Here is a 72,089-nt window from a genome sequence, read left to right as displayed (position 1 = left end):
TGGTGTCCCTTATATAAAATGGAAAATCGAGGTTTGCTATTTGGAATGTGTGTGTGTGTGTGTGTGTGTGTGTGTGTATTCAATTCGTGGATGCTTGAATCTGTGGATAAGGAGGGCCAACTGTAAATTAAATAATAATTGACACTTCCTTTCTCACATTGTGTTTGGGGCTTCTGTGTTCACAAATTTCTATTACAAATTTGTGAAGCAGGGCAAAAATCACAGTAAGTTAGGCAGGGAAAATTATAAGGAATATAAGAAACTACCTTATACCAAGTTAGAGTATTGATCTTTTTAGTGCAGTATTGTCAACTCTGGTTGGCAGTATTTCTCCAGGGTTTCAGACAGGATTCTTTCCTAGCACTACCTGAAGATCTCCCAGTTATTTCTTGGTGTGTTTCCACTGAATCATAAATCAAGTCTAAAACTGCTTAGCTTCCAAAATCAGACAAGAACAGGTGCGTTCAGGGTGGTGTAGTGGTAAAACAAAGAAATGTAACCAGATGTTATCAATCCTTTCCTTCCTATTGCCAAAGCAATCAAACCAAACCAAACTGACAAACTGGAACAATGTGTTCAGAGGGTGGTGATGAATACCCTCCAGCTATCTCAGTTTGACAGGGACAGTGCTGGTTAATCCTTTGCCATCCCACTTTTTCAGCTGCTTTTAGAATGCCCCAGTTCCTCTTTCTTCCTCTCACTTTCCCCTTTAGTCCTTGGCTTATTTCAGTTGCTGCAAACTGAGTTTATACTGCAAAAGTAGTCTGCAGTCAATAAACTCAACATGGGAAGTGGAGAGAAGTGGGTAGATAATTGGCTTTCCTAAACTCAGTACATAGATTCCAGGGTTTATCTGCTTAAAATAGAAGGTTTGTGTGTTCTTCATCATTAATAACTCTTACCATCTTGTTGCCTAGCCACACTCTTTTGACCATTTTTTGATGTAGCTCAGCCACATGTGTCCTGACTTTCATTTGTGACATGATGAAGAAGTTGGGGGGCTTGGAGTCCAAGTCCTATGAGGAAAAGTTGAAAATGTTGAGCATATTTAGCTTCGGGAAGCAATAGAGATAATCATATAATGATCATCTCCATATATTTGAAGGACTCTCACCTACATGAAATAGCATGCTTGCTTACTGTTACTCTGGATGATAGAACACAAAACAATGGGTTCAAATTATGGTACTAGAAAAAAGTCGCAAAGGGATCATGTAGCATCTTTGAGACTGAGTGAAAGAAAGGCGGGTTACAGACGGGCAAAAAGGGGTGTGCTCATGACGTCATGAAGGTATAGCCTTTAGACGGCCCTTACCTGACTGCCGCCATGAACACGCCGCCTGCACGCCCCAAGTGGGAAGAAGCGGCATTAAAAAGGTGCCGCTTTTTTCCGCTTCTTTTCTATATACTGCGCAGCTGCGCATCTCCGTCTGTAAGCTGCTGCACCGGTACGCCAGAATTGTTATGCTGCTAATTTAAGTTGACCATTTAAAGGCTCCAAGTCAGCTGCGTCGCATAATGAGTTGGGATCCTGGAACATGCGCAGTTTGCACCGAGGCTCTAATTAGAGCGTCAGATGCCATGCAGATGTGGAAGCTGCAGCACAGCTGCACTCTATTTTGATGCTCGTAACCCTAACCCTAGAGCAACATGTACGCATTTGCTGCTAGAATTGTGGAAAGTTTGGAATTTAAAGTGAACCCCTACACACATTCCTGCACCATTTTCACCTAACAATAAAAAAACGCTAAAACTTTAAATATTTACATATGTACAAGGGAGGTGATGGGGGATGGCAGGGGGACAGCGGTGGCAGCGGTGGCAGCAGTGACAGCTGTGGCTGTGCATTGCAGATTCAGCAAGAGCACGGGGACCAAAGGAGAGGAGGCATCCATGATGCTGGTGACACTGGCAACGTGCAAGCGGACAAGGATGCCAACACCAGCTGATCACCAGCTGGCAGCAGGCCACCTTTGTTCTTGGGTAGGGCAGGGGAAAAAGTTTAAAGGGGTCTGGGCGCTTTAAATGTGCACATACACTTTCTGCTGCCGGTGCTGACCGCTGCAGCTGCACAGCTGCGCATCCGCCAGCCGGCAAAAGAAAAAAAAGCCGCGTTTTTGGCCGCCCATGCGGAAGCTTCCTCTCTCTTTGCAGCATCCTGCGAGGCGGCGGTATGGAAGCTGCGGGTAAGAAAAGGCCCCAGGTGAGGCGTCTTCACTACCCCCAGTGTGGAAGCCCCATACACCTTAGCCACGCCCCTGGGGCGGGCGGTCTGGAGGCTCCGTATTCAGGGGAAGACACCTTCAAGACGTCTTCCCCTGCCCGTCTGTAACCCGCCAAAGAGACTAGTAGAATAAGCAAAAGAGGTTAGTGGCAAAAGCTTTCATAGACTTAAGTCTACTTCCATCTTAATTCTATGAAAGCTTATGTTACCAGCTTCTTTTTTCTCTCAGGCTAAATGTCTCACAAAATTAGTTTCCAGTGTGCTGCAGGTGAAAAGATGGGGGACTGAGCTTGCTGTTGTTGTGTGACTTCAAGTTGTTTCCGACTTACGGTAACCCTATGATGAACCTTGTTCATAATGGGGTTGTTTTTGCCTTCCTCTGAAACTGAGAGAGTGTGACTTGCCCAAGATCACCCAGTGGGTTTCCATGGCTGAGTGGGGATTGGAAACCTGGTATCCAGAGTCATAGTCCAATGCTCAGTCCACTACACAATGCTAGCTCTCGTCGGACTGAGCATTGGATAGATGTTAGCTCAATGTTAAGCATTTCTTTTTATGGTTTACTCTGGAATCAGCATATTTTGTTTTAAACTTTTTAAAGTGGGTGGTGTGTCTTGAAATTCATGCACTTACATCATGTTGTTATTATATATTTCACTAAATTGTTTTTCTTTTTTTAAAAAAAACATGAAGATGCATTTAGAGTTGTGTCTTCTAATCAGCAAGGAAAAATTGTAACAAAAGAAATCTTGGTCCTTTCATACTCAGGGTGTCAGTTTATTGTACATCTGCTACCTATTATGTATAAGTATACCAGGTATGTCGTTCGCTGTTCTTTCCTAAGCTATAACTGATATCTTATGGGGCCCAGAGAATGTGAGTCCTCAGAGTTTGTAAGATCAAAGAGTGCACTGTGTCTCATCCCTAATCCACCCTTGTACCTGTCTCAGATTTTCCACACTTGAACTAATTTTAAAATCCTCCCTCTGGCTCTTTTCCAGCCATTGGCACAGCCTTCCTAAAGCAGACATGCTGAGAGAACTTTGAGGCATGAAAGAGAGATTTGCTTTAACTCTCGAAACTTGGGTACCAGGTTTCTAAGCCAACTCTATCAGGCCTTGCCTGAAAGAAGAAAGCCCTCAATCCATCCACAATCAAGAGGGAGAGAAGGACAGGCCAGCTCCATCGGGCCTAATCAGAGTAAGAAGAAGGGCCCTCCCTCCAGTCCATCTGCCATGGTCCAGGCCTCAGAGGGAGAGAGGATCTTCTGGACTTTCCCCCTTCCCCACTGCCATTCCCTTCTCCTTTTGTGTCTTGTCTCTTTAGAGTGTAAGCCTGAGGGCAAGGAAATGTCTAATTAACAATTTGTAAGCCGCTCTTATAGCCTTTTGGTTGAAGAGTGGGGGTAATAATAATAATAATAATAATAATAATTATTATTATTATTTATGTTATTTGATATGAAAACACCATTATCTCAGGAGTTTCTGGGATATCACACTATTTCTTCATAGTACAGTAGGCTGTATGTCTGGGTAACCACACACACACACACACACACACACACACACTCTACACTGTAGACTAACCACAATCCTAGACAATGTGGATGAAAAACACACTATCAGTAAATCTAACTGGTATACCACAATAGATACAACTTAGCCCTGTTTGGTTGATACAACTGACACAAAGGGCCCTTATGTGGACTGAGACTGGTGTTACCAGGCCAGCAGCATCCCAACCCTAAGATTTCAGGGCCCAAAACTGGGACCAGAGAGTGAGTCTTGTGATAGACCAGCTGGTTGTGGAAATAGGCATGAGGGCAATCTAAGTAAGTGGCTTTAGAATTTGAATAAAAATAAGCACAACAAGGGGTATGCCCTCAGAAATGAAAACTGGGATGCATGCAACCAAGCAACACCTGAAGGTCTGGTCAGGGCAACTTATGCAACTCTCTTCCCTGTGAGATCTGGTTGGCCTGTTCCCTGCTGTCTTTTCTTCCACTGCAAAATATCTTTTTATTTAAGGAAACTTTTGAATTTAAGGTGTTGTGGCAGATAACATTTTTAATGAGGTGTGTGTAGTGTTTTTATTAAGTTTTAAAGTGCTTTCTATCAGTTCCTGGGAATACTCAACCTGCTTTGTTCCTAACGTACCCCATTTAGCAGGCTGCCTTGACTTTTTTTCTATAGCATTTTCAAGTGTTGGAGAAGGCAGGGAAGTCCACTTCCAATACCACAATTGATAGATACCAAAATCCATGGATGCTCAAGTCCAATGATATATAATGGCTTAGTAAAAGAGTGTTCCTTATATAAAATGGCAAAATCAAGATTTACTTTTTGAAACAGGGGGAGGTATTTTCAAACTGTGGATGGTCTTTGAAGTAGCAGAAGACAAGCTTGCTCCATTTTCAGTGTGACAGCCCTTCAGATATTTAAACATGGCCATCATGTACCCTCTACCTTCTCTTCCCCAGGCTAAACTTACCCAGCTCCCAAAGATTCTTGACATAAATGGCACTTGAGAAAATATTTTTAAAAAACATTATGGCTTCCTCACCATAACACCCACTCAAAGCTGTTCTGCTGTTACTTTGAGAATCCCCCTGCCAGTATGGCCACTTTCCAAGACATGCTGGTCATGTTGGTTGGAGGCTTTTCAAGACAATACTCTTGCCCTGAGATTGCTTCCCCTTGTCTATTGACTGGAGAAGAAGGGGTCTGTCCCAGAGATCTGGCAATCCTAATAAATTCAAACCTATGAACATGCACCCCATATCTCCCGGACACAGAAGGAAGAAAGGAGAAGGTGGCAGTGGTGAAGATGTTGGGCCCTTTCACACACTACATAAATATAACACCATGATTCCACTTTAACTGTCAGAGTTACATCCTATGGAATTCTGGGAAATGTAGTTTAGTGAGGAAAACAAGCTCTCTGGCTCTATCCCTGCAAATCCTAGAATCACATAAGATGCTGCCACGGTGGTTATATTCTATAATCATAATTCCCTCAAGAGAAGGAACCCTCCCTCCATGGCAACTGCCATCGTCCAGCCTGGAGGGAGTGAAGGGGCAAATTCTGAATTTTTATTGTATTCTGTATGTATTTTTATTGCTGTAACCTGCCCGGATTCCTTGTGATTGGGTGGGCTATAAATAAATAAATTATTGTTATTGTTATTATTGTTATTATTATTCCTGTTGCTGTTAGTGGTTGGTTTTATTTATTTTTACTTGTCCTGCTCTTTTATTGGTTTTTCTCCCCACACCCCACCCTTTTGCCTTTCGTATTGAATTGTTGCATTTGTTATTTATTGTATCTGGAAACTATCTTTTGAGTTTTAAAAACTAAAATCTGGGGATAGAATTGTTTACAATAAATAATGGATGTTTTACCCTAAGTGTTCAAAAAAGCCTGTTTTCATTGGGATGGAGGACTTTCTAATATATATTTTAGAGTCTTATTCCCCCTGTTTTTATTATATAAAGCAGAAGGAATATATGATTTGAAGATATTTGAGCTGTGCGTGAGAAGGTGACGGAACTGATGCAACCAGACAATCCTTAACTGGGGAAATGAGTGAAATTAAGAGAGAATGGGACGTCGGAGGAAGCTAAACGACGAGGGAGAACAACGTCAGTATTCAAGAAATGGGTAGGTGGAGGAAATGTGAACAAGAACTGTATGGGGAAAGTTGTATATGGAAAAACTGACTCAGGCATTAGCCCTCTTACTGTTCCTTCTCATCATTCACACTTGAAAAAAACGGGGGGGGGGGGGGGAGAGGAAGAAACTGATTTTGCTGTCGATTTACTCCAGCTCTGAACTACATTTTTCACATCTGGACTAAATATTTTGATATACTCTGCAGTCCCCCACACAGAATCCATGCACAGGAGGACAGAAACATTATGCAGAGTTTCTCAGAGACAGAGCTTTGTATCCACTCTTCTGTGCATATTAAAATCTGTTGTCAGACCCATCCAGGCAACTGTATTTCTGATTTTTCTATATGATTTCAAATATCTGGATATTGAAGAAAGCTGAAAGAAGATAATCAACTCATTTGAAATGTTGTGTTGAAGGAGGGCTTTATGGATAGCAAGGACTGCAAAAAGGACAAATGAATGGCTGTTAAATCAAATCAGGCCTGAATTCTCACTAGCAGTGAAGATAACTATAGTTTGAATGTATCATGAAGCAACATGGCTCATTGGGAAATACAGTACAGCTGGCCCTCCTTATCCACGGATATTTTATCCACAGATTCAAGCATCCACAGATCAAAAATATGCAATATATATATATATATATATATATATATATATATATATATATATATATTCCAAATAGTAAAGCTTGATTTTCCATTTTATATAAGGGATGCCAATTTGCTATGCCATTATATTTAATGGGACTTGAACATCCACACATTTTGTTATCCGGGGGGGGGGGGGGGTTTCCTGGAACCAAACCCTAGTGGATAACAAGGACCCACTGTACTTGTTAAAGTGGAAGACAGTGGGGAAAGAAGAAGACTTCAACACAGGTGGATTGATTCAGTCAAGGAAGCCTGAGTTCTTCCTCCTTTCTAAAGATGTCACAGACAGAACCCAGTTAATGATCTGTCACTAAACTACACCCCCTCTCCTAAAATAAAGCTGTCAAAATAACAAGAAGTATAGAAAGTGCATAAAGAGAATTCTTTAGCAGGGAATCCCCCCCCCCCCCCCCCCCCGAATCAAAATGAAAGCTACATGTTATTGTGGAATGTGTAGGTTGGAGGCCAATCCTTTCCATGATACAAATTGGCAAAAATATAAATGGTATTAGGAGTGTATAAAGTAATGTGTGTAGGTGTACATGGTACAGAATCAGCATGCATCTGATGGTGATGGGACTAAGAAAAATGTGATTGATGTTTATTATTGCTACAATAATTACATGTTTTATCCTAATGAAGGAGTGTACCCTCTTTCTATTCATTGAAATCACAAATTTGAGACAGTGAATCAATCAATGAAATAGCCTCTTTCTAGAGGTATCATTTTCACCCACTTTCTAAATCTATAAAAAGCAGTTTGTCACAGGGGTGGATGTGGAAGGAAAATATTTCTTGAATTTATATTTTATTGCTATAATTGCCATTTTGAGCCACACCTTACTGTTAAAAGATTAGGACTTCCCAGTCTTTTAATGAAGTTAATGTTTGATCAAAAGTCGCTGAGGTTGCTGAGAAATTGCAAAGGGAGACAGGGCTTGTGACTACCACCAACAGAGCCAGGTGTAAGAAATATATTTCAGAACACTTTGGGCTTTTTATGTTAGAGGTAAGAGATGATTTTTCCAGCATCATTTCTTTAGAGGAGTTAAACACCACCCGAGAACTGTTTTAACTGTTCTTTCAGTCAGGCTTGTCAAATAGACTTGCTTGCCACATTGTGCATTACTACAAACTATTTTCTGTTTAGGCTTCTCTTAAAATTACTTTCTATAAAATCTAAAACAAAATTCCTTGTCTGAATCAGGGCCCTTGACACCACACACTTACACTGTTATAATGCCATTTTAACTTGCATGGCTCCCATCTATGGAATCCAGTTTACAGTATAGCAAAGGGCATTTAGAATTCTCAGCCAGAAAGGTCTAGTGTCACACCGTTGTTGTTGTGTTCCTGCAAGTCATTTTTGACTTATGGCAACCCAGAGGCTAACCTATCAGCGGGTTTTCTTGGCAAGTTTCTTCAGAGGGGGTTTACCATTGCTATCCTCTGATGCTGAGAAGGTGTAACTTGACCAGGGCCACCCAGTGGGTTTTTATACTCAAGTGGGGAATCAAACCCTGATTTCCAAAGTCATGGGCCAACGATCAAACCACTACACCATGTTGGCTCTCTCTAGTGCCACAACTAAACTACAAACCCCAGGATTCCATAGAATCTAGCCACGTAAGTTAAAGTGGAAACAAATTGCTATAAATGTGTAGTGTGAAAGGGCCCTCAGTTGCTGGCTAAACTACTATTCCGTATTGCTTTTGTTAAAGCCACATTCGCCTGTATGGATAGCTTCTTACTGAACAATTGAAGACAGAGAATGGGGATGTTTGCACTATGAATGCTCCACCCAAAATAGAAGGGATCTGTATTAGAGCAGGAGTGAGCAACTATAGTTGGCCCTTGGTATCCACTGTGGTTTAGTTCCAGGACACCCCCATGGGTAACAAAGTCTCATTAAATACAATGGCATAATAAAATGGTGCCCCTAATATAAAATGACCAAATAAATGTTTGCTTTTTAAAATTTATATTTTTAAAAGTATTTTAACATTTTGGATGCTTGAATCCATGGATAAACAATCTGTGGATATGGAGGGCTGAATGTATTAGAGCACTTGCAATAGTGTCTAGTGAGCCAAAGTCCCACCTTGCCCTACCATTTTCTTTTCACTGTTTCAGCAACATTTTCCCTAACCTTTCCATCCCCAGTCTAACTTTATCAACCCTCTTCTCGATTCTGCGGGGGTTTTTCTTAGCAGCAAGTCTAGTTTCTGTCCCTTACAATATATAGGAATGAAGACTAATGTATTTTGCCGGATGTTCCCAAGTTCCCTTTCATTTAAGGCAAGGAAAGTCCTGATGCGGAGGAAGTCTTTCCACATCAGAGGAGGTGGAATCTTCAGATCCAACCCATTTGTTTGCTCTGGGTTGGGTAAAATGGTACAAAGGCGGGCCTCCAGAGGACTGTATCTGGTGCATGTCTTTTCCTCTTAAGTAGTGAACCTTGGAGTTTTTTTAAGTGCCCCCTTTCTTTGTGTTGCCTATATTTTTTATTTTTTATTTCCTATAGAACAAAGGAGAACTGTGAGGAAAGGTGGTACAACCAACTAGAAGACTGAATTACCTGTTTACCTGAACATTTGATTCGGCTCTTAAGACAGATCTTGACTTTATCACCATTCAAACTTTTTATGTTAATCTTTATAGGAAGGAGAAAAAGGCTTCAAGATGTTTAAACTATATGGAGTTTACATACTGTGCCTCCTCCTCGTGCTTCACCAGGTATGTCATAAAAAGCTTTCTCTCATCTTTCATATACCATCTGGAGGGTCCCAGGTTGGGGGGGAGGCTACTTTATTCTGCCATATATGCAATGACAATTATAGAGATTTAGATGAGAAGAATATTCCATTGCATTTTCTGTTCAGTTTATTTTGCCCGTTTCTAATCTGTACTAATCCTTCAGGATCATGTCAGGAAAATCAATCCATTTTCCCACAGTTGTAGATCCTGAGGTCAGTTTGAGATATTGCTTTTCTAAAGCTGAGTTTGTAAGCAAAGGCATTTCTTTATGATCATTTTTGTTTGTGTTAATATTACTTTTAAAATTGTTTACTGTGCTGTCCATAGCCTTGATGCCTTGCTTCAAAGCATTTCCTCTTTTGTACAAGATATGCTATCCTAGTACTCAAAATACATCATTTTGTGTCCAGAAAAATGTGATATTTGCCTCAGATGAAATATTGTTTTAATAGTTCCATGCTATGGATTGCATGAAGCTGACCAGTGCTGAAGTCAGCTGTGGTTTACTGGTGTTTATGCCAAACAGAATGTGTTAGACTTTATAAAGTTCCACAAGTTTCTATTGCATTTTGCTGCAACGGACTAACATTGTTACTCTTCTCCCACATGGAAACTATTTCATATCATTTGTGAGATAATGAGTGATAACAAAATTCCTTTCAGTACTTTGGCCATATTGTGGATTTTGAAAAAAATAATAAAATAAAACCATTTTATGTTTTTGGAAATGTTTATGAATATCTAGATGCTTGTGCATATTAGTGCAAGAGTGCCTAGATTTCTGAGTAGTAAACAATATGAAGATAACACCATTGATCAGTATGTTGCCATTTTGTAAATCATTTGTTCAGAGTTTTTAAACATTTCTAGAAGTTATACACCTCCCTGCTTCCTTTGTTAACATGCATATCTAGCCATACCTTGAAGAAAAAGTATGTGTGTGCGGATAGGTGGGAAACCATAGCAAAATCTTTTCATTCTACTGGACACACATGTGCATGGGAAAGGAGGCCTGCAGAAAGACTGTAACAACAACAGAACTTAGAAAAGTTACTTTTTAGACTGCAATATCTAGATTTCCCCAGTTATCATAGGCCATACTGGCTGCAGGATTCTGGGATGTGTTCTCCACAAAGTAACTTTTCTATGCTGTGGCTTAGAATAACACGCAATTGAGGCTCATGCTGACTACTTGGAGAAGCTTCCAATTTTATTCCCTTAAACATTTCATAGAGGAAAATTAGGGAATATTCTGTTTTCATCAGAATCTTTCTTAAAAGATATTGCTGAAAAATGCTGAGTGAAAAATAAAGAGCTTGCTGTCCCTTTGTGGCACTACTGGAGTGAGGATGGCCCTAGGTTTGAAGAGACATGGAGCAGAATGTCTTCTGGTCTATTTTATCAATGTGCTCTAGTGGGCTTACCTATTCTGGTGGCAGGACACTGAACAGCACCAGGCAGCCCATCTAGCTAGTATTTTAATTTTCCAGAATGCCCCACAGTCAAACTGCACATTAAGGGAAATGTGTATTATTGCAGTGTTTTCCCTTCAGGCATGGAAATTCCATATGAACCTGCCAGAAATGTGGGATCTTCAGAGGAGGCCCTGTTGCTGATTCCAAAGTCTCATGAAGTTAGGTTGGTGGGCACATGTAACAGGGCTTTCTGTGTGGCAGCGCCTTGAGCATGGAACTCTCTGACCAAAGAAATTAGGCTGGCCCCAGATTTTAAACATCCTGTAGGCAGCCAAAACAGTACTGTTCCACATGGCATTAAGTGTTTGAGATTGCCATTTTAATTGTTTTAAAACTGAATTCTAGGATTATTTTTAGACTGCTTTCAGGTGTTTTAAAAGAGTATTTTAACGTGTTTTTAAAATATTTTTACCTTTGTATTCTTTTAATTGGTTTATATTTGTTCACTGCCTAAGGAGTCTTTGTGGGCTTGGAGGCAATATAGAAATACTGTACTATAAATAAATAAATCCTTCACAGCTAATTCACAACATGTGGACAACATGCTAGGAGAAACTGATGTCTTTTGCTTCTTAAAGTTGCTATGCTTCTGATTATGTACTTACTGTGTCATCTAGTTTGGGCAGCAAAACAATACTAGCTTGGGGCAAAGCTTGGAAAAATTACTTTTTTGGACAATAGCCCATTGTTGGTTGGCTGGTTCTTTGTTGTTGCTCACTGTCATCAAGCTGACTTTGACTTATGGGAACCCTATGAATGAAAGACCTCCAAGTTACTCTATCATTAACAGTACTCCTCAGGTCTTGCAGATTCTGGGCTGTGGCTTCCTTGATTGAGTTTATCCTTTTGTAATGGGGTCTTCCCCTTTTCCTTCTACCTTGTTGTTGTTGTTGTGGGCCTTCACGCTAAGGTAACCCTATCATGGGGTTTTCATGGCAAGATTTGTTCATAGGAGGTTTGTCATTGCCTTACCCTGAGACTGATTAGTTTATCACACAAGGGACATTCTGCAGGAAAATGAGAGTTAAACTAGATTTAAACCAAAGAAAACCCAGAAATGCCCAAAGTTTATCACATGATGTCACAGTTAACAGGAAATAACACGAAGTTAATCCAAGTGCAAAGCAGAGAAAATTGGCAGCTTTTTACTTTCGGAACAAAGTAATTTCACTTGGGCAGTCCCTAGTGTGATAACCTAACTGAATTTACAAGTTTGGTTTAAATTCAAACGTACTTTAAATTGCGTATAAATCCCGTTTTCCTGCGGGATCTCCCCTAGTATGATAAAGCTCTGAGAACATGTGATTTGCCTGAGGTCACCCAGTGGGTTTAGTGTCTGAGATGGGAATTGAACTCTGGTCTCCAGAGTCATAGTCCAACCCTCAAACCACTATGCCACAAGCATTATTGTCATTTCTAGTGAGTCATGTATTCTCATGATAGTCTCTGGAGACAGGGTTCAAATCCCCACTGGCCATGGAAACCCACTGGGTGACCTTGGGCAAGTCACACTCTCTCAGCCTCAGAGGAGAATGTATCCTGTCAAGAAAACTAAAGAAAGGTTCATCTTAGGGTCTCCATAGGTCAGAAATGACTTGAAGGGACACACCAACCATCCGTGCCCTCCTATATAGGAACTGTGTTCTATAGAAAGTCTTCAATGTAGGCAGGACAAACAAATAAACCAAGCAAACAAACCCAAACCCTTTTACACAGAAAAACATGATTTATCCTCTACATAGTTAATGAATGTGTTGATTTAGAATTCCCATTCTCATATATTTAGTTTAATATCAAATATTATTTTGATTTTGATTAATTTCTGATTGTTTATCAAGTCCTCATCTGTTAAAAAAATGTTATGAAAATGTGGGTCCAGATCACAATTTGCCCTATGACTGTGGAACTAAACAGGAACTGATTAAGGAACCCTTTATTTGAAGTATTCTTTGTCTATCTTTAAAGATAAAGAATACGTCTACACTTCAGTGTTACAGCAGCTAAATAACAATTTAACTGATATAGGCCCATTTCATAGAATCCTGGGATTTGAAGTTTGGTGAAACTACTCTGCTAAGGAGCTCTAGAGTTTAATTCAAGACAGTGGGCTAAAGCTTTCTAATGGACAATTCTGAGGATTATACCAAAGTACAAATTCCAGCATTCCATAGGATGAAATCACTAAAGTGATATCAAACAGCTATAGATCTTCTCAGACCCCCAAGAAAGAAGAGGAGAGCAACTCACTGGCACTTTGCACTTAGATAGCAGGCACACAGGTCACTTTGTCACAGTCTTCACAATGGTGGCAAGATGAAGTGCTTTTCTATTTCAATTACAGTTATTATTTCCAAAGATCACCCTCAGCATTAGGCAGAATTAGGAGGTGAGCACAAGTGGCAGATGCACAAAGGTAGCTAGAAGATGTTGGAGGAAAACTTGTGTGCTAAGTGCCCCCTGTTGCCTTCATGTGTGGTGGAGGATACTGCCACTTCAACAGTGTTGAATAAAAATTCAAGGCAAGCCCCTGAACCAGGTGCCAGTCCAATTGGCTTTTTGCACAAGGAAGGAAGAAGTGTCATTTTTCTCATTGTTTCAGGCAAGTTGGCCCTTCTCCTCCACCTTTTTTTTGGACATGCTCTTCTTTGACAATGTATTATTGCCCCACAACTCATCAGAGTTTGGATTTAGCACTATGATTATTGATTTTAACTGTGGCACTTCAATAAATCCTGTGAGTCACAGCCATGTAGGCTAGTTTGTAGCAACTGTATGATGACTCTTGCTGGACTGCATCAAAAGCCCATTTGGATTAGATCATCACAGGGCCATCCTATTCCTTGCAGTGGCTACCCACTACTTCTCGAAAGTCTACCAGCAAGAGGTGGGGAAAATATTCCTATCCAGCACTGTGCAATCAGTGACATGATGCTTCTGCATATATCAATTTTATTTGGATTGTTAGGACTAGTATCTATTATCAGTGACACCTGGTTGGTCCTTGTGTGCCTTTGGGGTGGGGATATTTGATAGCTTTGCATGCTGATATTTGGCAAACCTAGTGCTTGGAAAAAATAACTTGACATTGGTGCATATCGTTGAGATCAAATAGGATATTAGCACAAAGCAATACGGTGGGTCCTGGGTATCCACTGGGGCTTGGTTCCAGGACCTCCCCCCATGGATACCAGAATCCATGGATGCTCAAGTCCCATTATATACAGTGGCATAGTAAAATGCTGCCCCTTATATAATATGGAAAAATCAAGGTTTGCTTTTTTGGAATTATTACAAAATCAGTACAAAACACCAACCATGTTAAAGATAACCAAGTTAATTATAAAATTATTCTTCTAGGTTCTGGGAACAATTGCTTAACTGCAATGCAATAGAAGGAACTATCATTCCTATCTGCTTTATGACATAATCATCCACAAGGGTCTTTAGCCTTCTCCAAGAAATCAAGCTGTAGGCTAAAAGATAATAAGGGACAAAAGGACTCAAACAGTTTTGAAGTTACCTAGATTATTTCAAATATTAATACAACTTGTAGTGCATTAGTGGAAGGGTGTACTTAGAAGATGACATGAAAAAATTCACCTATAATAATAAAGTAGAAAGGAATGAATCCAAGATCTGAAATTCACCAGTGAGCTGAATACACAGTTTATGATGAATTTGTAGAGGAGTTTATAGCATTATTACATATGGGATACTTTAATTTTTTCCCCTTTTGGTCTTTCAATATACAATATTTTCCTGTTTAGTCTGACTTAATTATTTTTTGTTTGTAATATTGATAAATTATTTCTGTTGTTGTTTTTTAAATTTTAATTTAAAAGAATATCTTGAGCCAAGTGGAAGGTAATTCACAAGGAATCCAAAGACATATTGGGAGTCATAAGTGCATGTAGTAGATCCAGGACCACCATCCTGCTGTTGAATACATGAATACATGATGACATATGGCCAAAGATTTTACTAACAGACTGCTGAAACTATCATTTGAGCAGCTGCAAAACTGCCAATGCAATGAGGAAACAGAAGGAACCACCCTTCCTTGCTATTACATTAAATAATGATTCACAAGGCAGTCAGACATTTTACAGTGCACATAAAACAGTGGCAGTTGACTGGATCTATACCATAGTACAAGAATTAAACTTTGAACCCGGGAGTTTCATAGAAGGATCAGACTTTGGTCTTTCCAAACAGGATAAATTTCTCCATAAGATATGGCAAAAATAGAAAGTCTCTAAACATAACCTCTGGTTAAAAAAAGAAGAAAATGTCTAACTATGCAAATCTCTGTCGGTCCTGTTCACTCATTTTGAATAATGCAAGTGCCCTGAACTTCAGTAGGGACGTAAGACACAATGTTAACAGAGGAAGGTTGCTCAGATAAATTAGAGACAGAACAAAACATTTTGTGACAAAACAAAAATTAGCAAAAGAGGTCCAGAACACACTGCAGAAATAATCCAGTTTGAGTCCGCTTAGTTCGCCCTGGCTCAATAAGCAATTCTGGGAACTGTAGTTTTGTGAGACATTGAGCCTTCTCTGTCACAGAGCTCTGGTGCCACAATAAATTACAGTTCCCCAGATTGTCTAGCACTGAGGTCCAACACAATGCAGAAATAATCCAATTTGTTGTTTATTGTGACACCAGAGCTCTCTGACAGAGACGGCTAAATGGTTCACAAAACTATAGTTCCCAGAATTTCTTAGGAGTGAGCCAGGGCAGTTAAAGTGGTCTCAAACTGGATTATTTCTGCACTGTGTTTTGGACCAGAGAGAGTGTTGTCTTGCTTCACTGGTAATCCTCTATTGTCGTGTTTTTTCAGCTGCTTTTACAGTGTCCCAGTTCTCTCTCCTTCTCTTCCTTCTTTCACCGTTTGCGCTCAGCTAATGCTGCAAACTGAGTTCAAAGTGCAATGACACAGAGCAATAAAGTACAAACAGAAAGTGCAGGAGTATAATAGAAAAATAACCACAGGAAGTTCCAGAAAATACAAAATTCAGGAAGGGGCTACAGCTCAGACTGGATGAGGGCAAACTGATGCTTTGCACTTCGATACCACTTTAATTGCCTAATAATCCTACAGATCCTGGGGTTTGTGTTTTGGTGAGGAGTTTTCCATTAGAGAGCTCTAATATCATAGTTTATCAGAGTTCACAACTGCTCACCAAACTAAAAATCCCTGAATTCCATAGGATGGAGCCATGGTAGTTAAAGTAGAATTTAACTTTTATAGTTGTGCAATATAGACACACAGAGTTCTTTAGCTTTAAACTGACCTGGGACCACAGAGCTTGAAACAGAGGGAATGTAACGGAATGTCCTCTGGAATGTAACGTACATGACCACCTTAAACTGACCTTGGGACCTTTTTTATGTTAGCATGTCCTTTAACTCTTGAGTTGTGACCTTCTCCTTAATTTTGTATTTTAACATTCCTATTTTAAAGTTCCTATTTTATACTTCCTATTTGAACACTCACACTTGCAATCACGCCAAGCATGTCTGTTGTTAGGCTGGGCATTAGAAATGACACTGTCTGTAAATATGCTGGAAGCTGCACCAGAAAAAACCCTCACGTGCCCCAGAAGAAGTAATGGGGCACACACACCACACCGTGCCATGGGCATGAGCCCCATTACTTCTAATAGGACTCGAGCATATGTGATTTTTCCCTTACGTGGGGGGTGGGTTTGGAACGGATCCCCCACTTAAAGGGGTTATTAAGGTTATTAGTAGATCTCAAAAGTCACCTTCTATGTGCTTTTAGTTCAGCAGGGCAGTAGAACACATGACTTCTTTTTAAAAACTTTGCTTTACAATTTCTGTTATCTCTAGGGGAGCGGCTATAACGTACTAAGTTGGGGAAATAACCTTTGAACAGTATATGAAAGCACAGCTTTTTGATGAACTATAGAACTTGAATCACCCACCCATAAATGATGACATTAGAGAAGCTTTTAAAGGAGAATGCATTGTAATAATGTCACAGGTGACTTGTACAGTGATCTCATATAGATGGGACCAATGTGAATTCCAGTCAGGACACAAATGTAGATTTTTTTTTTAATATTCTCTACAATTGCAATTAGAAGTTTTGGATTTAATCCTAAATGGTGTCAGAGCCTAGTGAAGCAGGTGAAATATGCTGAACCACCTAGAAACAGTGGTTACAAGGGTATCAACTTTACTTGGTATGTAAGGGGCAATCTGCTAGTAAGTTCGACATCAAGGCCAGCCTACCATAAAAAAGAGTAGAGTGGTTGCTTCAAGTAGCAAATCCTGAAGGACACAGAGGCTAGTATCCTGTTACAAACATACTGATATGTAAGTTTCCCTTATGTGTGTACAGTGTGTATTTTTGGAGTGTACTGCAGGGTTGGTATTCCCTTCTTCCCTCTGCAGTGCCCAAAGCACTCTCCTGTACTTACTGGACACCTTCTGAGGTCTTCTGCACAACATTTCCATGCAGTGGTGTCACTAGGGGGGTGCGGCGTTGCGGCCCGCACCAGATGATACCCCAAAAGAGGGGTGACACCCAGTTGGTGTCTCCCCCTCCCCGCACCTGGCGCACCCTTCCCCATGCCCCATCCAGCCCTTTTCTTCATCAGAAAAAGGATGGGGTGGCATAGAGGGAAGGAGCACATGTTGCTTCCAGAATCCCTGCCTCCTGCACTGGGTGACACCAGGTTTGGGGACACCACTGCTTCCATGCCTTGTAGGAAGCAGGCAGTATCACAGAGGTGTCTGGTTATGTCCCTGTAGTCAGACATGAAATGAGGGTATCAGCACTGAGATCTGATGGGATCTGTAATCATTTTGCATTTGGCTGGCTAACATAGCCAGATGCTTCTGTGATCCTGTGCACTTTCCACAAAGCAGAAAATGTCTTTGTGGGGGGCTTCAGAGGCTGTTCCATAGGTTGGGGGGTAGTATATGGCTCAGCCTAGCATAGTTCCACATGTGGGCCTGCTATGCTATGCTGAGCTATACCGGATTGTGGGCAGAATGGATGGGGTGGGGCGGGACTTAGATTTGGGCTGTTGCCTCCCCCATGACAACATAATTTGATGGTTTTTCAACCGTTGTACAGCCCCCGACCCCCGCCTTCTAAAGGTGTGAAAGTGTCTTCTAAGGCTCATAAAAAGGAGGATGTACTTTAAGGTGAACTGGGGTTTATTTATTTTTTTATCCCATTACATAGACCTTTGAAAATTTAAGGCAAGGGCCATGATTTGCATCTGTCTGGATCCTATTACATTCCATCCTGCTTCCACAACTGCATAAATATGCTTTGTACATGAGCATTTATCATCACTCTGTATTGCATCCGAAGAAGTTTATATCCATGAAAGCTCATGGGAAAATAAAAATTAGTTAATCTTAAAGGTGTTGCAACATTTCCTTCCCCCCCCTCCCCCTTTCTTCTTCATTTTTATGCTGCAGGAAACTAGCATGGCTCCTTCTTGGAAATCCTCTCAGTTACAGGCAGACAGAACTTTAAACTGAGTTGTGTGGCTATTGTTGCCTTTGGCTCCACTCCCCACTGGAATGTGGCCCCTCTGAAACGTCTCTGAATTTGAGTTTGGGCCTTGGCTGAACTAAGCTTCCCACCCTTTGAAGTAGGTTGGCATAGGCAACTTTGGCAGGCCTGGGTGCCACATTCTCACCCCAGATTTTCACCAATCCCTAGTTGATTAACACCTTTCCACAGGCTACTATTTTGAGTTGCATTACTATAGGAATGGTCCTTCTTTCCAGTACTGAAATCAGATTCATCTGCAAGTCCAGTGCCTTTTGTATGTGGAACAGAAGAGTTGTCATTTTGTCCTTTGCTTCAGGCAGCAGAATGTGTTGGCTGGTCCTGTCCAAAGCAGTCACATTTGACTTCAGAAGAGAAAAATTTCCTCAAATACTTTGCATTTCATGAATCTCAGATTTCATTCCTTCAAAAAGGAATAACCAGTCTTAATCAGAGAAGGAAGTATGCTGTTTATTTCCTAAACAAGCAGGAGAAAGAAAGCTACACAATGTTTATATTTTAATTTTTAATTCAGAGGCCTGTGTCCAATTTTGTTATTGTACTGGGGCAAGGTGCATTGTGTTAGAGGCTGTGCATTATTCAGAGTTACTGCAAGAGTGATTTCCAATGCAATTTTATTGTGAAAACATTTGTATCAAGAGTTGTACAAATGACTTTGCTCAATCTCTTGTGCAAAAATCTATTCCAATGCAGCCGAGCTAGTGAGGATTTTTACCTGCAACTCACCTTGGGTTCAGTACTGGAAGAAAATTGGATACTAAACACATATATAAATAATTAAATAGCATTAATAATTTGCTATTAATAGCATTTATAATTAAAAGAGACGTAGGCCACAACTTGACAGTAAGACCTATTTCCACACCTATAACATTACTACTGATGTAAGTAGGCATTAATACAGTTTTGTACCATGAAGAAAAAAATCCATTGAATAACAGAATGTAAGCTTTAGATAAAAATCAAAGAGTAGATTTCAAAAATGGTAGTCCAAAAGTGTATAAGTTATACCTTCCAACTGTCCCTGTTTGGCTGGGACAGCACCAATAAATCTTCTGTCATCCCACATTTTCAGCTATTTTTAAAAAATACCCCAGTTTCTCCTCCCACCTCTCTGTTTTGTTCTCAGCTTACTTCAATTGCTGCAAACTGAGTTCAAAGTGCAAAAATAGTTTGCACTCATTTAACCTAGGGAAGGGGAGGAAAGGAAGGGGTGGAATCTTGTCTTTCCTAGTACATTCAGACAAAAGCAAACTGCTGCAGGTACTGCAACCTTGTGCAGTTTTCCTCACTGATTACTTTTGCCATCTTAGCCATATACGTCATGGTTGGTTTTTATCTGTAAAATATTGGTGGGTATATGTTCTCAAGATATGAGAGTTTCATGGTTATGAAAATTATTTTCCTTTTACAGTCAGAGGTAAAAATACCTGCATGGGATTGTTAGATTTGACATGTTTCCTTATGTATACACTGGATAACTGAATGAACCACATTATTTTAAAGCAGTCCCTGAAAGAACTATAGTAGTGCAAATGACATTTAGCTTTGAAAATAGTGGCATTTTACTTCATAATAAACAATTTCTAAACTGCCATCAACAATAAAAAAATACAGCTGAAATTTGATACTGCAGTAAGACATCAGGAAGAAAGGTTCTGGGGAGACATGGGTAAAAAGATTAATGTGAGGGAACAAAATGGCAAATAGATAGAACATACAGTATTTCACACATGAGGCTTAATACATAAGAAATTTTCGCTGTCTGCTTACAACACTGGTCAAGAGATATTTATAGTGCAAATGGACATTATGGTTAATGCTGGGCTTTACATTTGGGTCACAAAACAATCCTGAACCATTGTTTCAGGCAGGGGTGTCACTAGGGGAATGCAGGGAATGTGGAGCACACCAGGTGACACCACTGAGTGGGATGTCGCATGGTGTGCTGGAGGGAAGAGGCTGCTTTCTGGGTCTCGTGGTTCTGCTGGCCAGGTGGGAAGGTTAATGTTCTCCCTGCCCTGCCTGGCCAGTAGCTCCGTCAGATCTGGGAAAGGCTGCAGGGTGGCCGGACCAGCCCACTGCCTCATATCGCTGTGGTAGGAATGGACTGCCTTCTGAATCTGGCCACTCTGCTGGCTGGGTGGTAAAGAGTTTCTCACCTTTCCCACCTAGCCATCAGCTCCACTAGACCCAGAAAAGGCTGTTGAAGGGAGAGGGATATTATAAAATGATCTGCACTGTGGGTGTCAAATATAGTAGGTAGGCCACTGGCTTCAGAGCCATTGCTTTAAGCCAGGGGTCAGCAACCTCTGGCCCGCGGAGGCGGCAGGACCGGCCCCAGCCCAGTCCTGCCGCCGCCGCCGCCGCCTCCTCCTCCTCCTCCTCCTCCTCCTCCTGGGCCGCGCGACCGTGCTGCCCTCCTCCTCCTCCACCGCACAGAGGAGGAAGAAGAGGGGCGCATGGCCTGGGGCAGAGGAGGCAAAGGGGGAAGCCCCGCGCCGCCCTCCCTGCCTCCCCGCGTGGCCCCACGCTGCCCACCTCCTTCTCCTCTGCCTCCTCCGCCCCGCCCCCAGGCCACGCGGCGCATGGAGAAGGGGGAGGAGAAGAAGGAAGAGGAGGAAGAGAAGGAAGAGGAGGAGGGGGGAGGAGAAGAAGGAGGAAGAGGAGAAGGAAGAGGAGGAGGGGGGAGGAGAAGAAGGAAGAGGAGGAAGAGGAGGAGGGGGAGGGGGAGGAAGAGGAGGAGGGGGAGCAGAAGAAGGAGGTGGTGAGTGGCCAGAGGCCTCAAGGTTTTTTAAATTTTTATTTTGTGTGCTTTAAGTGCTAACAAGTCTCCCTTGCTTTGACAATGATAGTGTGATGATGATGATGATGATGATGATGATGATGATGATGATGATGATATGAGTCAGCTTGAGAGGCATGCAGGCACTGTTTCAGAAGCCTAGAGAGTGTCACCTTCCAAAGTGTGTTTTGGGTGCTTTTAATGCTAACAAGTCTCCCTTGTTTTGACAGTGATAGTGTGTTGGTGGTGGTGATGATGATGATGATGATGATGATGATATGAGTCAGCTTGAGAAGCATGCAGGCACTGTTTCTTAAGCCGAGAGAGTGTGACTTTCCAAAATGGCTTTTCTGTGTGTTTTTGGTTCTTTAATGGTGATACTGATATCAGAAAGCCTCTGAGGCAAGGCCAATGTAAATTGCTGTGATTTTTACAAACTCATGTGCAGTGAAGAAAAACCAAAGTCCCTTGACCAAGTACACACTTCTGAGAAGTACACTTGGTGCAAGAACTGTGAAACCACCTTGACATGTTCAATATGCATGGCCATATGAACCCATGTTCAGTGTGAAACCCAAAGAGTTTAGTTATGCAATAAGCCTCTGAAATATGCAAGAGGCCACGTTAAGTAAAGCCATGTTCAGTGCCCAAATGTGCTGTTTGGAATGGGGGGGGGGGGGGTTGGCCAGAAAGAGAAGTACGTACATTTCTGCCATCTGTCTAGGAATAATGCCCAAATGTCCTCCATTTTGATCATGCCTAAGAAACATGCATTTATAGTAGCATTTTTAAAAAATCATCAAATTTTTTGGCATGTCCTCCATTTTAAAAAAATGTGTCCTACATTTGAAAATGTTGTCCTACATCATTTAATTATTTAATTATTTATTTTTTGCCCCCCCCCCCCCACCCGTTGTCTGGGGGACACCAACCTGGCCCCTGGCTCAAAAAGGTTGCCTACCCCTGCTTTAAGCATTTTGACTCAGAGTTTGAGCTACTTTTTTCAACAAAAAGTTACTGTTTTTGCCCTATAATCCTTCACTCAGTGTGGCTCTTCACATTGGGAGTAATGTTCCAAACCTTACTATTGTTTTTGCTATGGTGCAGTTAGATAGCAAACAAACTGTGGTGAACTAGGCCAAGATCCTGCTTTGTCAGTTATAACTACAACGATAGAGCTCCATCACCATAGCTATATTGGTCAATGCCACTCCCACCCATGCCAACATCTGCCTTTTCACTCAAGCAATCCTCCTAGTGAAGAGTTTCCAAGACAGCACAGATCGGGCACTAGGAAATTAGTTCAAAATGCAGCAGCTAGACTAGTCACCGGAGCATCGAGGTTTGACCATATAACACCATATTAAAATCTCTGCACTGGCTGCCAATCAGCTTCCAGGCGCAATACAAAGTGTTGTTATTACCTTTAAAGCCCTAAATGGCTTGGGCCTGAGTTACTTGAGGGAACGCCTCTCCCTACACAATCCACCCTGCACTCTCAGAATATTTTGGAATAAATCACTAGACTACATAACAACCAGGCTAGTGACCACTTTCCAGAGAGCATTTTCTGCTATGGCCCCCAAGTTGTGGAATGATTTGCCGGAAGAGATCCGTCTTATTACCACCCTAGATGCTTTCAAGAAAGCACTGAAGATGGATCTCTTCCGGCGAACCTGCTGTAAAATATCTCACTTCTGTTGTATGTTTTTTACGGAGAGTCAACCAACTGTTTTGTATTGATAGTAATGTATATTTTTTATGCTATGTATTTGATATGTTTTTATTGTTGAAATTTGCTGACTGCTGTAATCCCACCTCGATCCACAGGGAGAAGTGGGAAATAGACATAAATATTATTATTATTATTATTATTATTATTATTATTATTAGGAAATTGTGTCTTTAGTGCTCTGTTGAAGGACACATTGAGAAAAGGCAGTTGGAGAGATCCCTCAAAGTCCTGTTGGAATTGGTTCTCTCAATGCACACACACATACACCCTTGGAAGAACACTGCAGACAACATTTTCCAGCATCCCAATCTGCAACACCTTGGAAGGCTAAAGAGCCCTGGAGGCCCAGTGGTTAAATGCCTGTACTGCAGCCACTCACTCACAAACCACAAGGTTGTGAGTTCAATACCAGCCAGGGGCTCAGGGTCAACTCAGCCTTGCATGCTTTCAAGCTTGCTATAATGAGACCCCAGATTATTGGGGGCAATTAGCTTACTCATTGTAAATTGCCAAGGGAGTGCTTAAGTGCCCTGATTAAGCGGTACAGAAATGTACTTGCTATTGGGAATGAGGTTGGGGTGCTGCCTGGCTCAAAAAATAGATTTTGGGGTCACATTCATTCCTTAACGATAAACGTGAACCCCAAATTTATGGGATTGTAAATCTGTCTTTAAAAAACTGCTGACATGACATTTGTGCAATCAATATGCCAAATTAAAAAAAATGAAATTCAGAATTGGCATCTCTGGATGTTTTTGTTTTGTCATATTTCAGAATAAATTTTCATAACCTCTTGCATTAACCTCTTTCTCTCTCTCTCTCCCCTCTCTGTTTTCTCCTTAAGGTTGATTGCCAAGCTGTTGACAATGCACAGTTAGATGGACCTCTGGAGGACAAGAGTTTTTCTGTTCAAGAAGGTTCAATAGGAGGGATGTATTTATATCGGGTAATCTGACTCTTCAATTTCAAAAGAAACAAATATGAACAGTTATTGAAGGATATAAACATGGACTGCTTCTTGGCCTTTTGGTTTAGGTTGACAGTAGCTTTGAAAACAAACTGTTCCGTAGTACAAGTTATCAGATAAAATAAAGACTGCTAATGATGAGGGAGGGGATATGAAAGCCAAAAAAACCCACAAAGTTCTAATTTGTTTCTTTTTTCCCCCTGGATTAGTTTAAATTTGAACCTCCTGTTGTCAGCTTGAGACTGACTGGCGAGAAAGACGGCATCATAGAAATGAGACCGGATGGAGTTCTGTATCTTAATGGGCCTCTAGACTGGGAAACCAAAAAGGTCCACAGACTTCAGGTAAAAAAAAAGGACATAAGTATGCTAACGTATAAGGAAATAGGTATTTCGAGTTCCTCTTCAGTAAAGAGCAAATTTTATTAGTGTGAACTACAAATTCTGGAAGAGAGAAAGAAGGATCTTGCACAATTCACTACATGACTCAGTGAGCCCAGGAGGAGGAAGGAGAGATGTGTGGAAGTTAAGTCAAACCCCAGAGTATGGATGAAGCAGAAAAATAATAATTATAATTTTATTTATATTTTCTCGCCTCTCCCAGGTGAATCAAGGCGGAATTACAGTCCGTTAAAACCCATACATCAATAATAAAATACATATAAAATACATCAGTAAAAATAATACAATTAATCTTAAAACTAACTCATCATCAAGTGGAAATGCAGTAGATTCTCGTACAATAATAATAATAATAATAATTTTTATTTATATCCCGCCTTTCCAATTGCATGATCAAGGCGGCTTACAAGGCAAGAAACGATAAAATACAAGTAAAACATCACAATATAAAAAGTTTAAAAACATCATTACTAGGGGTAGGAATGGGAATCTATACAAATCACAATTCACTAGGGGCAAGAAAAAGACAATATATTGCACTAATCCGGGGTCGAAAAACAGAGGGCAAGGAGCAGAGAAAAAACACTATTACCTAAAGTGAAAAAGCCAACTGGAATAGATGCGTTTTTAATTGTTTCTTAAAAGAAACTAAAGATGCAGAGGAACGGAGCTCTACAGGGAGCTTATTCCACAATGAGGGGGCGGCGATAGTGAAAGCCCTCTGTGAGGTCCTCACCAGATGGGATTTAGGGACCTCTAACAAATTGGTCCCAGATGTTCTGAGTGTGCGGGGCGGATTGTATGGGGAGAGGCGGTCCTCCAAGTACCCTGGGCCCAAGCCATTTAGGGCTTTATAGGTCAAAACCAACACCTTGTATTGAGCTCGGAAGCGAATGGGTAGCCAGTGGAGATCTTTTAAAATAGGTGTTATGTGGTCTGTCCTGGAACTACCAGCGACCAGTCTGGCTGCCATATTCTGCACCAATTGAAGCTTCCGGGTTTGGTACAAGGGTTGCCCTATGTAGAGCGCATTGCAGAAATCCAATCGAGAGGTTACCAAAGCATGTACAACAGTTTCAAGGTCCCGACGGCCCAGGTAGGGGCGCAGCTGGCGTATCAGCCGAAGCTGATAACAAGCACTCCTGATCGTCGCGTCCACCTGAGATGTCAGATGAAGCGACGAATCAAGGAGTACTCCCAAGCTGCGCACCGAGTCCCTCAAGGGGAGCGTGACCCCATTCAGGACAGGCTGACAAATCTCACCACCCGGAACCGAGGGACCTATCACCAGTACTTCCGTTTTCCCTGGATTCACACTGAGTTTGTTCTCCCTCATCCAGCCCATTACCGACGCCAAGCAGGCATCTAGAGGAGAGATGCCATCCTTAGTTACTGCATCAGTCGGAGACACAGAGAAAATTATTTGGGTGTCATCAGCATACTGATAACACCGCGCCCCGTGTCTCCGGATGATCTCTCCCAGCGGTTTCATGTAGATGTTAAAAAGCATAGGGGATAAAATCGCTCCCTGAGGGACACCGGATGTAAGTGCCCTCTTATCGGAGCGACAATCCCCCAGCTCCACCATCTGGAATCTACCCGAGAGGTAGGACCGGAACCACTGCAAAGCAGTGCCCCTGATACCCAACTCCCCCAGGCGTTCCAGAAGGATACCATGGTCGATGGTATCGAAAGCCGCCGAGATGTCCAAGAGCACTAACAGGGACACGCTTCCCCTGTCCATGCTCAGACGGAGGTCATCAACTAAGGCGACCATGGCAGTCTCAACTCCATAGCCCGCCCGGAAGCCAGTTTGAAATGGGTCCAGAAAATCGGTGTCATCCAAGATCGATTGAAGCTGGAAGGCGACAATGGTCTGGAGGTGTTTCTTACACAAGGTCAGGTGGGTAAGCTCACCGGAAGAGATCCGTCTTAAGTGCCTTCTTAAACAGCTCCAAGGAGGTAATGAGATGGATCTCTTCTGGGAGACTGTTCCACAATTTTGTAGCAGCTGCTGTGAAGGCTCTCTGGGAAGTCGATGTGAGCCTGGATGATTGATGTTCTAACACATTCTTCTCAGTTATTCTAAGTGTGCAGGGCGGATTGTGTAGGAAGAGGCGTTTCCCGCAAGTAACTCAGGCCCAAGCCATGTAAGGCTTTAAAGGTAATAACCAACACCTTGTAGTGCGCCCAGAAGCTAATTGGCAGCCAGTGAAGAGATGTTAGGACAGGTGTTATATGGTCAAATCTGGATGAACTGGTGACCAGTCTGGCTGCCGCGTTTTGAACCAGTTGAAGCTTCTGAACTTGGTACAAGGGTAGCCCCATGTAGAGCATGTTACAGAAATCAAGACGAGAGATTACCAGTGCATGTACCACAGCTTCTAGGTCCTTTTACCCTCCCTAAGAGCCAGCAAGGAAAAGAAGGCACACAGGAATTGATTCTTATTACTTATCACTGTCTCTGTCACTTCCTGGAAGCACACAGATATTTGTGTAAAACATGACTGCACATTTCCATGTCTGATAATAAGGAAATTCTGCTGGATCAGAACAAGACCCACATTCTTCAGGATCTTTATTTATCTCCAAAATGGCTAACATGATGCTAATAGGAAGTTCAGAAATATAAGGAAAGGCAATACTCTTCTCCTACTCTGGTCATATGTTCCAGCAACTGGTGTTCAGTGGAATATTATCTTTGAACAACAAAAGCTTAATTTAGCTTTCACCACTAACACAGCTTGGGAAAATTATTGTTTGAGATGACAGATCCCAGAATCCCCAGCCAGCACTACTACTAATCAGCTCTATTAACAACCATTGATAGCCACTGGTAACATCAATTGCTGTTTTGTCTCTCACCTATGGCAACCCTAAGGCAACCCTCTCATGGGGTTTTCTTGGCAAGACTTGTTCAGAGGGGGTTGTTTTTCCCTATTTTTTTGAGGCCAAGAGAGTGTGACTTGCCCCAGATCATCCAGTGGGCTTCTACGGCTGAGTGGGGATATCTTTGAACCCTGATATTCAGAGTCACAGTCCAACACTCAAACCACTACACTAAGCTGACTCTAGTAAAATCAATACCAACTCTAAATAGCATTAGCCAAAGTGGCTACCCACTCTTTTCCACATCTTCAAAAGATCTATTCCTCCATATTCAGATTTTGGTAGGCCAGAACACCCAGTCTCTGCCCCTCCAACATCGTCATATGTCAACATTAGTTCACCACCCTTTCTTTGTTCATTGCCCCCACTAGCCAATAATGTGAAGCATAGCTTTTCAACATCACTTGTAAGGTGTTCTGCCAGCCAACCCAAATAACTAAAACCAACAAACATATGAAGCCAGTGTGAATGAGGCAATGGCTTTTGGATATGACTTACTTTTAATATCATTTTTTCCCCTATCATCATTAGGTGGAAGGTCTGAATGTAAATGGACAGAGAGTGAAGGGCCCATATTCTATCACTATATATGTTAAGGATATCAATGACAACCCACCTGAATTTGATAAGAAAAGATATCAGGGAGCAGTGAGACAAAAGTCTCGTGCAGGTATTTATTTCCATATTTATTTGAGCTTGAATACTTTCTAAATACTTAAGATTCCTAGAGCACTCTCTCAGTTGTTGTGGTTGCCAACCCAATAAGCCCTATTGCTTACTATATGCAACTGTTAAGGCTAATAAGATTTGGAAATACACTACATCTGGAAGACTACAGATTCCTTACCTATCCCTATCCTAGAGGCTTGATTAACAAACAGGGCATTAAAATTAATGTAGCAGCAGTTGTCTTGGTGTGTCCATGGTGTATTTTCAAGTGATCTGGCAGAATAAATATTAAAATGGCATTTTATTATTTATTATAAATAAATATTAAAAATGTTTGAAAATTTGACTGTTTCACTGATGTTTCTAGTGCAGTGGAATACTGAACCGCTTGCAAAATGGAAAAGGCCAGGATTTCTCAGTTTCAGATTAATGGTAGCTGGTGGCTTCCACATCAGTGGAGTAATGAATCCACGCTGGGTGTCAAACATTTTAATGATCTATCCAGTGGGCTGAAACCTATCCCTCTTGGGACAAACTTGGGGCTTTTGTACATGATTAAAATATTCTTCATTCTAATCAAATAGACTGAGATCTGGCCACAGGTAATTTGGAGGAATTTGGGCTTTTTTTGCAGGAGGTATGTGTGAAAGGATGCACATTACTGAATATATGGCTGGCCAACCAGCCATTCCACATGGATTTGCATGGCTGCACATTTTCAGCAGGAGGGCAAATAGATGTTAATTTGCATAGGAAATTGAAGACAATTAAGCGTCAGTGCAAAAATCTGCAACAATTCACATAATACTAATGTATAATCAGATAGATAGATAGATAGATAGATAGATAGATAGATAGAGCAGACAGATCTGTGATATCTATCTATCTATCTATCTATCTATCTATCTATCTATCTATCTATCTATCTATCCATCCATCTATCTAATATTATTCATAGAAGTCCTTTAAAGTTCAGATAAAAGTCTGGAGCAGATTTACTGCTGCTCTGATATGGAAACCACAACCACAGTGTATCTGAAGAGTAGCATGCATCTTAACTATGTCATATGTCCCAAACTAGATGTTATGTGGAAAATGTCTTCTCTTCTATTATCTCATTTTCTTTATAACAGTGAGAATTCTACAAAGATGCATGCCTCAATAATCAGATATGTAAATTAAACCAAGTTTATTGCCCTGTTATCAGTCACAAAGGTCTAAATGCAAGATATAGAGGTGAGGAAAATAAGAGTAATAGGAGTCTATCCCAGTTGTTTTCAGGTTGACACAGACTGACAACCATAAATAAATTTGGCTGAATTACCATGCTTCTTTTTCAATTCCAGTTTGGGCAGTATTGAAAAATAAAGTGGAAGGAATAGCCAAGAATGTGAGGTTGAAAGCTGAAAATGTAGATCCAACCAACATGAGATATGAGGGCAATGCAAAGCTGTTAAGGAATGGCCATGAGGCCTCAAAATCAATGGTTGCAGTGTCATTATTATTAGTCTGAATGTTTGAACGTTTGTAGCAAATCCTGCCATGATGGCCTCAATTAGCTGTTTCCAGTGAAAGTGCCAGGATCCCTTTTAATCGTCATCTAAAAGGTGGGTGTCATATTGTTCTGAAACAATAGGTTTAGACTTTTAAATCAGGAAATCTTAATTGTTGTCTTTTAATAGAGAGGAAGCACCTTCAGTTTCTGTTGTCTTAATATTTTTCAATTTTCTTTTTCAAATTCAAACAGGAAAACCCTTCATGTATGTCAAAGCTTCTGATCGTGATGATCCCAGTACCCCAAATGGGCAGCTGAGCTATAAGCTCCGTCAACATTTCCCCAACCCTTTGCCAGAGATGCTTTTTCAGATTGACAATGTCACAGGAGCAATTTCCACAACTGAAGCTGGTAGGCAGATCTACTCTTGATGGTTTCCAAGTTCAAAATAACGAAGCCACCTGTCTTGAAAATTGTGAACTGACCAAATCACCCGAGTCTGTGTTACTTCTAGTATCTTTTCACATTCAAAAAGCTCCAGTTTTGCACCATAAACAGCAGTGTTGCAAAACATGCTCTAAATCAGTGGTCCCCAAACTGTGCTCTTTAAGGGATTTCATTTCCCATAATCCCAGACTATTGACCAACATAGCTGAGGCTTCTGGGAGCTGAAGTCCAAAATCTCTTAAAGGGTACAGTTTGGGAACCACTGCTCTAAAATGTTGCCTAAATACTTAGTACATTTTAATTTAAAAGAAACATGAGGCCCATCCCCCTCACATGATCACTTCAGCATTTCAAAGGGAAGCAAATGAATGCCACAGCCCGTTTCTGTCCCAAAACAGATGTTTGAGGAGCAGTGGTGTCACTTGGTGCAGTCCGCACCCCTCACCCCCTAATGATGCCACTGGATGAAGCTGATTCTGTGGGAGCCTCCAGCAGCTTTTGAGCTTATTGATAATGGTATACTTCTGAAATACCTGTCTGAGATCTAATGCAAAGGACTGATGTCACAATGGTTCTAGCTTTTTTGGAAGATAGTGTTGGTAGATTCTTCACCTTGGCTCATGGCAGTTCATGGCATTATTCAGGTTTATATTCTGCAACTTCTATTGTTAATGTGTACATTAAACTACTGTGTTAGGCTATCTAGGCATCTGGAACGTGGCATCATCAACACCTAGATTACAACCCTAGGTGAATGTTCAGTTCCTGCGCATGGCTAGAACCATTTGAGAGAGAGAAAAAACATACTGTATATACTCATGTATAAGTCTAGAAATTTAGGTCAAAAAATTGACCCCAAAAACTTGAGTTGACTTATCCACAGGTCAGTGTAAATACTGTACTTTAACTCTTATTTAAAAGAAGGAACCATCTCCTGATGAAAAGCAAAAATATAATATGTGAAGCACTGACCTCCCTCTACTCTCTCATCCATCCAGTCTTAAGAACAAGCACATAGACTTATGTCAGCTGGAATTTTATAAATTCTTTGACATTATTTTGCTTTGCTTCATCCTTTAAATCCGTTGTTATATGCCCCTAAATTTTACCCTTGATTTATCCACAGGTCATAGCAAAATCCATAATTTTAGCTGCAAAACTTGCCCTTGACTTATACATGAGGTCGACTTATAGTCGAGTATATACGGTATTCACTGGGGTTTTTTTTGTTCATGTCTCCACATCCAGCCCTGGTGTTCTTCACATTTCAAAGGGTAAAAATCTGTTGCATTTGTTGAGCCATGATTTAGGACACAAGTAAGGCTTAGCTCTACTTTTCAGAACAATTCAGGGAGGCTCTAAAGATTCTGAATGTTACAGACAACAGTGGAATGTAAACAAACTGAGACTTAATTCTGACACATCACCATGGTTCCTGGTCAGCTAAAATCATGATCAAAAATAAGGGAGGAATAATCCCTAGTTGTACCAGATAGCCTGCAGGAATGTATTTATTATTTATTTAAGAAATTATATACTGTATTTTTTCATGGGATTTCATGTGTAAATAAAGCAATATAAACAATAAAACACATTCAGATTGAAAGAGTAAATAAACAAGCTAAAAAACAGATCCCTTTTCAGTACCTGCAAGAGTTTAAGACAATAGAAGCGAGCTCTAGAGGAGACAACTGAAAGTAGATAGGAATTTCTGGAAGGAGGTGAATGGGGAAGGTTTTTTCACTCCTTCTCTGTTAGCTATATTAACAAGGAAGCCACCATTGTGTTTATTTGGAAAAGTTACTTTTTTGGATTATGACTGATCTGGCTTGGCAATGGGATGTTGTCCAAAAATGTAGCATGGTTTATATAAACAAGTAGGAGGTTACTAGGAGATAGAAGAATCTGAATGGTAATGTTTAATTATTGTTAAGAGAAAGATACTAAGGAAAATATTTCTTGAACAATAAAACACACTTCTCGCTGCTAAACATAAAGCATCGGACGAAAGTGTGAGATGTGGAAAATTTAAACAGGAATAGGATGAGGAAGAACAAATAGTAGCTAAAGATTTAAATATAATAAACTTGTTTGAATAATATGTATAAAGGGGGAAGGGGAGAGGAGGGGGATGAAAAAGAATGTTATTATGTGATATTATGTGATATGATTGTTTGTTTATGTTTGTTGGTTTTAATAATAATTTTTTTAAAGTAGCATTTTCAGGCTCCTTATTTACACATGGCCTTTATCAAGAGAATGTTGCCTCTGTAAAAAGTTTGTTAATTCTGTTTGATTTTCAGGAGCCCTTAATTTAAATCCAGCAGTTGTAAGTAGCTTTCTCCTTGATGTGGAAGCACATGATATGGCAGGACAGTCAGTAAATGCCTTCAGTTGTACCACTTCTGTGGAAGTCACTGTGCTGGAAAACCTCTGGAAATCTCCACCACCAGTAAAGATCAGGGAGAACTCTACAGAGCCTCACCCCATCAGCATCACTCAGGTGAGATGGACAATTTTCTCTTCGTTCTGCAAGTTCACTTTACTGCAGCAACCCACTGATACCTTGAGAAATTTGGCTGGTTAGTTTGAGAAAACACTGAATGGATGAAGAACAGAAACCTAAACTGAATGTATGAACTAGATTGGCAGCATGAAATCAAGTAAATCTGGCAGGAAACTCAGAAGAAACAAGAGAAAGTGGTTTTGAAAGTAATTGACTTACAGAGTTTGCTGCCACACAATATGGTTATAGTCATCCATGTCAAAGGTGGGGAACCGTTGTTCCTCCAGATGTTGATGAACTGCTACTCCCATCATATTGCACCATTGTCCAGATGACTAAGGCTGATGAGAGTGGAAGTTCCTTCTCTTTTTCCTCCTCCTCATTTATTCCTTAATATACTGCCTTCTTCCTTAATATACTGCCACCTGGGACTCAAGGTGGTTTACAAACATCTCAAGCAGTGCTTGGAAAATTCGTTCCCAAAAGTAATTATTTGCAGTCACAGTTCTGAGGGCCCAAAAATAATTGGTGGAAAAATGTGATCTGTAGTCCATACCCACAAGGTTTTGAATTTCAAATTATGTTCTCACACACAGCTGGCTTATATAGGTTAGGTCTGTGTCTGGACTTGCCACTGCACCTCATGCATCTGAGGAAGTAAGCTCAAGTCTACAAAAGCTCATGCTACCAGCTTCTCTTTTTCAGTTAGCCTCAAATGAGCTACTAATTTTGCATACTGATTTTCTGGACCAACATGCCTATGTCTTTGAACTCTAGAGCCTGAAAAATATATTTTTTAGGATTAGATGTTTTGTTTCAGAAATCCCTCTAGCCAGCATGGTCACTGTCCAGGGTCTCAAACTTTCCTTCCCCCAAACAACACAAAGACTGTTTCTATGCTTGTATGCTCTTGCTTTTACATAAATTATTAGAGTGGGATATGTCTTTGGATTACTGTTGATACAGTGAACAAAAAGGTGTTGCAAAAATGTTATATATGGTAAAATGGCATTTTAAAAACACAAGTAAGCTGCTTTGTGAACCCAGTTGGGGTGAAAAGCAGATATCTTAAATAAAATATGTAATGGAAGTGCACTATAAATCTTCTTGTTTCATTAATTCATTTTTTCCTCAAGTCAAAAACTCAGAAGTAAGGGAGAAAGGCTGGTATTCTACCTCAATATCATCAAGGCAGAACTTTCAGTTTATAAACTTGTTAACTTACTCTTCTTTAAAATATCAGGTGCAATGGAATAATCCAGGTGCAAAATATGAAATCTCATCAAAGGAGAAGCCTCCTATGAAACTGCCATTTATGATTGACCAGAATGGAACCATCTATGTCACTGAACCTTTGGACAGAGAAGAAAAAGACAGTGTAAGTATGTGGACAAGAACTGGAAAAATATTTTAAAATCTGGCAAAACCCTTTCCAAAAATACTCTGCAACATTATTGTTGACACTATACTACACACAATACACAGCAGCTACTATAGAAATACTGTTGCTGTTGTTATGTGCCTTCACATTGTTTCTTATTTATGGTGACCCTATCATGGGGGTTTTGAGACAAGATTTGTTTAATAGGGGTTTGTCATTGCCTTCCTTTGAGACTGTGGCTTGCCCAAGGTCATCCAGTGGCATTCCAAGGCTGAGTGAGGATTTGAACCCAGGTCTCCCAGTGTCCTAGTCCAACACTTGATCAACTACACCATGCTGGCTGTCATTATAGTAATGTTACTAATTTTATACCTTCAATTCTAATTTTGAAATGGAAATTATGGAAGATTTTGCTCCATAATTAGTGGGCAGAAATCACTGAAGTCCCTTAGGAGACACACCTGGCTCCATCCCTGTTGATGTTGTGGTGTATTGTTTGCACTTTATTGCTTTGGGGGGGATTTTATAGTGAGTTGTTAGACTGTCTGCTTTTACTCTTGCTATTGCTTTTAACTTATATTGGCCCGTTACAGATGGGCACTTTAGTATGCACTCCGCGTGTGCTAGGGTTAGAAAGGGGTGGTGCTTCCGCACCCCCCCCCCAACCCTAGGACGCACGGAGCGCACACAAAATGGCGGTGGCCGTTCCACATGGCTGCTGCCATGAGGACGTCACGACCGCGCCGCCTTTATACGGGGCGGCGCGGAAGTGACGTCCTCGCTCCCCGCCAGGGCGCCTAGTGCGCCCTTAGCGCGGAGCAGGAAGGAGCTCCGTTTCAGAGCTCCCCTTTCTCCTCCTCCCCGCCGCCGCGGGGTGTCCTTGGGGCTTGAAGCCCCAAGGACACCCCTTTTCAGGCTGCGGGGAAGGGGCCTTTTGCCGCTTACCCGCAGCCTGAAAAGCGGCGGATTGGGGCCTCAGCGGCTGCCACTCGGGACGCTGAGGCCCCGATACCCCGGGGAAAGGGGCGGGTGCAGCCCGCCCCAAACGGGCGGTCTGTAACCTGCCTATGTTATTGCTTTTAGTTTATGGTCATTTTAGATATTGTTTGGTTCTTATTATATCTGGTTCTTGTTAGCCAAAATACAAACACTTAACATTTTTAAAAGTCCATTGGGCATCTTTGGAACAGAAATTTCTGGTAATACTGTCAATGTAATTAAACTAAAGCTGTACTCATACCTATATATGAATAAGCAACTTTGATGTCAAGTGATTTATTCTGGGTGGACAGTATAAGATTATCCTGTCCATTAACTTTCACAATTACTGCAATTTTTAATTATAACATTCCCATTACAGTATTCATTTTATGCATTTGCAAAAGATGAAGATGGAGACATACTACTGGCACCACCAGTGATTGTTATGGTTACTGTAGAAGACATTAATGATAATCCACCTGTGTGTGACAAAGCTTTGATTAAATTTGAAGTGCAAGAGAATGAAGCTGTAGGTAAGAAAGCATGACTTCAGATAAGTAATGCATACACATTCTTCAGAAATACTTTGAATTTGGAGACTTGTATCTCAAATCCATGTTTAACCCATGTTTTCTTATGTTGCATATGTCCTTCGCCTGATCTATCCAGAGCCTGTGCAAGTTACTTAAAAAAAAAAAAACTAAATATTTCAGAACCGCAGTGACTGTGCTGGTTGGTGAGTTCTAGGAGTCATACTTCAAAAAAGTTACTTGATCAATCTGGCTTTATATCACCAATTGTGACAAATTGAAATCTTTCAGTTTCAACTGATCTGTGGAAATACTTGAACCTATCAGTTTTGGTTTCACTCGGTTTCTTACACACACACACACACACACAGACATACACACACACACACACACACTGGTGCAATATGTGGGCAATATGCCTTAGCAATGCTTTGTGTGTTATTTGTTTACCCTTTGCCTAATGTACACATTTTGTACACCTTTTATTATTGGGAGCTACTCTGCAAAATTTGGGACACTGCAGTTATCAATGTATAATGCCATTTTTGTTCGTTATTGCTTCATTACTTAAAAATTAACTTAGTTCCCATTAGCTGAGAACAGGATGAATTTCTTGCTCATCCCTTCCAGTTGTTTTTTCCTACTATGTTATTTGTTGTTGTTATTTACCAACAAGTCAACTCCAGATTATGGTAATCTTATGAATGAGAAACCTCCAAGAGTCCTGATCATCAACTGCCCTTCTCAGGTCTTGCGAACTCAGGGCTGCAGCTTTCTTGCTTGAATCAATACTCCTTTAATGTCATCTTCCTCTTTACCTACTGGCTTCCACTTTACCAAGCATTATTGTCTTTTTTCAGTGAGTCACATCGTATTACGACATGTGCACAGTATAACAGCCTCAGTTTAGTTATCTTTGCTTCTAGTGAATTTTCAGGCTTGACTTGCACTGAGATCTATTTTTAGCAGTCCGTGGTATCTGTAGAAAATTTATCTAGCACCACATTTCAAAGGTGTCAATTTCCTTCATGTGAGATTTCTTCACTATCCAGCTTTCACAACCATACACAGAAGTAAAAAATACCACATTCTTGCCAGTATCTTTCTGGGCCCAATTCAGGCTGTTGTTTTTAACCTTAAAAACCCTAAACTGTTCGGAGCCTGACTCTTGTTATAATCCTTGTTATAATCCTATCTGGATGTTAAGATATTTAATAGAGGACCTCTTAAAAATATCTTTGCCTGAGGGACATGCTTGTCATTGTTGCATCCAAATTGTGTTTTACCCAGTATCTCCTATATTGTACCCAGATTGTGAAGTGAAGAGTTCACAGAGTTGTTGTGAGCAAATTCCTTAGGAACAGTATGAAGCTACATCTCCTCCAACAGACATCTTAAACTCTTTACTAAACACCAGTGATAATGGGTTCATTGTTTAAATGATTTTGCAGTGATGATTTGAATGGTTTTATTACCCAGTATGTTTTTAATGATATTAGATGCCTTGAGAGCTTTTTTTTAATGGGAAGGTGAAGATAAAAATGTAGTAAGTCATTTAGAGCAAATCCACACTGATTAAAAAAACTAGAAAGTCCCAGATTTTGTTCCTATTCTTTCTACATTTATTTTGGAGATTCATGGGATTTATTTAATTCAGAATATTTTCTATCAGCTCCTGGTTTGATCAGAGACTTTTCATACCAGCTCCCCAGGTTGGTTTATTTTCACCCAATGTAAAACTGGAGCAAATAGGAACAGGAACAAAACTGGGGACCATTCAACCAGTTTGGATGCATCCTCATTGGTTGTGACCATTAAAGCCCTATAAAGCTCAGATCCAGGTTATCTGAAGGACCATATTCTCCCATGTGAGTCTGTCCATGTTTTGAGATCTTCTGTGGAGGGTATTCTCTCTGTCCCAACACGCTGATAGGTACACTTGATGGCAACACAGTAGAGGACCTTCTCAGTGGCTACTCTTGGGTTTTGGAACTTCATCCCAAGATTAGTTTGAGTGATAGCCTCCTTGCTATCTAGTCACAGGCACCTTTTAAAAAATATTTTGGTAGGACTTTGAGGATTGATGGCTCAAGGGGTCTGAACCTTGCAGAATTGTGCTGTACTGTCTCTCTGTGTTTTGTTTGTTTGTTGTTTTAATAGCTAATAATAATAATAATAATAATAATAATAATAATAACAAATAGTATTTATTTATATCCCGCCTCTCCCTGTATTGGATCAAGTGTTTGTTTGTTTTTTAAAAACTTGCTTTTAATTTGTGGCTAGTTCAATTATATTTTTAACTTTTGTATTTGGCTTTTCTTTTCTTTTTTCTTTTTTAAGCTATGTTCCTTTTAATTGTTGTGATGTTCCTTGAGTCCCACACTGGGAAAAAGACAGGATGATGGTGATGATGATGAGTTTCATCATGATTATCAGACTGTCATTTGTATTTTGCTACCTTGCCTCCCCTGTTTGTTGCTCGGGATTGGTCCCTGGGATATATTTATTTGCTCATTTTTGTATTAGCTCACATTTATGTGCTGCTTGACTAATTCCATCTTCATTTCCTGCCACTAGGGAATTTGATAGGAATTGTTCGTGCCTCAGATGCAGACCAGGGAGGCACGATCGGCTCCCGCCTGGAGTACCACATTATTGACCAGAATCCCAAAATTCCCGTGGACAATGTCTTCCGCATTGATTCAGGAACTGGGACAATCAACTTGCTCCAAAATGCATTAAGAAAGCACATAGTATCTAACTACTCACTGAAGGTGGAAGTGACAGATCCAGGTCAGTATATTACCTATCAAATTATTCTTCTATTCTCCCCGGTCTTTTAAAGAGTTTAAAAGAGGGGTGAGTGAAACAAAGCACATGCTCCCCAAATTTTGCACCTCTCCCTGGAAATGATAGAGTTGGATTTTTTTCTTTAAGAAAAAGCAAGGGGAGGATTTTTGTTTTTAGCTAAATCATATTCCTAAAAGAACGATTGGTTTGTTTCAAAGGGAAAAAATACCTTCACTCTTGGCTCTGCTGCCGAATTTTGGCAGTGATAGGATTAGGTGCATCCATTCACAAGTTCCCTAGTTGTGGGAAGATGTAGCCACTCCTGATTTTGAACAACTGTCTACAAAATAATGTGCTGCAAAGATGATCTGTATATGTAGAAAGCATAGACGGCTGTACTGGATGCAGGAAAATTTCAATATCAATATAAGGGCAATAGATCAACCCAAAGCTCACAAAATAGTCTATTGGATTTAATATTTTTTTTAAAAAAAAATGGGATATATATATATATATATATATATATATATGCAATCATTTTTGTCTCTTCATTCTACCAGCCCCAAGACAATGCAATCACACACTGTCACAAGATCTACCAGAATCTAAGTTGAATGTCTATAAACTCCCTTCACATTACATGTTAAACCTCTGAAAACACTGCAGAAATAATCCAGTTTGAGACCTTTTTGACTGCCCTGGTTCAGTGCTAGAGAATCTTGGGAACTGTAGTTTACTGTGGCACCAGGGCTCTCTGACAGAGAATGCTAAATGTCTCACAAAACTACAGTTCCCAGAATTCCCTAGCATTGAGCCAAGGCATTTAAAGTGGTCTCAAACTGGCTTATTTCTGCAGTGTGTTTTGGACCTATGCAACACAGTTGCAAGTGCAAGTACTTTGATAAGACTTGAACCAATATAGTACTATGTTTTGGAATCTATAGATTTATATCTTAGAGATGAATTTAAAATCCCATTGCACTATATTTCTTGAGCAGAAAATTCTAGTTTACCTGAAGATCAGTAATGCTCTGGCAAATTCTTCTGTCTGTGTCTAACTAAATGTCCCATGCAGTGTTAAGGAATAATCATATTGAAATCTTACAGGGTAGCAGTTAGCATTACTTAAATACAGTCAGGCTTCATGTTAGTGAGTTACAATGACATAAGTTGGATGTAGAACATCATACATCACTTTTTGGTTGACTGAGGAGGTTAAAATTCTCTACTAACTGTGCAATGACCCAGTCTCCTTCAGAGTCCCTGCTGATGAAATAATTGCTGTCTATCCAGGATGCTCATCTGCCCCCCCCCCCCTTCTCTAAAATGGCTGTATTGTCGGGTGTGTGACTACAGTCAAGAAAAGCCGGACTGTGGGTTGGATGGGACAGGATGGGCTCACAGCAATGTGTCCCAATCTAGGATCTGTGCCAAAATATATTATATATGCAGATGTTGAATGCTGTAATGCTATAAAGCATTCTATCAGAACTATCTATTATGATTATTTGTATTTTTATTAGTTTATTTATGTATAGCCTTCTGTCAGTTTTGATTGCATTTCTCAGGAGTCTGCCTGCATTCTTTGCCTATCCCAGGCTTCTGAATCTTCCCCCACTCTTCTGACAAATAAATTTTTGTGCATTTATTACGTTTTCCCTTAAAAGTATGCACTTTTATGTATTTCTCCTATGCATTAAAATGTACTTGTACACATTTTTAAAGCTACATAATTTAAGGCATACACTTGTTTCACATGTATATGTGGTTTGAGCACTTTCCCTTTACTGAAATGCACTACAAATGTGAACAGGTGCCAATTTCTGAGACATAATGAATTTTGTCTGGTTACCAGTCTCCACATGTGTGGGGTGGACATTTACATATCAACATCTAAAGTCAATAAATTTCTTTCTCCTTGCTCCAGTTTATATCACTTAAAGCATGTCTGATGTGTTTGACTGAAATCTTTGAGAATCATTATTCTGAATAGAACAGCTCACACTTGTCACCATGGTTTTCTCTTCTCTGTAGCATTTCGAACAGTGTGTGATGTACAGATAAATATCATTGACATCAATGATCAGATCCCAATCTTTGAGAAATCAGATGTGAGTATCCTTTTATTATTTATATATTTATCTTTCCTTTTGCAGTGGCTAGTTGTGGGAAAGTTAGTTTTAGGGGCTACAGGTCTATGCTGACTGGAGGATTCTGGGGGTTATACTCCAAAAAATTTGCTCTGGAAACATCTCACCCCACCCTTAAACTGGGTACTGAGTTCCTGTTATTAGATGAAGTGAAGTGTACACCAAATCAGCCTTTGCAATATATTCCTAATGAGATCATAAGAGGACAGAGATTGAAGCTGTCTTGCAGGTCATCTAATCCCTGCATGTCTATCCAACCTCTACCTCAGTCAGCATGCAGTGAAGGGTAGAAGGCTATTTTCAGCTCCCCCAAACCCATGGCATGTTGCAGTGAGCAGAAGTGATATTCTGGGAAACTACAAGTCATTTCCCATCACTTTTAGGGCACGTTCACACTACATAGATATAGTGGTATGATTTGAATTGCCATGGTTCCATCCTGTGGAATTCTGGGATTTGCAGTTTAGGGAAAGTGATTAGAATTCTCAGTCAGAGGGCTGTAGTCCCTCATTGAACTACAAATCCCGGGATTCCACAGAATATTGCCAGGACAAAGTTGAATCATAGTACTATATATAGTGAAAAGCAGAAAAGAAAATTTTGAAAAATGCTCTCACGTCCCTCCGTCTTCTCTTCTTCAGGCCAAATACACCAAGTTCCCTCAATGTTTTCTTTTAGGTCTTCTTTTCCATATCCTAGACCTACACTATTCAACATGATGGTCTGTGGATTGGCTCCAATCTGTGAGCCTTTGGCTGCCAGAATGCAACAAGGTTCCAGGAAAGAAAGGAAAAAAGAGTTGTAATCTATGGGCACAAATATGGTGCCAATCCTTGACATGCTCATAAAAAAAATAATCCTGGTTGGCCAGATAAAGTAACCTAAGAAGCACTGCTCTGGACCATTTCCACTGCCATTCTCTGAAAATATTCCTTTTTACCTAGAGAGCCTTAAATTGTACAGAGGAATTATTCATGCAGGAAGATACGGAGTGTACAGTTCCTGGGAACTGAACCTCTGCCCGAGCAGTTACTTTGAGACACTGGTCTGGAAAGGCTCTGCATGTGATACAGAACATATAGTTATTGAAGCTCCAGACTGCATGACTTGATAGTGTGAGTTCCATTATAATCCAGAAAAGTAACCTTTTCAAGCTCTTTTAGGAATATTAGCCATATGAGTCACATTGTCACTTTGGAAGTAACCACATACTATAACAGCGGCTGACATGGGGAAACTCACAATGGAGTTGCAGAATGTTATGTCATGCGGCGAGTATTAGATGTTAAAGCAGAGGAAAGGAAAGCTAACCATACAGATGCTTTCAGAGAAGTAGCTGTGTTTGTCTATTGCAGCAGAAAAAGGATGAAGGGAGGGGAGAGGCAAAGGAATGAAGCAGAAGCTTTAAGACTGAATGGTTTTATTTTTGCATGCTCTTTCATGGATATAAACTGACTTCTTTGGATACTGTTTTTAATGGCATCCTCACAACAAGCCCAATATATAGCACAGAGACTTTTCATGCTACACAATTATAGCACTGTAATTGCGCTTTCAACTGGCATCGCTGCCTCCTTTGGAAGTTCGTAGTTTAGGAAGGCCCTAGAACTCTCTGGGTGAGAATTTGAAATGTCCCGCACCCCGAACAGCGGATCTCAGGTTTCCATAGAAGGTTGCCATGGCAGTTAAAGTGGAATAATAGTGCTAAAACTGTGTAGTGTAAAACAGCCCTAGGTCTGAATAATGAATGCCTGATTCAAGCTCCCCAGTAGTCTAAGCAAGCAATTGGTGTTATCACAATCAACACTATCAGGTAACTGTTGGTTGTTCAGAAAGATAAAAATGGCTATCACTAGTATTAAAGCTAATATTTATTTCTTATTCATACAATACTGGTTTTAAGGTTGAGAAAGCAAGGATGCATCTTGGGATGGTTCAGTTAGACAGTGAAGATTGTTCAAGTAACCTTTAGACATGTTTGGCATGTAAACTGGTTTGCTGTTAACGGGGGACTGATGGTTGAAGACTTGTCCTATCTTCTATTGTTGTATTTCTAATTTATTTGCTTTTATGCAGTGTTTTAAGTCTGTAATTTATCATTTTTTTACCCAACCTGAATAACTTTTTAATGAAAAGGCAGTATATAAAACAAATGAATAAATAAAAAGGGAAATACTTCATAGAGCACTGTTGGAAACAGTGTAACCTGCAGGCTGCATGCAGCTCCTGGAGCCGACATTTGCAGCCTCCGAAGCACCCCACCAGTCCCCCAAAGGCCCAGTCCCCAATTTTTTTAAAATGGTGCAATTTTCACTGGAAACATTTTTACTTTTTTTTTTTTTTACTGGAAACTGTGTAGAAAAATATTCCATACAGATGAAATCAATTGAAAACATCTCCAGCCACACAACTCCTGCCTGCCCTCTATTTTCATCCTAGTTCTGCTCAAACTGGTGAGAGGAAGTAACTAAAACCAAACAGGTTCAGATTGCCATTTTGAGAAGAACTGCAGAAGAAAATGGAATAAATTGGATTTGCCAGGGGTGTGTGTGGATCTACAGCTCATGGGAGTTTGGGAAGAACTGCCAAACTCCCCTGTCCTTCCCCATGCAGTTGTTTGCCTCTGTCCTAGAGCAAGTACAAAATGGTGTATTTTCATAGTCTCTCTTATCCAAGTTGCAACAATTGATGTTGACATCAAACCAATATGCGTAGTGTCTCTTTTACTACACTAGCAGTTCTCAATCTTAGGCCATGCTTTTGGACTTCAGCTCCCCAGATCTCTGACCATTGGACATGCTGGCTGATGCTTTCTGGGACTTGAAATCCAAACATCTGGAGAAGTTGAGAACTGCAGCAGTAAACAGAGAAAAATGAATCCATCTTCTTATCCCTCTATCATTTTTTATTTCTTTTGTTTTTTAAAAAAACAAAACAAAAACCCTAAATCTTCTTTCTCTCTTCAGTATGGATACATAACTCTTCCGGAAAATAAACCAGTTGGAACAGTAATAATGGAAATTCAAGCCAATGATGGAGATGAACCGTTCACTGGAAGCTCTCAAATTGAGTACGCAGTCAAAAAGGGAGACCCAAATAACACTTTTTCTATACAGACAGATCCAAAAACAAACAGAGGATATGTTACAATTAATAAGGTGACTAGATTTTGTTTCTTTGTTTTTGTTAGATTCTGTCTGAGTTAATGTTGTGTTAACCCAGAAGTTGTCTGATAATAAATCCACTTTTGCTGAGTTTTTTCACCTTAAATCCCAGTTTTTAAACAGGATCTCTCCCATATGATAAATTCCATAGTGTGCTTCTGAATTTGTGGAAGGAATTTATCCAGCAATGAATTAGGTTCTAGACCCAATTTGAGTCTCTCTCTTTAATACACATTCTTGAGTCTTTAATACACATTCCCCAGTGATCAATGCATTTGTCAAGAAGATGGGAGATTTGTTCAAGTGACTTTAAAAAGTACTAGCTGGAGATTTCCTAGAGCTGTGTTTGTGTCATATTTTCTTCCTTTCCTGCTTGCTTAGGTTCTTGATTTTGAAACAACTCCAGCATATGAGCTTCTCATCAGTGCCACAAATCCTGAACCCCTTGTGGCTGGAATACAATATAATTCAAGCTCTCTTGCTTACCTAAGACTGAATGTTACAGATGTGGATGAAGCACCAATTTTCTTTCCACCCATATACATAGTTGATAGATATGAAAATGTTTCTGTTGGCACAGTTGTGACTACAGCAATGGCCTACGATCCTGAGGGAGCTCGGATCAGGTAAACACAGTCTCTCCCTTCCATTTTCAAATTAATCAAGGTTAAATGATACTTAATATTAACCTCATCCTTCATTCCCATTGATGAGACTCTCCTGCTCTCTCTTTTAAAAAAAATAACAGCAGTAATGAGTGTTGTTTGTGTGTAATACAGGTGTATCTCAATAAAGTAGATGTGATCCTGGATATGAGTTCTTTAATAGAAAATTTGGCACCAGAGGCAGAAACAACATGGAAAGAACAGGGATAGATTCCTTCACTACAAAAAAGAAGAGCAGGGGGGCATGTTTCAGAATTTTTTCCCCCATAACTAATAATATAATCTGTGAAATGAAATAACCAAGTCAGCTAAGTTTTGTATAAATAAAGAAAACAATATGTTGAACTTTCTATAGACCATCTGAAGAATTTTTGTAAAATACATCCAGGGATGACTTTTTCTTTCCTCAGACTCTATTTTGCTTATGATTTCTATTTTGTTGATCGATGTGTGCTTGGTTGTTGTTTTTAACACTTTGGGAGTAACTGCTGAGGCAGACCTATCTGCTGTCATCTATTTTCTCTGTCCTGTGGTGCACACAAGCTGAGTAAGGGATTTTGAAGGCAGCTGCTGTTTGCCTTGCCTGTTGCAAGGCTAAAATAGGATCAGCTGGAGTAGAACCCTGCTCTTTTCCAGTGAAAGCTTTGTTTATTGCACTGTTTACTGCAGATACATTGTTGCAGCCTTACACTCAAAGCCTGTGTTTCTCTAGTCCTCCTTCACCATCTTTCCAACGCCCATTCTAAATAAAGAGGATTGGGCTCTGGTGATAGGATGCTGTGAAAATGTATGGAAAGCTTTATAAGACAAAGCAGAATGATAACAGTATATTGAGAGCATTGCTAATAATTTTTTGACATACTGTAATAACATGATGAAATTTATGCTTATCCAGAAGTCAATGAAATATGAGAATCAAGTTCCAGGAATTCAGGGAAACTATTTGGAAGTTATTTTATGTGTATTTGTAAGTGTAGTTGTACTATTGTAGTATTTTTGTTTAGATTTTTCTTATTTCTTTGTGTTTTCCTTTTGACGTTTGCATTATATGCGATGTTATTATAGTTGGTTGATTTTATTGTGTCATTGATGTCACTGATGTTATTTTAATAAGTAAATTTGTTTTAAAAATAATATAAAACAAAAACAAAACCTAAATACTTTCAGGTAGACAGAGGATGAGGAGGAAAAGGGGGAGGTTATAAGAGGAAGTGTAAAAAGATTTTGTAGAAAATAACTTCACTGACAAATTTCAGCTGAGATATGCCATCGGGGGACCACAGCATGGGAAAGGTTTAGTTTAACCCTTTCAATTGCTTCTGCTTCTAATAATCGCTTCTAAAACTAGAATTAGCTCTCATTAGTTTTTTGTCCCATCTCCATATAATGGGTTTGGAAAGGGAGAGGGAGATTTCTAAGGACTGTGATACTGTTATTTTTGAAGCTTCAAAATGCTTTCTTGTGATATTTTGAATGCATTTTCCTCTAGATTTTAGACTATTTTCTTATTAAAGTTTTATTTGTGCTTTGATTGTGTATTTCTGTATGGCAGGAAGTTGGGCTGGATGGCCCTTGTGGTCTCTTCCAACTCTATGAATCTATGATTTTTTAGATTTTAGAATTCTTTTAAAGATTTTTTAATAAAGGAAATAAGTAAAATAACAGTAAAATAAAAAATATAGCAATGAGCCATGTTTGTGTATGTAGATGCTGACAGTAATTTTCAGTGGGGCTTTGTAGCAAGGTGTACAAGAAATTATTTTTTAAAACGTAACATTCCCAGTTCTGTTCCTATGTCTGGGTGGTCTTTAGGTACAGCCTGAAGAACAACAACAGGAACTGGCTGCAAATTGACCCTCTCAATGGCACAATATATACTGCGTCCCCATTGGATCGGGAAACTGAACGTGCCTACATGGTACAGGTTGTGGCAACTGAGCAAAGTAAGTGAAAACACGTCTTTAGTTCTTGTACCAGTTGAGGTTTTCAAAGGGGGTGGAGATCACACCAAGTGACACCCTGAGGAGGAGTGACATCACTGCTCCTCAAAGACCTACCTTTTGGAAGATATGTGCTGTGGCATTCATCTGGTTCCCTTTAAAATGCTTTAAGAGACGGTGGGAATGGGGTGAAGCTCAGTGGGAGGAGAAAGGAAAGGCCCCAGAACTTTTTAAATTATAATTTCAAATTTCAAATTATGATTTTATTTCAATGTTCTTTAAAAACATATTTAACCAAATTTTCACTATGTATATGTAAATACATTTAGGTTGTGCATATGATATTGTAATTTGAAGGTATAGTTTTAATTGTGCTAGTTGTTTATGTCACAACTGTTAGCATCACATTCAGTGGTATAGGCATGATGATTGATGAGTAACATTAGTGCAAAAAAGCATTACTAAGGATTCTGTATGATGTGAAATGGGAGGAGGAGGAGACCAATGACTTGGGGGTGACACCATGAGTGACTGCATCAGTTGGCACCAATCCTAGGGACTCCACTGGTCTGGAGCATTCTGGTGTGTTCCCCTTTACACTGGTCCTCCCTGTCTCTGCTTCTCCCACATTTGGTAGCAATAGGTAAGCAACTGTGAGCTGCCATTTTAAATTTTCCACAATGCATCAATGTGCTGCTACATAATACATTTGGGAGAGGGGGGGTTAATTTTTTATTTTACTTAAAGTACTCACACCCCACTCTTCAACCACAAAGGTTCTCAAAGCAGTTTACAGATTGTAAACCCGAGGGCAAGGAACTGTCAAATTAGCAATCTAAAAATACATCACACAAAAGGAGAAGGGAATGGCAGTGGAGAAAGGGATCAAGTCTGCTGCTCCATCTCTCCCTCCAAGGCAATGTTGGTAGCAGTTAAAATGGAGGGAGGGCTATTAATTTTTCTGATGGAACTATACCTGCCTACCATCTTCCTCTGAAGCCAAAGTGGTGGCAGTTGGAATGGAGAGAGGGTCTTACATCTGCCTTTGGGGCTAGGCATAGCAGAACTGTACCTGCCTCTTCTCTCCCTCCAAGTTCAATGTGGTAGCAGTTAAGATTGATATTCACTCTGATAAGCATGACCAAACACTCTATCAAAGCTTAACAAGAATAGCCAGACACAGTTGTAAAGGAAGATAAACAAATAGAACTTTATTAATACACAATGAGGTCACACAATAACCCCATAACTATTTAATCAATCACAGCTCCCCAAAACTCTATTCAGTTCTGCCTCCTTGACTGACTGTCCTATCCCTATTACAGCTTTTCTCTATCTCCATGCCATCATTCCTCCATTTACCTGTACTATTATCAGCTTTCTGTCAGAGACAATCCTTGGTTTTGTATCCTTTCTCCTTTTTATGCCCCCCTTCACAGCATTCCCCTAGCTGGCACCAACCAAGCTTGCCCAGCTTCTCCCTTCACAGTAATATTGCTGGATAAATTACTTTCTTACCCCACTCTCCTATCTGCTGTGAATATTGTAGCTAAGCCGAAAGGGAGGAGGAAAATATGTGTATGGTGTTTTGTGTAACATGGATGCCAATGTTCTTGTTAATCAGAAAATCCTACTGTTTTAACCCTGTGGGGCTCTGCTACAACAACACTCACTGTATTGGAATAGGAGTTTCTGTGTAGGATGTCTGGAATTTTTGGTTCACTTCCTTTTTAAAAACAGTATTATCAACTTTGCCAAAGTGTGCAATATTGGAAAGTGGGAGCAAGTGAAATGAATGGGTCTGACCATCTCTGTTTACGTATAAGTCTTGTAATACTGCTTTGTGGTCTGTTCACATTCACAGCTAAAGCATATCAGAGCTCCACAGCACAGCTGATACTGAACCTGAAAGATGTGAATGATAACCCTCCAAAGCTAGCAAAGGACTTTTTGTTCTTCTGCCACCCTCTCCAAGGAAATGAGAGAGCAAAGATAGAAGTCACTGATCCAGATGAATTTTCATATATCCCCAGATTTACTTATGTACTCTTGGGTGACAGCACAATACGGAACAGTTGGAACATTTCTAAAGATGGTAAGTTTGGAGCTAAAGGCATTAAAGTGCCAGCATGGTGTAGTGTTTTGAGTGTTGGACTAGGACATTTGGAGACTTGGGTTCCAATCTCCACTCGGCCATGGGTGACTTTGAGCAAATCATACTCTCTGAACCTCAGAAGGGCAAACCCCTTCGGAATAAATTCTGCCAAGAAAAATTTATAATGGGCTTTAGGATCACAATAAGTCAGAAACAACTTGGAGTCACACAACAGCAAAATCCATGCAAGCCCATAGTAGTTGTAGACAAAGTATCAAATCAGGATGAACCACATGATCCATGGGTCACATGTGTTCCCCAGGGTCACAACATCCTATTGTGGGACTGGAGGTTGAAAAAAAAGAGAGAGCATTTTTGGTCATTTCCCCACACTTAAGACATTTTTGTTCCTTTGTCAGTATTTTGGGATCCAATTTTCAGCCCCCAATGGTGTGGCTGTGGAAAACAATGATCTCCATGATCTCTCCATGCTCTCGTGGGAACCTGTACAGCCCCCAACCCAAAGCAATTACTCAGTCCTGTATGGATTTCAAACTGGAAATTCATGCAAGTGCTATTGAGATTCAAGTAATGGACATGACCAAAGTTATATCCATACTACACAACAATAGCATTTTGATACCACTTTTATTCCCATGGCTCCATTCCATGGAATCCTGGGAACTGTAGTTTGTGAGATATTTAAACATGTCTGCCAGAGAGTATTAATGCTGTAGTTCAGGAGAGTGGACTAGAGCTCTCTAGCAGCGAATTCTGGGCACCTCAACAAATAACAAATCCCGGGATTCTGTAGGATGAAGCCATTGCAGCTACAATGCTGCTTAGCTGTTATAACATTGGCCAAAATTCCAGTCATCTGTTGGAGAATTAAACCTGTCTAATTGAAACTAATGTTACAATGAAGATCTGAGCATTTGCTTGTATTATTCCAAATGAATGAATGCTTGTTTTTAATAACCCTCACCTCTTCTTCATTTTTGTTATTATCAGTGCTATTCTCATTTTTTTTCTGTTATAAATGTATGCTTAATTGATCCACTGTTTGGACTGACAGGCCTGCATGCTTACATTTCTCCGAAGAACATTAATCTTGAAGAGAAGACCTATGACATACCAATACAGATGAATGACAATGGAAGGCCACCTATGCAAGGAGTTGTGTATCTGCAAGGTACAGTGAAAATCACATTCATGCTCTTTACTGTTTTCTTTTTTCATGGTACATGACAGTTTTATTGTTTCGGTCTCCAAAACTGTGCCTTTTGTCCCACAGTGAAAGTGTGCCGATGTATAGAGAAAAGGTGCTTCTTAGAAATTGATTCTCCCAGTTCACTTCCAACAGTGGCGATGGCAGTTGGCATTCTCGTTGCAGTATTGGTAGTTATTGGTGAGTGGCTGTTCCAAATGGGTTGCTTATCGTCCAGGCTGCTGGGGTTATACATCCATTGGCATTAATAATTCCTCCTAGAGTAGGGGATGGGCAATAATGAAAATGTACATCAAAGAAGAGGATGTGCTTGGACAGTATGTATTCACTGGGTATATCCTGTTAAGAGCTTTGGAAAAGCTACTTTTTTAGAATAGCTCTATCTTTTCAGTCAACAAAAGAGATGGCAAGGAGTGTGATGATGAGATTCAAAGCATTAGCTGGTAGTGGGATGGGTGAGTAATACGCCTATGATTACACTGCACTCTTGGTCTATCTCTCTTATGGATACTAAAGACTTTATCGCACAGGCCCTGGAACAGGCCTGTCGCGTTCTAAAAGGGGACGCAATGAGAGGCGGCATAGAACGCATCTTACCGCACAGGGAGAATGCTGCCGCTGCTGAAAATTCCCATCATGTTCTGAATGTGTTCCAGAGGGGGCGATTTTCAGGAACGCTTTCGAAGCATTCCTGAAAATCACCCCCTGGGGAACACATCCGGAACGTGATGGGAATGTCCTGCAGCAGCGGCAGCATTCTCCCTGTGTGGTAAACAGCATTCTATGCCGCCTCCTGTTCTCATCACATCCCCTTTTAGAAGACAACAGGCTCATTCCAAGGCCTGTGCGATAAAATCATAAGAGTGGCCATCCACATGTTGTTGGATGACACATCCCAGTATCCCTCACTGGCCAGCACTGATGGGAGCCACAGGCCAAAAAAATTTGAAGGGCCATATGTTCCCTATACTGAGAATCAGGGGCTAAAAGCAGGGTTTTTAGACAAGGGTCCTTCCCAGCCCTACTTGCAGAATGTAGGAAGTTGCCTTAAACAAAGCCAGAGCAAGATCTTGGAAAAGTAACTTTTTGGATGACAAGTCCCAGAATTCCACAGTCTGCAAGGCTGCTGACAGTAATTTTCTAGCATTTCTGTTTTTTCTAAACTATTTGGGTTTGCCAAGAATTGAACCAGAGACCTTCTGCATGCAAAGCATGAATTCTACCACTGAGCTATGGCCCTTCCTCTATAAACTCAACAATATGATGAGTTTAATAAAAGTTATTATGTTTCTGCTAAACAAAACACTGTAATACTAGATTTCACTGTGCTGTGTCTGACAGGCAAAAGTTGATAGAACGTAAACAAACTCAACTGCTTTTTTTTCCAAAACAAGACTGAATCCTTTTCTAAAACAAGACAGAATTTTTGAAAACAAATGTAAACACCAAAGGAGCCAGGATGACTGACCAACTGAGGAATATGGCCCTCAAATGTGTAATTAAAAGTAAACAAATATTCAGAGCACTATGATTCTTGGAAAATTATTGGAAGCAGTCTGAGTTAACTAAGATTTGGTTTTATAGATGAATAGCAGTGAGAAAGTATGAATAAAATAAAGTAGCTTCATGTACAAAGGGAACAAGCAAACCAAAGGAGATGTCATGACAAAAAAGAAAGAAAAGAAATGAAAAGAAAAAGAATCATGATACAAAAGGACCTTGTAGCACTTTTGAGACTAACTAAGCAAAAGAAGCTGCAGCATAAGCTTTCGTGGGCTTGGTCTACTTCCTCAGATGTATGGAATGGACTGGTGCCCAGGAAGGACCTTTATAATCAGACTATGAATAGCCATAGAAATGCAAAAGTTGTGGACATGGTAATGAGGTGACAACTTCAGTTTTACTTATGGTCACTGAGGCACAAAGGTAGGAGGAAATATGTTGCCTAAGACCAGGGTGGATGGGTGACATTATGAATGGTGGAGGGAGTTTTGGAATGTGGTGTGTCAACCTAGCCAAACTCCCTCCATCATTCATACGGTCATCCAGTCAACCTCGCCTTAGGCAACATCTTTCTTCCTGCTTTTGTCCCTCAGTGACCATACCAACAATCCTGTCACCTCATCACCATACACACACATTTTGCATTTCTATGACTATTCGTACAGTCAAATTATAAATGTCCTTTCTGGGCACCATTTCACTCCATGCATCTAAGGAAACATACTAAGAATATGAAAGCTTATGCTACAATTTATTTCACTCAGTTAGTCTGAAAGGTGCTACAAGATCCCCACACATACTGATATTTCAGACTAACCTGGCTATGTCTCTGAATTCATATCATGATTGTACAAACTTAGTTCCAGTATGGAAGAAAAAAAATCGATCCACAATTCAATACTAAGAAATAATAGTCAGCAGGAAATAAACCTAGATTTGGGGGGGGGGGGGGGGCATAACATCTCATGAGGTTAAAGCCATCATCCACCATGGCTCTCCAAAAATATAGAAGTGGTGTTGCTTATTAATACCTCTATTTCCTTGATGTGAAGGATAAGTAGGAAATATAAAGAAACTATTTATTTATTATTATTATTTAGTGCAAAGCAACCTGTCAGGGCTCGATGGAGAATAAAGCATGGACCTCTCAAGGACCACACTAATCGATACACACCACACTGAATCTCCCTGTTACCCACTACTCTGTTCAAGTGTAGCTGGAAGTCACCAGAGCAGTGAAACCTTTAGTACGCTGGTTCCCAAAAACCATTTTCTTGCTCAGAGTCTTAGAAGAAGAGCTTCAGCTGCTCTGGAATTCAATAAGCCAAACGTATTACTGTGAGAGAGAACGTAGCTCATAATAATAAATAATAAAACTTTTATTTATATCCCGCCTTTTGTTAAAAACAATCAAAGCAGCTTACAAGAATTAAAATAATACATCCATATATACAAAGTATCCCCCCTTAAAAACAATTAAACAATATAGGATTTAAAATTACATAACTATTAAAACCAATAAAAGTGTCAGAGTTATCATATATATATTGGGGGGGGGGGAATCACCACATGGCCGAGTAGTTTATTTTGGAAAGCCCTGACAGAAGAGATCTGTCTTGACAGCTTTCTTGAAGCTGTCCAAGTTGGTAATTTGACGGATCTTGTCCGGCAGGCCATTCCACAAGCTGGGAGCGGTTGCAGAAAAGGTCCTCTGGGAAGTCACAGTCAGTCTAGTTTTTATAGGTTGCAATAGCTCAGTTCACTGGTCACAATAAGCACATGCTTTGCCTACCAAAGGTTCTAATGCTAATCACAATTTGTTACTATTTAAAGGGTCAAGTAGGTTGTAAAGGGAAGGAACTCTGCCAGAGATCCTGAACAGTTGTTGCCAATCAGAACAGATAAAACTGTGCCAGAGGAACAAAACAGTCTGAGCTAGGATAAACCAGATTTCTGCGCAATGAGAGAAACTGTTCACATCACTGATACATAGAACATAAAAGGATAATGAGCCAAGTGCAAATAAAACTCCAAACTTTACTAATTTAATATGTACTTAGCAACCCAGGTTATGCTGAATGGGGTCTTTTAAAGGGGAAAGGTATGTAAATACCATGAGCTTCTTTGGTTATAACATCATTTACCTTCAATATCATTTATAAAATATTAATTTTAAATATATTGCATTTCCAGTCCTATCCAACCAGAGTGAGATCCTCAGCTGAAAGAAAGCACGCTCAGTACACCTAGAAGCATTAAATCTCACTGGCAGCTACCAGCTGATTTAACATACAGTGAGCCATTGGTATCCACTGGGGTTTAATAATAAATAATAAATAAAAATTTTATTTGTATACCGCCCTTCCCATGATCAGGGCGGTGAACAGCAAAATAAAACAATACAATATCAGCCACACATCAATACAAACAATACAGATACTATACAGCTATTAAAACCAATATTAAAAACCCCTAAGCCAGCAACCCTTGCTGTCAGTGGGGAGGACTAGCTGAACTTATATTGGGGAATGCTGATTGAAACAGGAAGGTTTTCAGTTCCTTCCTGAACTGGGCCAGGGAGGTGGCCGAGCGGAGCTCAATGGGCAGCGTATTCCAGAGGGTCGGGGCAACGATGGAATATGTTCTCCTTGTTGTGGAGACTAATCTGGCCCCTAGAACCCTCAGTAGTTGCTGCCCAGATGTTCTGAGGGTGTGGGGCGGAATGTATGGGGAGAGGCGGTCCTCAAGGTATCCTGGGCCCAAGCCATTTAGGGCTTTATAGGTTATAACCAACACCTTGTATTGCGCCCGGAAGCGAATGGGCAGCCAATGCAGGTTTTTAAGTACAGGTGTAATGTGACTGGTCCTGGTAGCGCCAGTGACCAGTCTGGCTGCCATATTCTGTACCATCTGTAGCTTCCGGGTATGGTACAAGGGTTGCCCCATGTAGAGCGCATTGCAGAAATCCAATCGAGAAGTTACCAGAGCATGTACCACCGTCTCAAGGTCCCTCTGGGCCAAGTATGGGCGCAGCTGGCGAATAAGCCGAAGCTGATAACAGGTGCTCTTGACCGTCGCATTCACCAGAGCTGTAAGGTGAAGGGACGAATCAAGAAGCACCCCCAGACTGCACACGGAGTCCTTCACAGGAAGCGTGATCCCGTTCAGGACAGGTGGAACCACCGCCATTCCTGGACCAGGGGAACCTATCACAAGTACCTCCGTTTTCTCTGGATTCAGACTGAGTCGGTTTTCCCTCATCCAGCCCATTACTGACTCCAGACAGGCCACGAGAGGAGAGACGCCGTCCTCAGTCACTGCATCAGTCGGAGACATAGAGAAGACTATTTGGGTGTCATCAGCATACTGATAACCCCGCGCCCCATGTCTCCGGATGATCTCTCCCAGCGGTTTCATGTAAATGTTAAATAGCATGGGAGACAGAATGGCTCCTTGAGGGACCCCAGTTGTGAGGGCCCTCTTATCGGAGCACACGTCTCCCAGCTGCACCATCTGGAACCTCCCAGAGAGGTAGGACTGGAACCACTGGAGCGCAGTGCCCCCGATTCCCACCTCTGCCAGGCGCTCCAGAAGGATACCATGGTCTATGGTATCAAAAGCCGCTGAGATGTCCAAGAGCACCAACAGGGACACGCTTCCCCTGTCGATGCCCAGACGGAGATCATCGACCAAGGCGACCATGGCCGTCTCGACCCCGTAGCCCGCCCGAAAGCCAGTTTGAAATGGGTCTAGATAATCCGTTTCATCCAAGACCGATTGAAGCTGGATTACAACCACCCTCTCGATCACCTTCCCTAGAAATGGCAGCAGCGAGACTGGCCGATAATTACTATGTATCAGGGGGTCGAGGGAGGGCTTTTTTAGCAGCGGTTTTATAGTGGCCAATTTTAAGCTGGATGGAAATTGCCCATCCCTCAGAGATGTGTTAATAATCCGGTGTAACAACAAGGTTACCACCGGTCCCCCCTGAGCCGCTAGCCATGAGGGACAGGGATCGAGGGAGCAGGTTGTCTTCCGAACGCTTCCAAGGATCTTGTCCACATCATCGGTACTAACCGACTCAAACTGATCCAGTTTAATGGAGTCCACGGAGGCTCTGGATGCCTCTACCCTAGGTTCTGCCATAATGCCGGCGTTAAGACCTTCGCTTATCTGAGAGGTTTTATCTGCGAAGAAGTTGTTAAATTGGTCACAGCAGGCCTTAGAAGGTTCAAGGATCTGGTTCAGGGCAGGAGGGAGCTGAGTTAGCTCCCTGACTAACCTGAACAACTCTGCTGGACGCGACTCCGCGGACGCGACACGAGCACCATAGAACGAATTCTTAGCTGCTCGTATCGCCTCTCCATAGTCCTCCAAAAGGCGGTCTAGGAGAGCCTTGTCGGCTAAGCGTAGGTGTTTCCGCCAGCGGTGCTCTAGCCGTCGCAGGACCCGCTTCCTTGCCCAGAGGTCTTCCGTATACCAGGGCTTACGTTTGGAAGCGGGCCTGAGAGGGCGCTTGGGAGCGATACTGTGTATAGCCCTGGAGAGACCGGTATTCCAGATACCAGTCAGGGCATCAACAGAATCGCCGTCATTTCCAACCATGAGCCCCTCTAAGGCTTCCTGGAACCTCTCAGGTTCCATCAGCCTTCGAGGGTGGACCATCCTAATAGGTCCTCCACCCCCGGGGGGGATCTGGGTAGAAGCCTTGATTTTTGCCTCCACGAGGAAATGATCCATCCATGGCAGGGGGGAAATATTAGTTATTTCCGCCCACGGATTTTCCACATCCGTACAAAAGACCAAATCCAGTGTATTACCCGCAACATGCGTTGGACCCGTAATCAGCTGGGACAGGCCCATGGCCGCCATGGTATCCATGAATTCCCGAGCCGCACCGGATGGAACATAGTTGGCCACGAAGGGGATGTTGAAGTCGCCCAGGACTAGCAGCCTGGGCGTTTCCAACATCAGCTCCGCAACCAGCTGTGTCAGCTCGTTAAGGGAGTCCGTTAGCGCACGGGGTGGCCGATACACCAACAGAATCCCTAGACTGTCCCTAGCCTTCAGGGTCAGGTAAATACACTCGATAAAAGAAGTTTGTCGGATGTGGTTCCTGGTGAGAGACAAGGTGTTCTTGTAGACCAAGGCAACACCCCCCCCCCTCCGCCCACCTAACCTGGGCTGGAACCTTTAGTTCCAGGAATTCCCATGGATACCACAATTTGTGGATGCTCAAGTCCTATTAACTACAGTTGTATAGTAAAATGGTGTCGCTTATATAAAATGGCAAAAGCGAGCTTTGCTTTTTGGAATATATATGATTATTTTCAAACTGTGGATGGTAGAATCTGTGGATAAAAAAATCCATGGATATAGAAGGCCAACTGTATTATGGAATATTAGCAAGTTCTGAAGCTTAGCCTATTGAGTTGTGGTTTGGTTTAGACACCATATGTTCTGTCTTGTTGACACTACTGAAACACCCAAGTGCATACTTACTTGGACATAAGACTCAGTGGATTCAGTGGGTTACCTTGCAAATGTGTGTATGATTGCATTGTTAACATTGCAACCTTAAATTTACTTAATAGAAAGTACAGAGAGAAATTTACTTGAGAGGAAATAGATATGCATAAGACTGTACTGTAAAAGTGTGGCTCTTCTTTACCTGCAAGGAATTTGCAAAAGATTAGCTTGCTATAATATTGTCTTTCCAAACCCAGCACCCTCCAGATGTCTTGGACTACAACTACAATTGTTCCCAGACAGTATGCTCCTGTGTTATGTGGGGACAATGGGATTTGAAGTCCAAAACACCTGGAGGATCCTCAGTTGGGGGAAGTTAGCTTAAAGTATGATTTAAACATCTCAGTTTTTATTTTGTCCTTCCAGGTGTCATTCTGGGGATTGTGTTCCTCCGCCTCAAACACAAAAAGCAGAATCAACAGAAGGCCACCAGAGCAAATGCCACTAGCCCATCCGAATTGCAAAACTTGACGTAATTGTCTATTGAAAAGCACTTTTTAAAAGACCTTGTATTTCTTGCTATTGTTGATGTTACTCTGGTTTTTTTCCCATCAGCAAACATTCGAGTTTCACCACTAAAATGCAGAGCTTGGGATATTTTTTTTTAATGGACTACAGCTCTTAAAATACCTTAGCCACCATGGTGGAGGATTCTGAGAACTGTAGCCCCAAAATGTGACTTTTCCTTCTGCAACTACATTTATTACCTTTCTTACTCTATTTCTTCAGCCAGAAAAGCAGACCCATACTAAGAGAAGGGACTCACTCCTTTGTGCTTCAGGGCCAAACTATACATGATATTAAAACTACTGCATATACTTGTGTATAGGTCAGCCTCATGTATATGTCAAGTGTCAAGGAGAGGTTTTGGAGCCAAAATTATGGATTTTGATATAACCTGTGGATAACTTAGGGGCATATAACAAAGGATGCAAGGATGAAGCCAAGAAAAATGATGCCAAAAGACACTACAGTTTTCCCACCAAGTCATTCAAAAAGACCAGAAGTGGTGCTTGCAGCAGAGAGGCTAGGAGGTCAGTACTTCTTTTAGGTTCTTAAAGGATAAACTGAGCTCTTGCCTTTTGCCACTTTACCCAGAAGAGAGAACAGTTCCTATTTTGATGAGAATACTTAAGGTACAATACTTTCCCTGACCTGTGGATCAGTCAGTCCAGGTTTCTTGGATATATTTTTCTAGACTTATACATGAGTATATACAGTAAGCTATTACATTTGGTATACAGTATTTCACTGCATTTATTCCATAAAATGACTTGTGAACATTGAACAGAAATGGACTTCAATTTTGAAAAGGTATTTTGGGGCAGGCAATGAATGGAAAACCAAATTTGAGGATTCTTTTAGTACCTTTCTTGTTCCTAGTGAGTTCAGGTCCCTTGAGGGTAGGGAGGGATGATGAGCCCACTTTGATTCTCTGCAGATCCTTCCTCCATTTCATCTTATCATTAATATGTTTTTATTGGTGAATAAAGAAATCCTTAACTTACAATAATAACAATGATGAAAGCACATCTATATATTGAAAGGAAAAAAAGGAAAAAGAAGAAAAGAAAAATAACAAAGAAGATAAGAAAAAAGAGGGAGGAAAACTGAAAAAGAAGGAGAAAAGAAGGGAAAAGAAAATAGGAAACCTAATACAATGCACCCATGTCATATGTGGGTGCGCTATACGCAGTTTTCAGCTTACGCTGAAAGCAGCGTGACAGAAGTGGCAATGGTGCATGAGCCATGCCATGTGCACGAGCCCCATTGTTTTCAATGGGGCTCAAGGATACATGGCATTTGCCTTACATGGCGGGGGGGGGGGGGGCGTCTGGAACAGATCTTCATGTAAGGAAAGGGCACACTGTACAAAGTACTACCACCCCACCCACCCACAACCAGTGCAAGATATTTTGTAAAAACATAAAACTTTTAGACTTCCAACCCATATAATTTACAGTTGATTCCATCTATCATAATTTTCATCCCTTTCTGAATTAACTCCTAACCATTGTACTCGGAAACAATGCCAACATTACCAACTACAAAATAAACAAATGATAATTACATATTGGATCCTAAAATAGCAACATCCTCTCTCAAATTCTTCATATACTCAATAAAATGTTTCCCGACCTCCACAAATTCCTTTTCATCTCCCTCCATCTCATCTTAAAACAACATGTAAACTACATGATTTAAATGTTGGTACTTCCCTGTCCACCCCCCTTTCCTGCATGCTTCCTTTTTAAAAGAACAACACAACGTTGTCTGATGAAGAAATGTGCCTCCAAATAGAATTTTCAGCTTGTCTGGTGGTACATTAATAGTGCTACCACAATATGGACTTTACTTCAATGAGATTTACATCTGGATAAGTATGATTAGAATTGCATACTTATACTACTAAGGATGCAGCCTAGCACACACTTTCTTAAGAGTAAGTCTCCATGAACACAGTGAGATTTACTTCTGAATAAACATGAATAGGGATTTGTGCTGTAAATAATTTCCCTTTTGCTCCCCTATAAGGGTATGCCAAGGTCTGCTGTCTTATACTGACTAATGGTAGGTCTAGCTTTCATATAAAGGCTACAGCTAAAAAGAAGAACAACCATTTCTCCAGGAGTTCAGTGGTGCCTTCAAACTCCTCACTGTGAGATTAGTAAGTTTCCTTTGATTCCCTTTAATAAACATTGGTTAAGAGATCCCACATCAGGAAAAGAATTATAAAGTTCTACCATTGTGGGTCAGTGAAACAGCACCCCCTCCATTCCCACAAGATTCACCTTCCTGCTCTCACCTTGCATGGTCATGTAATGGCTGAGGAGGTAGAGAGCGAAGGACAGCTAAAAAGTGTCTGGTTATGTGACTATAGTGTGACAAACAATAAAGATGTCATTCCAGGAAGATGACCAGGAGGTTCTGAAAGATGTCTTCATCATTGTGCATTGGGATATAGTCACATACCAGATACTTCTCAGTGGTCCTTTAGTCTCCTCTGGTAACTATGGAAGATAGGTTCATAGAATCTTAGAATTGTTGGAAGAGACCACATTGACCACAAGGTTGTTAAGGACTTGTTCACTGTGAGAAGGAAGAAAAGAATTCTGACCTCTGCAACAACTGCAAAAAGTCACACACAGGCATACATTGGGCTTGCACCTATGAATATCATTAAAAAGATGCCAGCCCTTGATTATTAGAAAATAAGCTTCATTTTTCCTTTTCTGTGTGCTCTAAAGACGGCACTATCAGTTTCATATATTAAGTCAGCTAGAAGGAAATTAATATGCATATCTGAAACACTTAGAATAGCATGTGTTACTTTTTACCTAGTGATGAACAGGCTGTTGTTTATCACCTTTTCTGGATCCTTTAGATGCAAACATATGCCTTTCTACTTGTACCTCAGCACAAATGACCCATAATAGTTCCTGCTGAAAATGTGGTAGTGTCTTTGTGGATGGTTTGTAAATCCCCCCTTGTTTGTGGGATTTACATGGATATGAATTAAAATATGATATTTGGCAATGAGGGGACTTATTTAAGCCTGAGGGCCAAATTTAACAGAATTTTTCTGGGTTGCATTTTTGTGGTGAACAGGAAAAAGGAAAAGAGGAGGACATAAAACACCAGCAAGTTTAAAGTGTTCCATTGAGTTTTTAATGATGCTTAAGGTTCTTTGTCTCACCAGTTTTAATGTACCTCTTAAATTGTATTGTTTGCTCCATTGATTGTTGGTTTTTTTTGTGTGTGTGTGGCTGTAATGGGTTTTTTATTGTACATTGCTGTGGGTAAAGCATGCAGTTTATAAATTTAATAAACAAACCAACAAAGAAAGGTGTAGTGTGAAAGTGATTTTACATTTTGTGTGTGATTCTTCTGCCAAATAGCACATCCTCTGCTATTGTGATTTCCATGTGGAATGTGATTGTGCGACAGTTTCACCAAGCACTTTTTTGATCTTACATGTGATGTCAATGGTAACAAGTAGCAAAATCCCTTTCCCATGTCTGTGCCTTTCTGTGATCTCATGTCTCATTTCCCCCTGCCCTGCAGAAAATAAAAGAAAAGCAAATTGCAGTGGTGTGTATCAGTAAGACTGCCTCTTTCTTCTGAAAAAAGGACCCTACTGTATAGCATACACTTCCTACCATTCTTTTCTTATTTAAATTTAATAATTATGCCCTTCTACTACTGTGTTGTTGAAAAGAAGGGGATTAGTAGCAGCGGGGGGAGTAGAATAATACAGATATCTTACAAATGGTGTAGCAGCATCTACAACAGCTAAGTTAGTTCCTTATCTATCCATTACAAGTGGGCTTTATATTGATGTCTCGCCTCTAAGTTAAGAGTCAGGCCGGTTATAGACCGGCACTTGGGACGTCCACAGGACGTCCCATTTTAAAAAAGGGGCGTCTCTTCTAGAAGCCCCTGGCTCTAATACGGACTCTGTCCGTACAATATGGCGCCGGCCGTTCCACACCGGCGCCATCTTTACGTATCAGACGCTGTGCGTCCGAACATGTCGCGGTGCCTGTGATGTCGCAAGTGCGCCAGCGGCGCCTCGCAACATCATTAGGGCGCCGCAGAAAGAAGCTCCATTTTGGAGCTTCTTATTTGCTCCGCAAGGGAGCCGCGCGGTGTGGCTGCGACGGCTCCCTTACAGAGCAAACGGCGGCGGCAGACCGCCTCAAAGCGGCGGTCTATAACCCGCCTCAGGAACGCAGCTTGAGACATTTCCATTTGTGGAATGCATCTCCAGAATCCTTTTGGCCATGCTGGTTTGGAGCTCTACTCAAGGGTCAGGAGCCTTCTGAATGAAAACTAATCACAAAATATGTTTTTTTGTGGGGTTTCCGGGCTATGTGGCCATGTACGTGGCCACATAGCCTGAAAAACCCACAAAAAAACCATGGATGCCAGCCATGAAAGCCTTCAACTAAGCACAAAATAAGTTATAGATTTGATATTTTGGATGCTCCCTCAAAAGCAAGCTTATCGCCACACTGCATTGAGGCTTTTGCATAGGGGAACCTGACAGTCTGTTTTGCTAGTATGAAAATATATTGCCCACCATACTTCAAAATTACTTTGAAGACTATAGTTCCATAATTTTCCAGACAGCTGAGTCTTATACGGTTGTCTAAAAATAACTCCTGAGCTCTGACCACTGAATGCTGTGAGGTTCATTATCTGGGTAAATATATTAAAACAGCCCTAAGACAATAGGCTACACATTGAGAAGCATTTCTGGATACAAGAGACTGTGGATTTAACCAGAGAAAATGATGGAATCTGCAGTACAGCCAAGTTGATAGAATTATCATGGATAAAGATGGATAACAACCCTTTAAAGGAAGGTTTATGTATAAGGAATTCTATCTCACTTTAGGATACTGAGTTGCATGCCTCAAAAATCCACTTTTGTGCCTGTGATTCTGATTTTTTAAAAGCTGTTTTCTAACTTTAGCCTGGTTACAGACTTTCTGCCAAGGACAATATTATAACATAACAGACCCGCTGATGGAATCATCTGAGAATGTGTCCCATGACTCCGTTTCTGAGATGACTTTTCCTTGCAGTTTCTTTTCTTAGGCAGAAAGCCAATAGAAAAAGGTTTACACCAATTTTGTTGTGATTTGGATTGTTTCTCTTTCAGTTTTAAGTGAAAAGTTTAGAATTCATCTTATGCACAAATTAATTGGCCATCGCTACTCTTTGGTAAACATATACCAGGAGTTTAGCATCTGACTTAGTAGAAGAGAAAGCGTACTGCTGTAGCTAAAAGTGGGGAGCAGTGTATATTTGGTCTAGTAAAGTACAGTACATCTGTGCTATTCATAGACTGTTGACCATAAGAATAACCTATTAATAATCATACCACCCCTACGCAGATGGAACAAGTTGAGCTGGCTTGCGTACACTTAGATTTTTAAAAAATCTCATTCAAATTCTGCACCACATGTCTCTAAAAGATTCACATTCCTCTTTGTGTACGTTTTTCTATTTTGTACAATTTTATTTTCCTTCCACTAGTCATCAAATAAGACACTGAAGATTAGGTCCACCTCATTGTACGTATTATCCTCTTGTTCTCATGCAGCTGAGATTGCTTTCAGAACCCCCTGGCTTTCTTTGCAGTTTTAAGGACTAGAAACACAGTACAAAAAAAATGAGATCTTCCTGTTTCTGAATCTCATACTCACTACCAATTAATACTCCCATGTTGTGTATACAAAGGTCACACACTTAGTTAAGCAAGCATTGAAAGCATTGGGGGAATGTCGCATTCCATCATCCTTCCATTGCTGACACTGTGGCATTAGCAAACAAGTGCCATAAAACCTCGAAAGTTGGGGTGCAATCCCATAGTCCCTCACATCTTTCCTTTCTAATTATGACCCTGTTTCTTCCTTGCCTTTTCTTTTGAAAGTCTTGGAATGTGCTGGCTGTGCACATTGCTTTGACTTTCTTGAACTTGTGTGTGGGATCTTTTCCAGTCTGGATTTCACCCTTTGCATTCTGCACAGACAGCCTTCTTGAAGATCACAGATGTTCTTCATGCCAAGTTTAAAAAAGCCCTATATTCAGTTCTTATTCTTCTTGCTCTTTCTGTGGATGTTGACAGTTATTCACGCTCTTCTGTTCAGCTCCTTTTGTCACCTAGGGATAGGATGCCACATTCCAGTTCCTCAAAATTGGAGCAGGCAATTTGTATATCACACAAATTATTACAATTACTCATATTATGTATTTGCATAGTCATTATGCAAATTTACCACATTAATTATTGCTGTTTTTACCACTATGTTTCAGCCCTGGTACCATTTTTTACAGTAACTTGTCAGTTAACTAATGTACTGCACACTTTACTTGGTTATAGAATGTGCTGTGTGACATTTGATCTTCATTAGTTCTCAGTGTGGTGGTGGTATCATCATCATCATCATCATATTAAACATGGGCACTTGTAATTTTGCTGTACTCTCATCAGATCAGTTTTTTATTGCTAGAAAAAAGGTACAGATCCACAAAAACATCACAGGAAGCTGATAGCAGTGAAGTCCATCTTGTTCAAAGGGAAATTGCAGAGGAAGGTAAGGATAAATATACAAATTATACCTCCTGCCCTTATACTTTGTCTAACCCTCAACCTGCTTGTACCCTTGCACTGCACCACATTGCATGCTCTCTTCTCTCTTTTCCTCTCTTGTTTCTCCTCATGCCTTCAAAAAATCTTCTTCCTTTACTCTTCATTTTTACTCTTCTCTCCCTTCTTTGCCTCATCTTGCACATTTGTTTTGCTCCTCCTTGCTTCTTGACTCCACTGCTTGTATCTTCCACCCTCCATCCCCCTGTGCCTAACCTGGTGCCGCTACAGGTCCTTCTCTTTCACTTCTATCACCTTTTGCCTACCTCTCTTACTCCTTGCACACTGACACTACTCTCTCAACCCTCTCTTCCCTCCATTCCCCTCCCTTGCCTTAATTCACACCTTTGCCTTGCATTCCTTTCTTGCTACTTTCATTCCACCTCTTATACCTTCCACCTTTCCTTTTTTCCTTCCCACCCCTTTCCCCTTACCTTGTGCTATTTCACTTTCATTGCAACCTGCACCCAGCTGTTGCACCTCTAACCCTAGCCCCCAACTGCTTCATTTCATGTGGCTGCTGCCTGCTGTCTAAGGGCAGTTTTAAACAGAGGACAATTAACCATGCAGCAGTATTGATACTGCTCCAAGACAAAGCTGGGGGAGAGAGAAATACAGCAAGGTGGGGGAAACTGCAACAGGAGCAGCAGTGGTTGGAGGACAAGTTGGGGTGGAGGGAATAATAGAAATATCCCTTTTCCTCACACAGTGAGTAGGAGTACCCGAAATGCCTCCCATAAAATGGAGCTAGGTTTTTTTTTTCTGGACATCTAATAAAAATGCATAATATTGCTGTGTCAAGCAAGTCATGAAAAACAACAGACTCCATGAAACCTTAAATACTAACCATTGCATTTTAGATTTTATGCAACTTTATTGTATCCCTTCTTCTGCAGTGCAATGACCCCATTTATTTTGTGTGGAATGGGCTCTGCAAAGCAGGCTTCAGCTAGACCTTCTTCCATGAACTATTCTTTCCTGCAGTGTTGTATCACTGACCCAGGGAATCAAGAGAAGCATCGAGAAAAGATAATTAATAATAATAATAAAAACTTTATTTATATACTGCCTTTCCAAAGTGATCAAAGCGGTTCACAATATCAAATAGTCATTACAATACAGGGTAAAATAGAGTAAAATAGGCATCTTAAAAACATTGTATAAACAGTTTTAAATATCTTAATCTAATTGTGATCCAGCATCTTGAAGTAACTTCTGTGAGGAGGTAGTTTTCTCAAGAAGAGTCAGGAGGGTGTGCTAAACGGAAGAGATGTGTTTTCAAAGATTTTTTGAACATGTCCAAGGTGGAACTAAGGCGAATCTCTTCCGGAAGTTTATTCCAGTAATTTGGAGCAACCGCTGTGAAGGATCTTTGGTGAGTTGATTCTAGTCTCACCTTAGGGTACTCCAATATGTACTTCGCCGAAGTTCTAAGGGTGCGAGGTGGATTGTGTAGGGAGAGGTGTTCCCTCCAGTAACTCGGGCCTAATCCATATAGGGCTTTATAGGTAATAACCAACACTTTGTATTGAGCCCGGAAGCTAATTAGCAGCCAGTGAAGGGATCTTAAAATGGGTGTTATATGGTCTGACCTTAAGGTTCCAGCAAACAATCTGGCTGCAGCATTTTGAATTAATTGAAGCTTCTGAACCTGGTACAAAGGTAGCCCCATGTAGAGTGCATTACAGAAATCTAAGCGAGAGGTTATCAGTGCATGTACTACTGTTTCAAGCTCCTTTCGGTCCAGACAGGAATGCAGTTGGGGTATCAGCCGAAGCTGGTACCAAGCACTCCTGGCCATGGCATCTACTTGAGATGATAACTGTAGAATGTAACATGTTCTCATGGGGTTTGTCAGATATGCGCTGATGTTTCCGCCAGTAGCGCTCTAGTCGTTGCGCTGCCCGCTTCATCTGGCATAGGTCTTTTGTATACCAGGGTCTTCTATTTAAAGCGGGCTGGCAAGGAAGCTCGGGAGCGATGCTGTCTATTGCCCCGGTAAGATTCTTATTCCAATAACCAGGATTTCGACAGAGTTGCTATCATTCCCAAACATAGAACCCGCTAGGGCTTCTTGGAACCTTTTGGGTTCCATCAGTCTTTGAGGGCGGACCATTCTAATAGGTCCTCCACCCCCGAGGGGTTTTTGGATTATGGCCTTCAGTCCTACCTCAACCAGGAAATGGTCCATCCATGACAAGGGGGAAATAACACTTACTTCCGCCCACGGATGCTCTCGGTCCATACTGAAAACCACATCAAGTGTATTACCTGCACAATGTGTAGGACCCCGAACCAGTTGTGACAGGACCCATGGCTGTCATGGAGTCCATGAACTGCCGAGCTGCACCTGTTAGATCTGATAAGCCAGCCTCGAAGGGGATGTTGAGGTCCCCCAGAACAAGACGTCTGGGGGACTCCAACACCAGCTCCAAGACCAGCTGTGTCAGCTCAGCCAGGGAGTCTGTTAGGCTATGGGGTGGGCGGTAGACCAACAGAATCCCCAGACTGTCCTTGGCCTTTAGGGTCAGGTAAATGCATTTGATGTGTCTCAGTTTCGGAACCGGGTTCCTGGTCAAAGTGATGTGACTTTTATGGACAACAGCCACTCCTCCCCTCGCCCACTTTCCCTAACCTGCTCCTTCACCACATAGCTGGCCGGGAGAGTTTTAGCCCAGGTGACACAACTTTCCTCTCCCAGCCAGGTCTCTGTGATGCAAGCTAGGTAGGCGTCTTTTTCCTCCAAAAGATCGTATATTATATGGTATTTATTTTTCACTGACCTAGCACTGCACAGGAGCAAGGTAAGGGTCTGTGGTATGTTTGGGACAATCCTCGGTTCTGTTGGGTTAACAGGATGACTGGAAGACAGGATAGGTATTAAGCATCAATCGCGTCTTCCTCTCGATATTTTGTTCAGCCTGTTAACGCTATATCTCCCCATGCCCTGCACCACTCTTATTGGTGCTCCCTGAACAATTTCAGTTGTTACATCAGTGTCAATGTCCTCCTTTCTCAAAACAACAGTCTCCTCTACATTGTACTCGAGTTGTAACTCTGGTAAGTTTGCCATTCTAAAATATACCAGGATGAGGCAATAGATATAAAACAGAAAAAATCCTAATATTGCCACTTTACGTAATGCCATTAGTTAAGTAGAATTAATGCTGTTAATCAACAGTTCTTTATATCTTCTATAACTAACAGCCTTGGCAAACCAATAAATTGAATAATAATCCAGTAAAACTTTGAAAATTCAAGTAAATACATATACAATGGTATAGAGGTAAATAAGGCGATATTATAACCTTATCTAAGCTGGACACCCCAATGTTACCAACACTGGCTTCTCCTACCTTCAAGATGTCATGAGATCTCATCAATCTCTAACTGCAAAACGTTACTCAAACTAAGCACCGGGCTTCGTATCCTTGCGCGGGCGCAGCTGATGATCTCTGCGCTCTCTCTCTCTCTCGCCCCAGGCGCTGGCTTCTTCTCTGGGCCGGCGGGCCAGCTTTTGAGGGGCCATTCCCACTGGCACCCTCCCCTTCCAGACGCTGCTCGGGCACAGCTGATGGCTTCCGCACTCTCTCTCTCTCTCATTATCAATGTCAATTGTCACTGTGAGACGTCTCTTGTTTGCTGAGAACCTGCCAAGGTTGTGAGGGATAGCCTTATTTCTTACAAAAAAATTGAACAGAAGGGTGACTACATTTTCCTCTGCAACTCCATTCCTACAAGCACTACAGACTTGCTTTAAAAAAAAAAAGTTGAAAACATATAAACCCAGCCAGATGATGGCCCAAATGGGTGCCAGGTAGTGTGCTCGGAATCCAAGTAAATCTTGGGCATGTAGGTGGATGGTAACTCTAGGGTTTACCAATTCTCTCCTCAGTAGAGTTCGATGTTATCTCTGAGTCCAGTAATTTAATGTCTGGCTCCTGATGATGTATCATCCAATTTTTCTCTTTGGGTAAAGGCTCCACATGTACTATTCTGGGTTCTTTGTTATTTTCATTTTTATATATATATATATTGTAATAATATTCAGTATTATAGTTTTTATGCTGATGATACAGTTTTATTGTTATACCCCCACAAATTTCTTCTGACATACAACATCATATTACAATATTAGCATATTACTTCATATTACATATCTCAGCTGTTTTAGCGTGATTGTTTCATTGTCATCTCAAACTTAATATTATAGATAACTGTACAATGTCATCAGCATATATTAGGACTGCCATTTTACTGTTTCTTATTGAAAAAGGGAAATGATATTTAACATAGTTATAATATCATTAGTATAAAGGTTAAACAGGAGGGGTGCTAATAAGCAACCTTGTTTGACTCCTTTTGTTATACAAATTCTGTCCATCAATCATTTATCTGTGCTAATCCTTACTCTCATGGTTATATTAATGTACAACTCTTGAATTAGGAATAAAAGCCTCTTATTGATATTGCACCCAGCAAGCTTGTTTCATAAATTATTCCCTTTAATGAGATCAAAGGTTGAAGAAAAGTCAATGAATGTCACAAAAAACCATTTGGAAGGACTCTGGTTTCTCTTTAGATCTGAAATTTAATATAACACAGATGAAATTACAGTCACCCCTCTGTTTTCATGGACTTGAAATCTGCAATCTTGATTATTCACGGAGGGGTGAGCCCCATTGGCTAAAATGGCACACACGCAGGAGTACGCAGCCATTCAAGCCAATGGGGCTTGAATATATGCAAATTTCCATTTTCGCAAGGGGGGTCTTGAATAGATCCCCCACAAAAACGGAGGGGAACTGTACTTATTTTTCCTCCAAAGCCTCTTCCTAGTCTGCATTCTCTATTACTGCTAGTAATGTTCTTCTTCACCTTGGTGAGGAAGCATATATGCTTAGTTTTATTATACTTCATACTGAGACTAAGTAGCTAAGTCGTGTCACTTTTTTCTTTATATCTCCAGGTCATTTCTGTCTACTTCTTCTGCAAAGACCTTAGTTCCTGCTTTAATAATTTCTCATCTTGACTACTATAATTCTTTGTTAACCAATCTTCCATTAACTGGTCTTAGTTTCCTAGTGTCTTTCCAACATTCTGCTACTTAGATTATATTTTCAGCACATCATTTTGATTGTATCATGCCACATTTAATTTTCCTTCAGTAGATGCTAGAACCTGCATGATTTAGTTTCTCCCTGCCTTTTAGCCCTTATTTCTCATTAATGCCTTATTTAGGATCTTTGTTCCATGAACTCCATGTTTCTTACCCAAACCAAGGTTTTTTTGCTCCTTTGCTTAGCTTCATCCTTTCTCCATTCTTGCTCCATTCTTTTTTAATATCTCCCTGAAGATCTGCTGACTGTGCCTTTTATTTACTTATGGTGACCCTAATGTGGCCCTATCCTGGGGTTTCCTTGGCAAGATTTGTTCAGAGGGGGTCTGTCTTTGCCTTCCTCTGAGGCTGAGAGAATGTGACTTGCCCAAAGATACCCAGTAGGTTTCTATGGCCAAGTAGACATTTGAACTCTGGTTTCCTGAGTTGAAGTCCAGTGCTCAAACCACTACACCACATGGTTTCCATGGAAAAACAAATAGTCCATAATATATTTGGACAATTTGTTTTTCCATATGTGTGTTAATCCTTTCCTCCACCATTTACTTTCCTTTTTTATTAGACTGTATAAGGCACCAGATCCTGTCTGGTCTTGGAAGCTAACCAGGGTCATCCCTGGTTAGTACTTGGATGGGAAATCTCCAGTGACAACCAGGCGCTGTAGGCTATATTTCAGGGGAAGGAACTGGCAAAACCACCTCTGAGTATTCCTTGCCTAAGAAAACCCTGTGAAATTCATGAGGTCATAATAAGTCAATAGATGACTTGAAGGCACATGCACACACACATCTTTGGAAAGGGCATTTTTGTACAAAGTCTTGTAAAAATAGTGACAGCAAGCCCCTATGAACTCAGTAGTAGTCACTTCAGAGCAGTCATGTGTAGCATTACAATTATGAGGGGTTTGTGAAATAATAACAAATATCCTAATCCCAGTGATTGATGCTGAAAACAGAACCGTTCTGTGTTATTTAATTCTAGGTTATTCTGTACTGTTTAATTTTGAATGAATTAATCCAGAATATGTTATGCTTTTCTTTACTGATATTCATGTTTGATTTTATTGTTTTTGTTTGTTGTTACCCCCCTCGATTCAATACAGGGAGAGGCGGGATACAAATACATATTATTATTATTATTATTATTATTATTATTATTATTATTTCAGGAGGACTACTTAATTGTAAATATTAATTGAAAAAAATTATATACCGTATATACTCAACTATGAGTCAACCTCATGTATAAGTTGAGGGTAGGTTTGAGGCCCAAAATTATGGATTTTGCTATGACTCATGGATAAATCGAGGGTAAAAGTTAGGGGCATGCAACAAAGGATCTAAAGAAAAACAATGCCAAAGGACTTCCAAAATCCCATCAGGCATAACTGTTTGTACTCAGACTAAAGGTGGATAGATGAGAGAAGAGAGTGGGGTCCATGCTTCCAGGACAGATTACACTCTTGCCTGTTCCCAGGGGATGGGTCCCTATTTTATAAGAGTTAAAGTGCAGTACTTACATTGACCCGTGGATAAGTCGATCCAGATTTTTGGGTCAATTTTTTGACTAAAATTTCTAGACTTATACATGAGTATATACAGTAGTCTTGTTTTCTTCAAAAGAAAAACATGTGACATATTACCTAATAAAACCACAACATAACCAATAAAAATATAATTAAAGCCTGGCATCCTGTTTGTAGTTATAACATTGCAAAATGGATCACAGTTTTATAACTGCTGGGGATTCACATATACGGTCATTAAAAATCACACGTAACCCCCTCTATACACCTCTTCAGCCTGGCAGCACCCAAACCAAAGTGTTTCTGAGGGGCTGCATCTCAAGGTGCTGATGTCCACACTGCTCTCCTGAGAAATTACTGTAAGTGGCTTTTAAACTGCAATGACAGGCAGAAAAAAACAGCTTTGGCGACACCTACCACCAAAGGCCACCTCCAACTTGTAGCTGCTGTGTCCACCTAAATGCAGTTAGGGCATCCCTTTTCATCAACATGGGAAACCCATCAATGAACTCACAATCACATTAGTCCTCACGTGTGAAACACCGCTTCCAACGCAGTTTCAATAACACATGGTGTTAGTGTCTCCTTCTCTCACCCTATCTCTTCCCCAGCAGCCAGATTCCCTTTCTTTTACTTGTAGTAGCAGAGCTCCAGAATTGTGTGGGGGCGGAAATTTAATTTAATTTAAAAAATGAAAGGCATGCCGGGTAGGGCATACAGCAAGGAGGCAGGGTTAAGGGTGGGTGAGTCAGGTAGAAAGTGTGACGGCAGCAGAACCCCAAATTGCGCAATTGTGCCGAAGTGTGATAACGGCTGCTCTGAAACTAGTATGTTTCTGTTTCTTAAAACTGACATGATTGCTGAGAGAATGGGGCTCATGTGGTAATGTCCTTGGTTGCAGTTGCAGCAGGAACTGAAGGGGTTTCTCCAGCTGCCTCTTCTCAACATGCCCTCATGTTGGAGAGCACTACAGAAGCCATTCCTAGCACCCCAGTCAGCAGTGGCTTGGAAACCCTTCCACTGCCTGCTGAAATGGTAGGTTTCTGGATTCTGTCATCATAGTTACATCTGATGATGCAGGATCTCTGCCATAACATTATTTTTATGAAGAGCAAAAACCATCCTATTGACATACTTACATACAACTTCAGCTGTAGTTTTGCTGGCTTTGGGGTTGGGGGGGGGGGAATTTAAGAAAAAGTGTTCCACCTGGTCAACTACCCCATAAGAAATGAATGAATCCAAATAACCATTGTGTCTATTTAAGCTTACAGCACTTACCCATTTTGTACCTAATGATGTCTTTTGTTTTTCTTTAGTGCCTACTGTATAAGTAATTTCTGACTTATGGCAACCCTATGGTGAATTCATTATGGTGTTTTCTTGGCAACATTTGTTTGCAGTAGTCTGATTCAGTGTAATATTGGTATATACATTGAGTACAAGTGTTTCAGTTGCCTCATTGCCTCCTGCAAGATTTAATGAATGATACAGCTGGTTAAGGCAATTGTGTGACTTCAAGTCATTTCTGACTTATGGTGACCGTTAGGCGAACTCATCATGCAGTTTTCTTGCAAAATTTGGTCAGAGGGGGTTTGCCCTTGCCTTCCCCTGAAGCTGATAAAGTGTGAATTGCCCAAGGTCACCCACTGGGTTTTCCATGGTTGAGCTGAGATTTGAAGCCTGGTCTCCAAAGTGAAATACCCAGACCACTACACCATGCTGCCTTCTGAGGCAATAGATGCTTACAATTTTTGGTACCAAAGGCAATCTGAGCCATTTTATGTTTCTGTCTTTACATCTGTTGACCTCTTCCTTTTGGATATCATCAAGGGGAACCTAACAAGAGCCAATGAAAAGTCATTGAATGGCTAATTTAATCAATTCCACTCTTGGCTGGATTTATTTAAGGAAATGAGCACAGAGGTTATAGAACAGGAAGAATTTTGAAGTGGATGATGCAGCCATGATTCATTTGCTTTGCCTGAGATATAAAAGAAACCTTCTGGTCTTTATTATTATTGATGGCGAATGCCCTTGAGAGAAGCAAAATTTTAGTACTTAAATAGAATTGTGAGGAGCAGC

At 40.8% G+C, this 72,089-nt stretch overlaps 1 protein-coding gene across 1 annotated transcript; it reads left to right on the top strand.

The window, feature by feature from the left end:
* Positions 1–20,238: 20,238 nt before the first annotated feature.
* Positions 20,239–60,026, top strand: LOC149317497 (cadherin-17-like). The gene is made up of 17 exons (XM_089518380.1): positions 20,239–20,343; positions 23,713–23,814; positions 24,045–24,179; positions 27,657–27,795; positions 29,542–29,700; positions 32,040–32,239; positions 33,486–33,620; positions 34,984–35,137; positions 37,715–37,930; positions 39,962–40,038; positions 43,044–43,235; positions 43,623–43,867; positions 45,719–45,849; positions 47,711–47,941; positions 49,017–49,133; positions 49,236–49,349; positions 56,568–60,026. The coding sequence occupies exons 1-17, from the start codon at positions 20,239–20,241 to the stop codon at positions 56,675–56,677; spliced, it is 2,562 nt and encodes an 853-aa protein (XP_089374506.1). The 3' UTR covers positions 56,678–60,026.
* The last annotated feature ends 12,063 nt before the right edge of the window (positions 60,027–72,089 follow it).

Source organism: Sceloporus occidentalis, unplaced genomic scaffold (assembly GCF_023333645.1).
Source record: "Sceloporus occidentalis isolate IW3139 unplaced genomic scaffold, rSceOcc1.0.p SCAF_3, whole genome shotgun sequence".
In the NCBI taxonomy this organism is placed as follows: domain Eukaryota; kingdom Metazoa; phylum Chordata; class Lepidosauria; order Squamata; family Phrynosomatidae; genus Sceloporus; species Sceloporus occidentalis.
Note: the sequence above shows the minus strand (reverse complement) of the source record. Positions and strands in the feature narration are given on the sequence as shown.

Bases quoted from the DNA above. Each gene is read 5' to 3' on its own strand.
- LOC149317497 (XM_089518380.1), top strand. From the start codon at position 20,239: ATGCAGGGAATGTGGAGCACACCAGGTGACACCACTGAGTGGGATGTC. The intron at 24,180-27,656 runs GTAAAAAAAAAG...TATCATCATTAG, and splicing joins AAAAGGTCCACAGACTTCAG to GTGGAAGGTCTGAATGTAAA. The intron at 49,350-56,567 runs GTGAGTGGCTGT...TTGTCCTTCCAG, and splicing joins TGCAGTATTGGTAGTTATTG to GTGTCATTCTGGGGATTGTG.